Source organism: Monodon monoceros, unplaced genomic scaffold (assembly GCF_005190385.1).
Source record: "Monodon monoceros isolate NGI ecotype Baffin Bay Population unplaced genomic scaffold, NGI_Narwhal_1 Super_Scaffold_18, whole genome shotgun sequence".
NCBI classification, from domain to species: Eukaryota; Metazoa; Chordata; class Mammalia; order Artiodactyla; family Monodontidae; genus Monodon; species Monodon monoceros.
The window spans coordinates 94,101,686-94,173,774 of record NW_021703774.1 but is presented as its reverse complement, the minus strand read 5'-3'; positions in this window follow the sequence as shown (position 1 = coordinate 94,173,774).

Here is a 72,089-nt window from a genome sequence, read left to right as displayed (position 1 = left end):
ATTTTTAATTTTGTATGGAACATTTTGATGATATTTTGTCATCCTTGATACTCAATCTATTCTTTCCTGACACCCCAGCACGTGGTAAGGCTGTGGGCCGCTATCTGCCTGTCACCCCTTCACTTTATGAGAAAGATGAGGCAAGTCCATCTTCATCTGGCCCAGCCTTCTGTAACCACAGAGACCAAAGAATCTAAACAAGGAGGTGCCCTCTAACTGGGTACATGTGTCATGTTTTATGTAACTAATCTGTTCTTGAGTGAATCCTCTTTGCCTAATTTTCAAGACGAACACAAATGAAAAGCTGTATTATTTTTATTGTTTTCTACTACTTCAGCCTAATAATATCACATATAGCATGTTTCACAGAAGCACACAGTTTAAATCTTTTTAGGTCTTTGCCTAGGGAGATGTTGTATGCTTCTTTTCCAAGTCCACTGCCAAAGCTTCAGAATCTCCCCTTTGTTCTGGGTAATATACACAGAAAGAGAAAAAACTGATCCTCTGCTTTACTTAGGTTAAATCCTGACAGGCATGATTAAAAAAATTCTTCCATTTTGTATGTCAGTATTTGTGCCCAACTTAATTTAATTATTGCATTTGAGTTTCAAAAAGGGAAAAAAATACAAATACTTACAAAGCATATCTTTGTTATTGCAAATCCTGTTTATTCTAATTCTATGTGAAGTGCACTGGTCTATACTATTTAAAAGAATGTGAGTGACCTATCTCAATCATGTCTAACCTGCATCAAGTATTTTGCCTAGAACATAAATCCTTGAAAGGTAAATGCCAAATGAATAAATAAATGAATGAATGAGTGCTAGTTTTGTTTAAATTTAATGTTTCTATATTAATGGCTTTTTAGATTGTTTTTTTCAAGTATATACCAGTCATTAATGACCATACTTGAAATCGGGGGAATATTTTGAAGCATTTTACCACTAGCAAACTTTAAATAAATTATGAGTTTTCAGGTAACATATGTACATTTTGGAACCCAAGGCTATGTCTGGGTTAACAATAAAAGGAGCAAAGGTGATCAAACCATGAAATAATAAGTTGTCTTAATGTCCATATCAACTAAGCACTTAGATTTTTGTATCAATCAGACCAAGGTGAAATTTTTCACTTAGCAGGATAATTTTATGCCCATTAAAATAATTATCCTGATTTGGTCAAATTGAGTTAGTTCCTATATATACTTTCTACTACTTTACTTCTACTCTGCTTATGTAGCTTTGCCTAGGATTCCCTTATCCCATCTCTCTGTACACAAATCCTATCTACCTTTAATAACAGTTTCAATGGTATTTCTTCTATGAAGGCTTTCAATAACTCTCAACTGAAATAACTATTTTCTTCATAAGATTTAACTATTTGGTTATGATACTTAGCATAATGACCACTAATTAAAAATGCAGAAAGCCTGTTTCATTTCAATGTGTACTGACTGAATGGTCAAGGGTAGGTCACTATACCTTCATGTACCTCACTATACTGATCTGACAAAGAGGAATACTAGTACTAGTAGCAGATACAATTCTTTATGTTTATTACATGATTTTCTTTTTACGGGCCCATAGAAAAACAACATTTCCCAACTTCTTTTGGATTTGCATTCAGGTCGTATAACTGGTTCTGATTAGGAAAATGTAAGCAGCAGAAATGACTTGTGTTGAAAAAATAAAACAAACTATTGAATAACCTAAAAGAAACAGACTCACAGATATAGAGAACAAACTAGTGGTTACCAGTGGGGAGAGGGAAGGAGTAGAGGCAAGTTAGAGGTAGGGGATTAATAGGTACAAACTACTATGTATAAAATAAATAAGCTGTCAATACAAGGATATATTGTACAGCACAGGGAATATAGCCAATGTCTTATAATAACTATAAATGGAGTGCAGCCTTTGAAAATTGTGAATCACTATGTAGTACATCTGAAACTTGCTTAATATTGTATGGCAACTATACCACAATAAAAAACAAAAAAGAAAAGAAATGACTTGTGTTGAGATGGAGGGAGCTATCAACATTTGACCTCATTCTGTGCCTTCCCAAGTAGCCATGTGTTGAGGTGGAGGGAGTTGGATTGAGGTTTAGGACTGGTAACCGTGGTCAAAGATTTTACTGCCTCTGATCCATGCTTGAAGCAGAGCCCTTGCTGACCAACATGGCACTTTGCTTGAGTGAGAAATAAACTCTGGTGGAATATGTCACCAGAATTTCATGGTTAATTCATAATCATGAATAGCTTTCCTCATGTTGACATCTACTCTCTGCTACCTCACAGAGTAGCGGTGAGGATCCAGTGAAGAAGAACACTTTTCAAGCATATACTATATGCCAAGTATTATGCTAATTGTTTACCTATACGAATTAATGTAATAATATTGTAAAACTATTCTGGAAATTATAAATATTAATTATGTAAAAGGATTAATCCTTTGTTTAGGCACATGTCTTTCCCTTTTACTGATCTGTAGGTTCTTTAAGAATGTATTGGAATGTAACTTATTTATCAGAGGCAGTATTGAACAGTATTTAAGAATGTGGGCTTTAGGGCTTCCCTGGTGGCACAGTGGTTGAGAGTCCACCTGCCGATGCAGTGGACACGGGTTCATGCCCCGGTCTGGGAAGATCCCACATGCCGCGGAGCAGCTAGGCCCATGAGCCATGGCCGCTGAGCCTGCGCGTCCGGAGCCTGTGCTCCGCAACGGGAGAGGCCACAGCAGTGAGAGGCCAGCGTACCGCAAAAAAACAAACAAACAATAAAAGAATGTGGGCTTTAGACTCAAATCTTATCCATACCACTTACTAGCTGCATGACTTTGTATAAGTTACCTAATATTTACGTGTCATGTTTACTTATCTGTCAAACACAATGAATAATACTACCTACCTCACTGAACTTTTGTGGGGCATGAACTACTTGATGTACATAAAGTGCTTAGAAAAATTAAGGCTTCAGAATATTTAACTGTTATTATTTTCCACTTGTTCTTCCCAGAATTCAGCAGTATTCTGGGAAAGTGAATAGATGATAAGGCAATGTTTTCTCATCTCTGCTGTAATGAATTTTCTTGGATTATAATATAACTTTACATATCACGCCTGTAATCAAATTTACTACACTTTCTTTCCCACATCATTTTATATTCTGTGATTTTAGCTTAAATTTTTATACTAAGAATTTTCCTTTAAGAAATATATTTTCATGCCATGTGGACGCATATATGGCATGCATTGACCTAAACAAAGATCCACATATGCCTGCTGAGTTGGTGGAGACTGAGAGAAGGCTGCTCTCAGACATCTATTTGCATAAACTGATTTGAATAAGCCAGAGTTTGAGGCAACGGAAGTGGGCAGTGCGGTGTCCTTTTCCCAAAGCAATGCTACAACATAAATAAATCGTAGCCCTGTGGAGAGGAACGAGGCACAGACACAAGGAGATGCTTTCATGAGCGACATTGTGAGAATAAAGCACTCGCAGTGTTGAGTCAGATACGCCTTCACTTTTAATTCAGGAGCCCAACATTTATAGTTTGATTGCTAATTAATGCTTTGTTGATAAAATTGATGTTTCCACAAAGGCAAATTTACTCCTATACTATTAAAAATGTAAAGCACTACTGTATAATTTTTATGGAATAATGATTTTATTTATGCTTTTTTAAGGAGCCAGTATTTAGTCTATAATTATAAATATCAGCTTGAACAAAGAGTATATATTTTTGTTGAATGATTCTTTCAATTCTATTGTGCTTTACAATTTTCAAAAGTTATATATATACATATGTTTTAATTTTATCTATAATTAAGCTTATTTGGCTTGAACATCTTGTGATAGAATCTGAACCCAATAATTTTGGTTTACCAAGTTAATCAAACAATTTATTCAGTTTTTCATCGATTCATTCATTCATTCAGTCAGTCAGTCAGTCATCAGTTATCTATTGAGCAACTACCACATGCTGGGCACTGTGCAAGGCCCTGGGTGTATACTGGAGAGCAATATAGACATAGTTTCTGTTACCATGAAGTCTACAGTGTAATGAGAGACACATACAATCAACAAGTAAATATGTCATTGTGAATGCAAAAAGTATTACAGAGAAAATGAATAAAATTGTTTGACAGAGAATACAATAAGAACAATTACTTTACTTTGGGTGGTCAGGGAGAGCCTCTCTGAAGAAGAGTCATTTAAACTGAGACCTGAAAGTCAGAAGAATCCAGCCTTGCATGGTCTGGAAAAGAGCATTCTAGGTGGTTGGATGACCACCAGAAAAAGTTCCAGTGAAGTTATAAACACTGGATGGTAGGTAGGGAGAGAGAGAGTGGTATTAGCTGGGCTAAAGCATAAAGAACATTATAATTTATGGGAAGGAAATGAATTTTTTCCTAAATGCAATGGGAAGACATTGAAAGGTTTTACACAGATATGAATTGATTTGTGTTTAAAATAAATCACAGTGGCTGTTTATCAAAAAAGGTTTGAAAGCTGGAAGACCGTATGAAACCTGTTGCCATAAGCCAGAGAATTAGACCAGGGTTGTGACAATAAGTAGGGAGAGAAGTTCGTGGATTAGAGAGTTATTTAGAAGTAAAGTCAATAAGATTCAGTGATGGATTTAATATGGGGACAGAAAGCATACAGAGGGAAAAGAGACGCCCAGGGTGATTTCCATGCATTGTGGAAATAGACATTGTGCCCCTGGGTGGATGGCATAACCCTACGCAGAGATGAACAAGGCAGGGAGAGGGACGCCAGTGAGGAAAGATTCTCTATGTAAAGTCCAGCTTCTTTCATGTCTGGATCTTCATACATTCACGTTGGAGTTTTAGCAGCATCATTTCCTGAACCGTAGCTAATTTGAAAGCAAGGGATGCACATCTAGAAAATTATAAAAAAGATCTTGTAAGGCAGAATTCTACTTTTTTTCTCATCAGTTTGTTCCAACCTTTATTATATGTGTAAGAATTAGAAATATAAAGACCTCGGGGAGGGAATATGGGTGCATGAGTATAAAGTCATAGAAAATTAGTGGCATAAAAATAATTAAATATGAAAAAAAGTTAAAGCTTGGATTGTTTAAAAAACTTACGTCAATAAATAAAACATTTCAGTTCAAGTTTTCATATACTTCATCAAGCTTTACTCTCTCCAGAAATATTTCTAAAAATAAAAATTTCAATATCTCACTGAGCGGAAACAGTGTGTTTTTCCAGCTTTTCATGCCCAATCATTTAGGCAACTCCATTATTTCATGGTATTTAAGTGTGCTTTCATTAATGAACGTAGAGGAAAGTAAAGGCAAATGGGAAAATAGTTCTTGTCAAGTAGTTAATTCAACTGCCATTTCTATAGATCCAGGCTTCAAAGGTGTATAAATGATGCTTACGTTTGAGCTGTTAACTTAATTAAATTTCCAACAAATAGCATAGTTTGGACTAAATGTTAGAAAAGCAAGTTCAAATGTAAAGTAACAGGGAGAGCCTTTATTTGGGGGTGTCAGGAATGAGGTTTGTGAATGGTAACTATGTTCAACAGTTTTAATCTCTTTAGATTCATTTCCAAATCTGTAAAATAAGGATAATATAACCCTAATCCCAGAATTGTTATAAGAGTTAAAACAGATAATGTCCGCAAAACACAGATGTATTGTTGGCATCATTGGTTGCTCTGAAGAAGATATATTATGTATATGGACCAGAAGATACATATGTATTACATACAGTGCAAACAAGTTATAATAAATAACATAAAGGAAGATAAAACATGTGATATTACTATTTAGCCAACAAATATTTATTGAGAGCAGTTACTTGAAAGATACAGTCTGGATGCTGGAAATAGAGAAGAGGAAAAAAAATCTCTCATGTAGATTATATTCTAGCAGGAAAAGCTGTTGCTCAACAAATACCTATGTAATATTTAGGTACTGATAAATGCTATGCAGAAAAATAATGCAGAGGGAGAAAGGTAGAGACATAATACAGAGTGTTTAAGTGAGGCCTCTCTGTTAAGAAGTGGCATTGGAGCAGAGACTAAAGGAAGTGAGAGGCAAATGTGTGGGTATGTGGGGGGAGGAAAGCTTCTCAGGCGAGGGAACAGCAAGTACCAATGTCTGAGGCAGGAGTGTGCCCGGTGCGCTCAAGGATCTCCAAGTAGGACACTGTGGCTAGAGCAGAATAATTGAGATGAGGTGAGGTCAGAATGAGAAATTAGCAGCAAATGACATCATAGAGTTAGTGGAGGGCAAGATCATGGGAGCTTTGCCGACGATGCTGCAGATTTGAATTTAATTCTGAGTTTGATGCAAAATCCTTAGTGGGTTTTGGGCAGAAGAGTATCATGATCTAACTAACTTATGTTTTAAGAGTATCACTCAGAGTGCAGGGGTGGGGACACTTATGGGAGCAGGAAGACTAGTTGGGAGGCTGAAGCGCTAGTTCAGGTGAGAAATGATGGTTCTTTAGAAGAGGGTGAAGGTGGTGAAAAGTTGTTGGAATTTGGATGTCTTTGGAAGGTAAAGCCAACTGATTTTCTGATGAATCTCTTGGATTCAAGAGAGAATAAAAGGACAAATGGAGAGTGTGAGGATGGACAACTCATTTGAGGACTTTTGCTGTAAAGAGGGACAGAAAATTAGAGTAGTAGCTGGAAGGGGAAGTGGGGTGAAGAAAGGGTTTTTTTTCTTAACATGGAAGATATTGTAACTGTTTTTATGCTGATAAAAATTATCCAATAAAAGAGGATAAAAATGGCAATGCAGGAGAGAAAGGATCGACTGCACGAATAATGCCCTAGGGTGAGTGAGAGGAATGGAATTTTGTGCACAAAGGAAGAGTTTGTTCAGATATAGAGGTACCATTAGTTTACTATTGTCATGGAAATAAAAACTGGTGGTATGAGTACAGATGCCAGTAAATTGGTAAATTTGGTAGGAAGAGCATGTGTTGCCCATATTTTCTCAATGACAAAAAAATCAAGGAAATCAAATGGGAGAAGGATGGGGTATTGGAGTTTTAAGAGAGAGAGAAAATGTGAAACCTTTACCTAAGAGACTAAGAAAGTTAATGAAGTGAGGAAATGTGATAGAATTGCTTGTAACTTGAGGTCAGTGTAGATGAATTTAAAATTATATTGATCAGCATTGCTGTCTTTCTTCTGACCAAGTTCAGATGCTTGGAGCAAGATAAAAGTCCGTTAATTGAATTTAATCAGGGTTGGGGGGTTCACAAGTAATTACACTGGAGAGATACTAATTCCAGATACTAGAGAAATCAAAGATGGTTTCTTGGCAGGAAACGGGTTTGAGGTGGATCCTGAGTTTATATAGGCTTTGAGTAGCCAAAATGTTTGAACGGTCTCTCCAAATAGAAGAAAATTATGGAAAAATAAGTCTTAAGTGGGTAAAGAATAACACAGATTATCAAATAATGGGGTCTTATTAGTCTGTATATTATGTAGAGCTATTTTAATGGAGTGGGGAGGGATAAGTGGTAGTGAAAAGGAGGGAAAGGGGAGAAAACTATACCTTCAGAAGGGACCAGGTTTTGGTGACCTTTGCCTGCTGTCTTATGTAACACACGAAAAAATCATGAACTTTGATGACAGAAACTCTTTTGGTTGTACCTCTTATGCACCTATAACTCAAACGTTTTTCTGGGTTTGAAAAACCTGCGCCAAATTTAAGAACTAAACTAAAATTGACAAAGGCAAAAAAAAAATCTTTATCTGTTTGGGCAAGATTTTAATATACAGATTTCTCTGAAGGAAACAAAATAAATCAATGGAAAATAAGATTGATTTAGCAACCATATAATCAAAAATAAATTTCAGTGTGTTTATTTTTCTTCTACTTCATTTTTGAAAATAAGTGCTTTCTTTACTTTCTCTATCTGATACTCTGGAGGACAGAAATAATATTAGCTTATGCCTTATAATAAATCAAAATTATATCATTATTCATCTCTCCTTGCCCCACCCCTCTGCCCTCACCCTATTCCATTAAAGGAATTAAAGGGATATAGAAAGCAAAAGGTTCCCTCCTAAATTTTCAAAACTTGTCAAATTTATATCCCTAAAAGATTTAACATAGGAAGAATACATTTGGTTTTGATTTATTAGGATCTATATTTCCCTTAAAAAGATGAATAATGCTCCCAAGTACAGAAGATGAGATGACCAGGATTGCACTGGGTGTCCTCAATTTTTTTTTTTTGTTCTAAAATTTTATAACCATGGGTAATTAAATCAGCATAATCAATAGCTCATGAATAAGCCACCATCAATAGCTTCATTTTAATGTTCTTTGCATGACTTTTTTTTCTATTAGGTGCTTATAGTTCATAATTTTTTGCCATTAAGTTGTGAGAAAAAATGTAAGTTGTATTTCTTTATAAATGATTTTCTCTAAAAATTTCTTCTAAATGGTGTGGAAAGAATGTCATGACTAAAACACACAAGAATTATTGCCCAAATATCATAGTGTCACCACTGTAACAGCATAGTAATATACAACTCATAAGGAATATACTTTGGTGCTTAAATGTTTGTCCTTTTGTATTTGTCCAGAGAAATCTAAGTTATACAATGTATATTTCATAAGTCAGGCACTATGTTGAACGTTTACATTGTTATTTAATTTGTACAACATCAGTATACGGTGTTACTATTCAGTATTATCTATGAAGAAATTCAGCCTCAGAGAAATAAAGTATTTTCCCAATATCGCATAGATTCTTAAGCAAATAGTTACATAGATAGGTAAAATAATGCCTATATGAGCTATTGCCAATTATGCAGCTCATAATGCTTACATGAGCTATTGCAAATTTAGGGAGAACATTTTAGGGAAAAAGAAATGATTACACATATTGAAAAGATATATCATAAACTGTGGCTAGATATTTACTGTTTACTTACGGAGTGTGTTATAAAATGACTTTCAACATCAGAAACTTAACCAGCTCAATGCCAGCATCCCTTTTAAATGGAAGAGTCTATAATCTCTGATGTTTCTATAATGATTTTGATTTTAGAATCTATCTTGACTGAGTAGAAGAAATTATCATATGAAAAGCTTGTCTTCCAGACATTTGTGCCCTCTATAGAAGTAGTAAAGGGAGGCACCAGGGTGACAGCAATCTGTAGGAGGAAGACAATATAGTCAACTATAGATGGCATGACTAGAAATCTCCTTCTTAAGGAATTTGATGTGTTGATAGTGATTTGGGACTCTTTAAGGGTTTATCACTTGGAATATTGGCAAGAGTTCAAGTCAAATGAGAGTCAACAGTCCTAAGATTATACATATGAGGTCCCAGAAACAGACCAGTATTCTAATGCTGTTTTAAAAGAAATCATTTCCATCACTTTTATTGATTCTGTGACACCAGGACTCATAAGTCTACATATTCTACGTCTGTTAGATGAAGACAAGGGAGGCTATTCTGATGGAATTCCATTAGAAGGACTTTTTGTTATTAAGCTAGATTTTAAGACTGCTTGATTTAAATGCCCTCACATAGGAAATTAGGAATCAATTGATGTACTGAAGAATATTTATGACATAGAAGACATTATGCTTCTGAAATTTTTAATGTTTTAATTTTTTAATTTACTTTATATTCCTTGAGTTTGCTTTGTCATTCTTTTTAAAGTTCTTGAGCTGAATTGCTAGTTTATATCTTCTTTAATAATGAAAAGATCCAAGACTAAAATTATATTTTCTCTGAGAAATGCTTTTTTCCATAATTTTTTAATTTATTAATTTTAGAAAATTTTAAACGTATACAGAAGTAAGACAGTGTAATAAACTCCCATGTGGGTCTATTACCCAGCTGCAAATATATCAACTGATGACCAGTCTTCTTTTATTTATAGGTCTTCAGCTAGATCTTTCACCATTGGATTATTTTGAAGAAAATCTTAGACATCATATCATTTCATCTATAAGTACCTCTAAAATATAAGCATTCTGATATAACTTGATATGTCTTTTAAGTATCTTATACTCTACAAATCTCTCTCTCTCTCTCTCCATCTTTTTATTAAAGAAACCTGACTTTTTCTTCTATTATTCTATAGTTTCCTAAGACTGGATTTTGATGGTTATTTTCCTTAGGTATCATTTATCATATTTTTTGTCCCTTATTTCCCTGTAAACTGGTCATTATCAGAGCAGATTTGATTTCAATCAAAGGTGGAATTATGTATAATACTTCCATCAAGAAACACATAATGTTGATTGTCTTTTTGTCATATTAGCAGCCATTGTTGATCATTGCCTGGATTGTTTACATTAGATTTGCATTAGGGTTGCAGAATAGTGATTTTCACTTTTATCATTCCTTTTACATTTATTAGCTTCAAATTTTCCATAAGGAGGGCTTCCCTGGTGGCGCAGTGGTTGAGAGTCCGCCTGCCGATGCAGGGGACACGGGTTCGTGCCCTGGTCTGGGAAGATCCCACATGCCGCGGAGCGGCTAGGCCCGTGAGCCATGGCCACTGAACCTATGAGTCCGGAGCATCTGCTCCGCAACGGGAGAGGCCACAAAAGTGAGAGGCCGGCGTACCGCAAAAAAAAAAAAAAAAAAAAAAAAAAAATTCCATAAGGAGAAATATTCACTCATCAATTATTTGTTTTTTTCTGAGCTGTAGATCTTATGTGAAGGACAAGATAAATAATTGATTACTTTCTTTTTTACATTTTTCAAAACAGTGAGTTTGTTTCCTAGTACCTTCATAGTTATCCAAGGATTTTTTTTTTTTTTAATTTGCTTGGGTGGAGTGGGGAAAGCACTTACCCTTATGAACTCATAGATTTAAACATATCTGATGTATTTCAACCCAGAGCACATATTATTGTTTTTCAAGATACTCACCTTTGTCCAGTGGAAATCTTTTCATGTTTGTTCTGGAGTCATTTTGACATGAACCCAGTATACCATGAAAACTTTCTTACTTTCTGTTATGAAAAATGTTCTGGACTCATATTGTACATGTGTACATTTCCTGACCCAGAACTGAAATCAGCTGTCTTCAGTGAGTTCTGGTTCCTTTTGGCAGAAAATAACATCCAGAGACCACAATCACAGCTCTGAGGTCATAGCTCATAAGCTTTAATAGAAGCTTCTTGTCATTATTTTCTAAATAGCTATAATTGCAACTTTAATTTCTTCTTTGACCTAAGGGATACATTTTAAAATTTTCTAAGTAGTCAAATGTTTTTGATAATTATCTCCTTACCCTTTGTGTTATTATTTTCTTGATCAAAGAAAATCATCTGTACAACTTTTGCTTTTTATAGTTTAATGAGTTTTTGTTGACCTAACATAATATTTGAAAATATTTCATCAGCTCCAGAAGAGAAAGTATTGTATCTTTTGTATGATGCTTAAGTTTATTATATATCACTTAAACACACTTATATCTGTATTACTTAGATCCTGATACTTTGCAATTTGTCCACCTGGAAAGCTGTGTATTACGTAAGGACCTAAAATAAAAGGAACTCAGATAAGTTAGAAGTAAGTTTATTTCTCTCCTTTGTAATAGTCCAAGCATAAGCAATCAAGGCAAACATGCAGGTCCTTTCATCCTGCCGTTCTGCCATTTCTAGGAAGTTGTTCTCATCCACATGGAAGATGGCTCACCACCATGTTCACATCTCAGCCAGCTGGAAAGGGAATGGGGGCATAGGGGCAGATATACCTCTTCCTACTAAGGACATGACTTAGAAGTTACATACACAAATTCTGCTCACATCCTTTGGAACAGAATGTGGTACATAGCCACACTAAGATGCAAGGGAGTCTGGGAAAAGGAATGCTTATTTTAGGTAGCTCTGTTAAAATACCCTTATTACAAAAGAAGATGAGAAATGATATTGGGTCAGGGGTGTCAATTAGCAGTTCTAGTATAGCCCGAAAGATGCTTTATCCTTGAAATCACAATTTCTCCAATATATTTATAGGTTTGGTCTCTTTCATTAATCCTGGCTTTTGAAGTATAATGTTTCCCTTTGATCTAGATATAGGCTTTATTTCTAATTAGGTAAATTTTCTTCATTATATCTGGACTCTTCTGTCCTACATGTATGGTCATTTTCTTCAAGCCCACTCATTTCCTTAGGATCTAAATCTGTTTAGTTTGGATTACAAGCACATAAGTATATAATTACAAAGCACATGTTTCCTATTAGTGGAAGGATTTGAGCTGGATGATTACTATGGCTGAGAAGGGAATCTCTAATTTTTGGTGGAAACTTAGACGGATGACCTCTAAGATTCTTCTTAACTAGGAATCTCTGATACTATAAAATGTTCATAAGATGTTGAACTTATTTTCTCTTTTGTGCACCTCATACGAATCTTATGGACTCTATGAAACCAAAGTAAGATACGGGTATGTTATTTGTAGGGAAATATTTGCCTACATGGATCTTACCATCTTGAATGAGTTTCTTCCTTACTGAAGTTTTTATGAATCTCCTGAATCTTTATAAGCAGAGTCCCCTAGAGTCACCGTTCTATCTCTTTCCCAAGGTGGTATCTCATGAACATATGACTGGGTGTCTCTTATTGCCAGGAGGTTTCAATAGGTAATTATTTATTCATATTTGGTTGTGTCCTTACTGTGTGCCAGACTCTGTTGTAAAACAAAGGTGAAAAAGACTTGGATGTGCCCTCATGAATCTTATAGTCTAAATACCATGATATGGGCATATGATTAGAAAGTTTCTCTTGAAAATATTTTAGCTCTGTGTGCATACATATATAATACATACAGCTGTGGACAGTAGAAAAAGGTTGATTCTCATAAAGTCTTTAAAGTTAGCTACCAGTGAAGTAAAAAGTCATGTTTACATAGACCAGTGTTAATATCAGTTTAGCCTATTGAAAAAGTGGAAACTCCTAAGATATCTTGAGCTACTGATTAAATAACTGAACAACTAATAAATCAGTCTAGAAATTTTGGGTGGAAATAAGACAGAGAAGTTTTTAAAAATTCCTTTATATTGACATAGATTTATAGAATCCTACAGGAGTCCAGTAGCCTAACACGTATCTAATGCACACATGTATCACCAGATTTTTCCCTTTACTGTTTTGGGAAAAAAATTATGTAACAGTACTAAAGTACTTTCATAAAATCAGAGGCCAGCTTTCAAACTGAGTGAAAGTATTAGTTCTATAAATCATGTGTTTGTATTTTTATAATATTTAAGTGGTGATTTGCAAACCACTTTGTGAGGTTTAGTGCAAAAGAAATTTATAGAGACAAAATGTGCTAAATCTTAACGAAAAACTTAGTCAAGCACTCACAGTCCATGCCCAACGGGCATGCAACCTAATTAGACTGATTGGCCTAATGCAGTCCTAAGAATTCATCCTACATTAACCACTCAGTTAACCACATTTTAAAACTGGGCCAACAACGTTAAAATCTCATGGGGTTCATTATGCCTTAGTGCAAACTGGGCATCTCTAAAATCGCAAATGACTTGAGAAGATAAAGAGTACTGGCAACAAATTTACATTATAATGCTGACCCAGACACCTTCCAAAGGATATGTCTTTATTATGCTTGTTTGTATCAACCTCCCCATCAGCCTCAATCAAATGTTTTTATAGCTACTTGTTGGTGGTAGATCTGCTTTATGAGCTGTGACTTAAGATCATCTATCCTACATACCTCACTAAGCTAGGTCAATTTTTAAATGGAAAGTTACCAATGACTATGAAAAATATTTTTGACACAAGCTGGGAATATAAGGTTTGTATTATACCTGACATGTATACATATGTGTCTGCCACACTAAACAGGAAACATTAAAAGTAAGATGGAGAGATGTATCAGCTGGCACTGAGCCCTGGATCAAGAACTGTCTAAATAAGTCTACCTTGAAGAGAACACAGCTACAGAGAGCATCCCTCCTGCTCTCCTTCTGGAGTCTTTAGGCAGAATGAGAGTCTTAGATAAAACTCCTAAGGCACTTAACTCTTATGTGCCATGAAAAAGACCTGGAAGGTACCACATGTCCTCAGAGTGAAGTTGATGTGGAGATGTAGAAGTAGTTGGGCATCCAGCTACGGTACCTCCCAGAGGTTCCATAGAGGTCTGGCAGAGATTAAATGTACTATAGCCGAGCACAACCAAGTACAGAACCCTGCAGCCACACATAGGACATTTTAGCGCTTGTAAGTGAATGAAAGATTGAGTCAAGAGCGGAGGATCTCTGGGTCCTGATCAAACCAAAGAAGATGCAACAAATTCCCCAATCACAGACATTAGCACAGTATGCCAGCAGGGCATACAGGGACCTGTGTGCAGACCTGTCCCTCCCATCCTCTCAATCACCATGGGTTATGTAGCCCTTTACATCTCACAACTTGAGACCATCTTGGACATATCAGGGCAAGGACAGAGAATCTGGAAGATGGAGAATTTGCTTGAGTAAGACTATTATCTGAAAAAAAAGTTTAAGTTATTGGATCGATGTAAGTTACTGGATTAAACTCAATTATATTTTTCCTACTCCCCAGCATTGTTGGAGAGGGTGGCAGGAAGGTGGTTTCAAAGAAAGATTACATCAGTTATCGGATGTAAGGCATATATGGGTGTAAACTTGGGACTCATTTGCAAATATCTACACTGAGTGCACAATTAAGTAGTCATACCTTTGTTACCAATTGCCATGGTGGACTTTAGCCATGTTAGGACAGTCAGGAGTCCTTGTTTGGGAGCACCCCTATGCAGTCTGCCTGTGCCCCGTGGCTTTGGTGGGAGAGCTGAATCTGAAGTGAGCATGGGCTGTGTCTTCTCCTGGGATGCACTGGTAGCTGCTGCCTTGGTGAGAGGTAAGCCTGGCAAGTTGGAGGGACTAGAGCCAAAGCCCTGTGAATTCTGGGGCTTTTCCCAGGATCAATGGCTGTTGCCTTACTCTCAGAGGGTAAGGCTGGAGCCCAAGGGGCTGGAACAGGAGCCCTGAAGGAGTTGGGCTTCTCCTGGTAGCCATGGCAGTCTCTCTTTGGTTGGGGGCACATGTGGGGCCCAAGGTGCTGGAGCAGCTCTCCTGAGCTGGCTTCACTTTTCCTTGGTGCAAACGATGGTGGTCTCCACCTTAGCAGGGAGCAGTGTCGGAGCAAGATGGACGAGCAGGAAGCTGATGTGGCTTTGGAGGGTGTACTGCGGAGGTTTTGGCAGGCCAGCTGGAGCATCAGGCAGCTTTCAATCTGCTGCCTCTGCACCGGGACTGGGAACAAGCTAGTCCTTGCATGTGCTCTTCAAGAGTGGAGGTTCTGTTTCTTACAGCCCTCAGGTAAGCCCACTAGTTTTCAAACTAGTCATGGGGGCTCATCTTCCCAGTGTCAGGCTCATGGCTGGGATGCCTAATATGGGGCTCGTATCTCTCTCACTTCTTAGGGAGGATCCCCAAGCCTGTGAAATCCCCCTTCTCTTCTGGGTCCCCACTTAGGGGTGTGGGTCCCAACTAGATTAATCCTCCTTCCACCCTACCAGACTCTGTGTGGTTCTTTCCTCATAACCTTGGTTGTAGAAGAGCTGTTCTACTAGTCTTCAGGTAATTCTCAGTGAGAGTTGCCATATATGTAATTGTAGCTTTGATGTGTTTGTGGGTTCCCTGAGTTGAGCTCAGGGTCTTCCTACTCTGCGATCTTGATCCCCCTCCACCAATGATATATTATTAAGGGAAAAAAATACATTCTAACACATTAGTGGGCACTAGTATATTGGATGCCCCACTTTATAATTTTAAGGCATGTGTGTTCACATGAACAGAAAAATCCCTGAGAGGTTCCCATGACAATGTTAACAGTCATGTCTCTTGGAAGTGGAGTAACCAGTGATTTTCATTTTCTTTTCCCTGTATAAGTATTATATAAAATATTTGCAATGACATGCTTTATATTTATACTTTTAAAAAACCAACCAAGCTATTTTTTAGGAAAAATATCCTTAAAGTTTATATATAACACTGTGAGTAAATGATCAAACACCATTATTATAAACCATACAAGGGGCATAATCACCACAAGTTACGTATTAATAGGCATGCTCTTCTTCCATTCTGTAAGACAGAGAGAAATATGATGTGAATGAATCAACAAGTTCTCCTTCCACTGTGATTGTGAGGAATCACATCCTTGGCTGAGGGTCCTGAACTGGACATTACTGGAGAACACAGTTATTCCCTTTTTCCTTAACTCTGTAGAAGGAAGAAGATTTTGTAACATTTCTGAGAAAGGAGCAGCACTTACTGATTTTATTAATGAGAGTAACTTATATGAAATCACTTAGTCTCTACAGCAACTCAGGTAGGGACTTCGGACCCTTGACCACAAGAAAGCATTGCCTTTCTCCAGCACGGCAGTACGTATTTTCTGATACTATCTCTGACCCTTCATTTGCTCTTCTCTATTGGAGGAGAAGTGATTTAACTGGCTGGTGAGGTGAGGAACTTTTTTATGGATAGATGTATCCTATTTAAATGTGGATAACAGGTAATTCATCTCTCTTCTCTCTCTCGCTTTCTCTCTCTCTTTTAGTTTAACCCTAATTTTGTAAACTTCAGGAGATATCTTCACCTCATGAATCCTTAAAATAGTCATTGGTAACTAGGAAATAAACATGCCTACCTTTAAACTCTTGGCTTAGGATCTGGCCCCCCATAAGTACTCAATAAAGGTTAGGTTGCTATAATTAATATTATGGTTGTTGCTTTAGAGAAGGAAAGACAGTCATTTAAGAAGTGAGTAAAATTTTAAAAGCTCAGCTGGTTCTCACTGAAAGAGCAGGGGAACAACAGAGAGAAATAGAACCCTGAAGGCAAATGGAAACCTGTGGGAAAAAGAGACAGCAGGAAGCAGTGTTTGGGATGCTTGGAAGAAACATAAGGGACTCAACTTCTACCAACTCTAACACTCTGGGGATGCAGAATTGGACAAAGCGCACACAGGAAAGATATATTTATCCTCTGTTAATCCACAAAGGGCACAAACATTGGAAAAATCAATGGCAACTTTCAGTCAATAATATACTGAAGGAAAATCTCCAGCTGAGGCAAATATGAAGGTGAGGGAAAGATCCCACTAAGACACAGGATTCTTAGGCCCAAGGAATTCCACACGCTGCTAAAAATGCCTTTCGATATTTCTGAGGTTGAAGAAATCCAAACACAAAGCAAAAGATTGACATTGTGGAGAATGTGATGCAATGAACTCTGGAGTGTTGGCTCTTCTAAAATGTAGGGTACCCAGCTCTCAAGGAGGAGGGGAGGTTGTATCCCCAGGCGGCATGCTCATTGCTCAGCATCCACATGCCAGAATCATGCTGGAAGAGTACGACTCAAGGGAGATATGGAAGTGAAAAGTTGTGAAATGAACATAAAGTGAAAGATGAAAGCTTCAAATAAGGCCTGGAGGCTGAAGAGGCTATCACAGCAAATTTGTAATTTTTGGAAAAGGTAGGAATATATGAAATGTGAGAAACAGTGTCATCATTAACCTCTTAATGGAAGCATTCTCATAACTGAATTTAAGTTCGTGGTGTAAGGACTCAAAATAAACTGGCCTAGACTATCAGGCATTCTGGCAAGACAAATCAAATCTACTCTATTTTTTTTTTTTTTCTGTTATGGTTCAGTGCTGACGGTTGCACTGTGACATGATATTATGTATGGGGATAACTGCTGTGGGAGGATTGAAATTATTTTGTCTCTTTCAAATTGTATGAGTGAAGGCTGCAGCTGAAATCATCTTACATGTCCTATAGACCCTGGATTCTTTGCCTGATAACACATCACACATGAGTGTGAATTAAAGTTGGAGTCATTAAATTTTGAAGTTGTTGGAGAGGCTACACCTATTCCCATAGGAAAAGGCCAGCCTGCTCCTAAAAGGACCCTGATTGCATGTGATTGAAATCCTTCTTGCTGAAAATAGAAAGAAAAACATTGAAGAGGCAAGATTTTGGACTTTTGATTTCCTGGAAGTTTCATTAACTTGAATCAGATTTTGCTTCTGGTCTTTCATTTCTCTCTAGGAATACAATACTGAGAAGAATTTCATGTTGTGCAAGTGTGTGATATAGTTTGAAGTTAAACTGTATTATTGGCGCTACTTTTGCTTTTATATGGACTTTTTGTATAGTTTCTAATAAGAAGCATTTGACAATGTAGTGGGGCATAATTTGGGGTTAGAACTTGAACAGGGAATGAGTTTTTGGCCATGAGTACATTGTACCCTGTGAGTTACATCAATCAATGGCTTATTCTAAGCTTTGTCAGAACTTTCTGAGTTCAAAAGCTGAACTGTTCACTATTGACCCAGAAGGAGGCCCAGAGGGGCAGTGGTGGGCCATGGGGCACCTCTAATACTCTGCTAATTCCTCCTCTGAAGAGGTATAGTCACAACCCTGGACGACCATAGGCTTGGTTATTCAACACACACAATTAAATAAGCACAAAGTTTGGGAGTATTGGGGAAGAGAACTCATTCCCTGACTTCCTTCTCCTTTTCTCCTTGGAGAGAGCATGGTACGTCACATATTCCACACATAGGAGCAGAGGTAAAATATCTGATTGGTGAGATCTAGGGGAGCTTAACATCTGTGAGCCACACTTACTGTGAGGCAGTGTCACTTTGTTGAAATACTGCTGCATTGTTAAGTAATCACCACCTCACAATCCCAATCATCCACCAATTCTCAAGTGCTGAGGGCCTGACCACCTTGCACTCCCACCCGTGTGGTCACCAAACTGAAAAGTGTCCTGGTGAGCCCAGCTTGCCCTCTGTTCTCTCTAACCTAGCGTCTCTGCCTGTGAATGAGTGAATACTTCCGTGGGACCGAGGAGACTCCATTCAGGAGGGGACATAGGAAGTGCCATTCTGGCCTCAGATCCAGACTGGGTTCTCAATCCCACTCTATCAATAAAATTGGTATCAATACTTAATTGTGTTCCTTATTTATCCCCTCAATTCTGTTTCTCGGTTAGCTAGAACCAGGAGGAAAGGACGGTGAGCAATTAATAACCAACAATTTTTACAACAAAAATATGTCCATTTTTATTGATATAATTTTATTGATATAGCTACTTCATGGATCTAAGAATAATTCTCAAAACTTAATCAAAGAGAGATAGGGAACTAAAAAAGAATAAAGAAACTAAGATTAAGACAAGATAAAGAACTGAAAAATGACAGAAATTTTATAATAAGCCCAACCAAACTGACAAATGATTTTTTTCCATTTCTGGTTTCAGAGGGGGAGAAATAAACGCAGTCACTGAATATGTTTAAAATGTATAAATGGGTGCCTATATGGATGGGTGGTTAGAGTTTTGCAGGGGAAAATCTCAATTTTAGAGAAAATTTTAAAAATGTTATCCTATTGTAAATTATTAAATTATCCTCGCTCTGGCCTTGACCTACTCAATATAGGAAAATCCAACCTTTGCAAAATTTCTTCTCCTAGCATTGCATCACGTCCTTCCATACTTCCAAGTCAACACACCTGGCCACAAATAAGTCGGAGATTCTCCAGGAAGTGTCTTACAAATTGTTAGGAAGAAGACCTAACATACAGCATCCATGCTGCTCTGTTGACGCTGTATGCTCTATGTAATGCTCCACTGACGCAAAAGTCGCCATTCTCAAGAATGCAGAGGCGGATGACCACCACACAGCTACAGTGGTGGTGAGAGTCTTTCCTGCTGCTTTCCTGGGTTCCCAAGACCTCTGAGTGTCCACTCTGAGCCCTTAGTTACAACAAAGGTCTATGTGGTCCATGAAAGGATGTGGGAGCAGTCTTACTTCCCTCTGAATATTTTTAAACAAATTTTTACTACAATGGTGGAAATTAATGTTGCCTGTGTCACGAAGTCTTACAGCATTTAGCCAAAGAAGTCTTTCTATTTTAATTTATAGGTCCTTGAAGCTAAGCCTAGAATGAAATCATGCATCAACCAAGACTTGTACTGAGTCCCTCCTCCTCTGATGACTAAAATCTTTGTTACTGGATCTAAGCCATTTGCCTGCTTTCTTCTTCTTTGGAATCAACTCTCTATATATAGTTTTTAATCTCTTACTCACAGTTAGGCTTCTTTGAAGCCAACTCATCAATTCATCAGGCATGATCAGATATGCTTGAAGTTCAGCAATGAACACAGTTTATATTCTTTTCCAGAAAGCTTCTCAGTCACTAAGAAACTCTGGCAGATCTATTCTACAACTTATCTAACTATGCCTGAATCCCAGCATCGGGCAGCACAAAGGTAGTAGCTTAATGTGAGCTTCCTGCTACATGGTTTATAATTCTATAGAAACAGAACATAGAATCACGTAGCTTAAAGGGACTCAGGAGACAGCACCTCAATACCTCATTAACTGCTAGCAATATCACATGAAACATGTTTTTATATAGACACATATACATGGGAGTTAAATTGGTTTACTAGGAAATTCTTATTGCTCTTTATTTGCTGAGTCAATGGCTATTCCCACAAGTACAGCTGCAGGTCCAATAGCATAACTGTCAGCTGAACTAATTGGCCTTTTGACATAGTGCCGTGATTAGCAGTCTCAGAAACATTAATCACTTTGATTGGCCACTGTGTATAAGGACTGGTTTAATTCTTAAGCTGCTTTAGGAAAATGTTGGTCATAATTCTACCATATGTATGAAAATAGTCTTGAGTTTCTTTGGGTATCGAAGACTTCTCTTTTTCAAACCATTTAAAAATAACTGTCATGGACTTAGAGGATATTATGCTTACTGAAATAAGCCAGACAGAAAGACAAATACTGTATGTTATCACTTATATATGGAATATAAAAAATAAAACAAGCTAGTGAATATAACAAAGCAAGAAACAAACACAGATATAGAGAAAAAGCTAGTGGTTACCAGTGAGGAGAGGGCAAGGGGTAGGGGCAAGATAAGGGATAGGATATTAAGAGGTACAAACTGCTATGTATAAAATAAATAAGCTACAAGAATATATTGTACAGCATAAGGAATATAGCCAATGTTTTACAATAACTATAAGTAGAGTATAATCTTTAAAAATTGTGAATTATTATGTTGTACACCTGAAACATATATTATTGTAAATCAACCATACCTCAATAAAAAAATAATAAAATTTTTTAAAAAGTAGCTTCTAGGAAAAAAATAATGTCTTTCCATAACCTTTTTCTAAGTAAAATAACTTTTAAAATTTCTGGAAAATTAAGTTCATATATAAAATATAACTTCTTATCAAAGTGGAATAAGTACCTAAGTGTTGCTTTGGGATCCTAAGCTAGGTGAAAATGGATGGCAAAAGGGGAAACAAACACCACTGAGGGAGAAACAAGTAAAGTTTGGTCCAAGGGAAAAAGAGGATCACAAAGAGAATGGAGGATGAAAATTATTTAAATAAAATAACAATTGAAGATACAAGGGACTTTGAAACCATCTATTGATGAAATTCCTCTCATCAATCTGCAAAATAATGATTAGGGTCTATGGTTACTGTCAGACAATGTGAGATTGCTGAAAATTAAATATTTTTGTATTTCAATGATAAGAAGGCATATGAAGGTGTAAGTGTAAAAGCAAGTGCTCTCTTTCACTTGGCAGCATTATCAACTAAAGGAAAGGTATTTGACTTTGGAATGTGGTATCTGAACATAAAAGAAATGAAAAGAGAGTACAAGTCAAAGATTTAAGAAGAGATTTGGAAAATGAGCATGCAAAATAAATATATCAAATAAAATAGAAATTGATGCCTCTTACACCCACCAAAGTGGTTCAAAGGAAAATACATAAAATACCAAGTAAAGGAATTGTCAGTAAGTGCTAATGGGAGTGTAAATCTGTGTAATTACTTTGGAAAACTGGTACTATCCTCTAAAGCCAAACATATGCATGTCTCATAACTTAGCAATTCTACTCCATGTCTCCAAATATCACACACTAGAATGCTCATAGTAGCACTGCTAGCAATATTCCCAAATGTGGGAAATTACTCACATGTTCATTGACAGGAAAATACTAAATTAACTTTGTTAGGTTCACGTAATGGAATAATATACAGCAGTGAAAATTAAACTACAACTGTATGCAACAATAGGAAAAATGAGAGTGAAAGGACACAAAAGAGTGTGTAGATTACAAAACAAAACAAAAAACACTTAACTATCTATGCTGTTAAAAGTCAGCATAGTGGTGCCCTTATAGGAGAGAGGGTGGTAATGACAGGAGGAGGAATGAGGGGGTCTAGGAACACCAGCGTGACCTCCAAAATATAATAAACCTCTTCTGTTCTTTCCTCTTTACCACGTTGCCATCACCTTTTGCCTAGACTATGAAGACAGCGTTATAACTGGTTTCCTTCTGTTCCTGCTTCCCTTTAAACTATTCTCCACGTCATGGCCAGAGTGATCTTTTAAAATAAAAATCTAATTACGTCACTCTCTTGTTTTAACCCCCTCCTGTGGCTTCTCCTCATCCTCAGAATAAATTCCCAATGTCCAGCAAGTACTGAATGGTCTTGAATGATCTGGTCTCTGCCTGCTTCCTCAACTTCATTGTTTATCATCAAAATGGCCTTCCATCTGCTCCCCAAACATACGTACTTTTTTTCCTATCTTTTCACTAGTTATTTGCTCTGACTGAAATGCCCTTTCTTCCTGGACCTTCATATGCTGGGTTCCTTTATGGATTCATGCCTCAATTCAAATCTTACCTCCTTGGAAAGACCATCTCTAATCCATTGGTTAAATGCAGCTCCATCCTGCCCCAGTCCACCAGCATATTTTTACCATGTCACTTTGTCTTATTTTTTTCACAGTATTTATCACTATCTGAAATCTTGTTAATTTCTGTTTTTCATATTTATTGTCTGCCTTCATTAATAAAATATGGAGTGCATAAAAGCTAAGACTCTGTCTTTTCATCTTGTCTACTGCTTTTCCTCAAGCTCTAAACACAGTGCCTGGCACAAAGGAGGTGCTCAGTAAATAACTGAAAGCCTTGAGGGGCTTCAGGGAGATGGGGCTGAAGGGGTAGAGCTCTCAGAGGTTGTCAGCTGCAGTTAGAGCAGAGAGACCCAGAGGAGACATGGTGCAACAGTGCTCACCAGGCCCAAGGAACGGTGGAGCTGGGTGACTGGATTGCTCCCTTCCAATCTTTGATATATTTGCAAGATACAACCTTATGTGGTAGAAAAGGGGGATCATAAACTACTCAGAATACCTAGTTTTTTGTGTATAACTATCCTCAGTTGGACATAAATTGAAGACAAGATTCTGCCTCTTATTTATTCAAAAATATGTATTAAGTACATACTGTGTGCCAAGCAATGTAATACTGCTAAGTGTACCTTTAGGTATAAATAATGGAGTAATAACCTCTGTCCTCATGGTCCTTATGTCCTTGTTGGAGAAATGGGTACTAAACAAACATGAACCAAACTTACAATTCCAAAAACTATACCCTAGATGTCCTTCAATGGGTGACCGGATAAACAAACTGTAGTATGCCCATATCATGGAATACTAGCCAGTGACATAAAGGAATGAACTATTGATACATAAAACAACCTGGATGACTCTTCAGGGAATTAGGCTGGGTGAAAAAAACCAATACTAATAAGTCACATACTGTATGATCTCATTTCTATGACATTCTTGAAATGACAAAATTATAGAAATGAACAGATTAGTGGTTGCCACCTGTCAAAGATAGTGTTGGGGAAATGGAGGTGCTTGTAATATAAAAGGCAACTCGGGGAATCCTTGTGGTGATGAGACTGTTCTGTATCTTGACTATATTGATAGTAAAATCCTGGTTGTGATGTTGTACTGGAGCTTTCAAAGACGTTACATTTGGAGGAAACTAGGTGAAGGGTATTAGGCGTCTCTCGGTACTGTTTCTGACAATTGCATATAAACCTCCAATTCTATAAAACAAAAAGTTTAATGTTTTAAAGTAGGACTGGTGTAAAAAAAATACCGAACTCTCCTACAGAATATTCCAGAGTCCCAGAGTCCAAGAGAGATCATCTACTTAAGGTGTAGCACTGGTTCCTCAGTGCATAGCAGGGAAAGAATAGGTGGGAACAAGTGACATTTAGGGGGGAAGAGGATTGCACATGTTATGGATAAAGAAACTTATACATGGATTTGGTACACATAAAATGGACAGAATGGGAAGCAAAAAAATATTTGGGGTACATTCTGAGAAAGCAAATATGCTATCATGTATGAATATTTGAAAAAGAAAAAGTGACAAAGTGTCTTTTTGAAATGGGAGGCAATAGAAAGGAAAAGGATGAAAAAAATTTACTTACTGTGATTATATGAAATGCATTAGCTGAGGCTTAAAAGGTGAGGAGAAGTTAGCTAGGCTCTAAGGGGACAGAAATCAAGAGAGGACATGTTCAAGTTAGAAGTGTAGCATATGCAAAAGTTGGGGGCTGTGATTGTAGCGTGTATTTGAGGAAATGCTACTAACTGGGCTTGTCTGAAGCTGAACATGAACTGTATTTATAGAGGTTACAGAGGCTGCCAGGGCCAAGCCAGAACTGTCTTGTAAACCAAGCTAAGGAGTTGCATGTCTTTCTATCCTGAAAGTGGTAGGGAATTACTGGAGAAATATAAGCCTGTTTGATGATTCCTATCTCCTACCCTCTCCCTTCCTGTTTATTTTCCTTCCTTCCTTCCTTCCTCCCCACCCTTCTTCCTTCATTTCCTACTCTTCAGCAATGCACAGAACTAGACAGGGAGAGTACAGAAATAGGATGGTGTCTGCTCTGAGGGCTTATAGTGTATTAGAAAAAAAATGCATTTGCAGTTAGCTTACTGTTAGCTTAAAAACTTTTATTGAAGTAAAGTTGATTTACAATGTTATGTTAGTTTCAGGTGTATGGAATTTATATTTTGTTTATATTTGGTGACGGAAAAGGAAATGAAAATAAATTGTATTAAACCCTGTAATATTCCAGCCTCTGTGTTTAACATTTTGCATGTATTATCTCATTTCATCCTCACTATTGCTATGTAAAGTAGGAAAATCATGTGCAAGCATATTAATATATTATATAAATGATTTTCATAATTAAAACTGGAATTTTGTCCTTGGAGTATTCAAAAACAGTCTAGACAGCCATCTGTTATGAGTACTCAAGTGAAACCCTGAGGGATGCTATAGCCCTTGGCTCAATGAATTTGTCAGCTTCTGTATATTTCAAAAAAAATCTACACTTCTATAATCAGATGGAAGTAGTGGTGAACTCTTGCACTCTTCTCAAAGGGGTTAAATGTGATAATTTTTTTGAAGGAAGAAACTAATGTTTTATCGTGTCTTCTCACTAAAGATGCCATGCAATTCTCCCTGGGGTGTTGGTGGCTATTCTCATACCAGGGCCAGCTTCCAACGGAATAATTTTATCTGACTTGCCTGAGATTCCTGGGGATTTCACCTGCTTAAGACAGTCTTCCCTTCTGATTTCAGTAGTTGCAGAGTTGTGTTGGTCAGATTTATACTTAAGCTTAAATGATGAGGAAAATAATAGCTTAAAGAAATCCAAGGCCCTGTAAATGGCTGCTGGTGCCCCATGCATGGAATTCAGGAAGGAAAGAGTAGTGTCATCAAAAAAAAAAAAAGCCTTGACCATTTCTAAGACACGGAAATATTCCCAGGTACACAAATATCATGTCTGCTTTCAGAGAACTGCTTCCTCAATGGGAAAATTTTGATTCATCTCACTACAAAATGTTTTACTAAATCAGGAATATCATCTTTATGCAATTCTATTAAATCTTGGTTTATGATTAGTTGGTTTTGACTGATGAAAGTCAGTACATCAGAAAATACATCACTAATATAGAGCAGTAGAAATAATTTTGGAATAAGTGTTCCACATCCCTCTGTTCTAGCATAACCTTTGCCTCTACTCAGCTATTTGATCTGAAGCAAGTAGGTAACTTCACCCCTGTGAGTCTCTGTTTCATTCTCTGAAAATGCGGGGATTAGAAATATGACTTTCAAATTGTGTTTGATGCCTCAGGAACCACTTGGTGCTCAGCTGATCCTGTTTTCTAACGTCTGAGACTCTCTAAGCTCTGAGTCTAGAGCCCACCTGTGAGCGGTCAAGTGCAAAGGCAAGTCTGAGTGGCAGTCCCGTTCGGCCTAATGGCTGGGTCATGACTGGAGAGGAGTCCATGCCAGACAATTCCTAATTTATAAAGAAGTCCCTCTAGATTGTGTGGGTTTCTGAAAATGAAATCAGCCAACTGAAGCTCCTGAAGCCAACTGAAGAAAAAAAAAAAGTTAAGACTATCAAAGTGATGTCCATGCCTAGTGATGATAAAGGCAGAGACTTTTTTCTGTCATTCCATATACTGCCTCATTTGGAAACCTTCTCTAGAAACTACTTTGCTATGAGAGGATGAGAAGCCAGATCCTTTACATGTTTGTGAGATCACCTGATCTGAACACATGTTTCAGCCGGAATGGGCTGGTTCCTCAGAAAATCAAATATCATCTAAGCCAGAACTTTTGATCAAAAAATCTGAAGGGAGATGCTACTCAATCTAATTTCTGTAAATCCTAAAATAGAATTTTAAAAGTCTAGCCAGATTCTGAGAGCAGTGAAATTATGCTGTAAGATACGAAAATGGCAGATACATGTCATTAGGCATTTGTCCACACCCATAGAATGTACAACATTAGGAGTGAACCCTGATATAGGCTGTGGACTTGGGGTGGTAATTATGTGGCAATGCAGACTCATCAATTGTTAACACCTGTACCACTCTAGCGCCAGATGTTGCTAGTGGGTGAAGCTGTGGGGTTGGAGGAGCAAGGAGTACATGGGAACTCTCCTACTTTCTGCTCGATTTGGCTGTGAACCTAAACCTGCTCTAAAAACTTGTTTGTTTCTTTGTTTGTTTATTGTCCAATCATGACTGCTTCTTTATTTGCCGGAAGGAAACTGTTTTCATTAATTGAAAAATTATTTATAGATTACCAACCGTACATAGGCTGGCAAGATCCAGGAAGGCAGGAGCAAATTCTCTCAACATTGTTTCTATGTGTTAAGGACAGTGTCAGATGTAGAGAAAGCATGCAAGTGTTTAACTAAGTGGTGAATAAATAACTGCAGGCATATATGATTACAGGCACTGTGATAGGTGTTTGGGATACAATGGTGAACAAGATCTGCAAGTTCTCTGCCAACACTGTCCTTGTAGAACAGATAGGAGCAAGTCAGCTTTGGGTTGTGACCACCAACTTGAATGGGATCAGATTGTGTGTGTGCGTGTGCGTGTGTGTGTTCATGCACACACACACAATGTGGGGACAGAAAATCATATCTGGGACAAGAGTTAGGTTCCTAATTTTTCAGGAGGCAGCACAGATAAAGGGATGAGACACCATGAATTAAGGAAGGCTGGTGATAAGTTCAAAATATCGAGAGGAAATTGCTGAGATGAAGAATCAAGCTCTTATATCTAAGGCAGCTCGATTCCCTCCTCTTATCTCTTTGTGCTGGGACAGCTTATATTGCTGTCCTGGAAATAGGTAATCTCTGTCTAATGGTGCCAAAGGGAAGACTGTACCTGAATTAGTGCAGGTGACCGTAAAACTGTCAGACTGTTGTATCTGTGTGACAGCTTCCCAGGAGGTTGGTCTCAGAGACGTCAAATTCTAATTAAGCAGTGTACACCTATATAGTTCCACTTTTAACAACTTTAAGCACTTATGGCTCAGCTTAAGATTTCATTGCAAAATAATTCCAATTTTTTAAAGTTTGAAAACACTAGATTTGTTGTTTTGTTAGAATTGTTAGAATTCCAGCTCTAATAGGTCATCTAGCGCTAACAGATATTAGAAGAGAATCTGATTTCTTTTTTTGTTGTTTCACACAACTAAAACATTCTAGAATGTATTGACCTAACTTGTACCTTACTAGTAAGTTCAAACTCTAAACTTTACCTCGCTCTTCTCCACTATTTTTTCCTGTCAGTGATATTATTAGCTTTATTTTTTAGTTGGGGAAACTAAGACGAAGACTGACTCAGCTGGAAACAGACCAAGTGTCATACCCAGAAAGATTCCCAATTTGTACTAGTTTTAGAACTGCCAGACTCTTTGGAGACAGGAAATATGTCATTTTATTTAGAGAATCTCCATATTTTCTAGCACTGTGCTCTGAACTTAATTGACTTGAAGCAAGCACCAGATAACACCATATTCTCGGAATGGAGTAAATAACATTTACCTGGACACTCATGATAAATGATGACAAAAGAATTGCTTAGCTGAATTTCTGTAAAAGCCACAAATACCAACCAAATAATAACTATAACTTAACAGATAAGTTAAATTCTGCATGCTGCTCCAATTTAACATAAAGCCTCAAGAAAATTTATTAAGCCAGTGATACAAATATGAAATAAAAACTTCTGGAAAAAAATATAGAATTTAGGAATGAGGCCACCCAAGACATTTCCTAATGTTTGCAAGAATTCCAAGTTGACTGTCCAGTTATATTTGATCACTCACTTATTTAATCATTTGATCATTATTTAAATATATTATGTTTATTAAGTGGTTTTGTCACCAATTAATTTATGTGGTCAAACTCATACACAGACATTTTAGAGTTTGTTAGGTGCTAGGCTTACACTTCTCTCAGAGATTTTATGTTTGAGTCCAGCTCCAATGAAACAAATTGCTGCAATAGTAGGAAGGAAGTCAGAGTCTATACAACACTTTTCTACACTTACCCAACACCCAGCTCTGAACTGTTCCGGTTCATCCCTCTATTTAATACTGTGTGTCAGGCACTCTACCAGGCACTTGTCATATAGCCGTGAAAAAAAGTATGTTAGAATCTCTGCCTCCCATGAAGCTCACTTTAATGGGGGTGGGGAGTAGAACAAAAAAACAAACAACAAGATTGTATAATGTCAGATAGTAATAAGAATTATGAGGAGAAAATAAAGTAGAATAGGGGTCAAAGAGTGACAAGTGTGGTCGTTTAGAAAGAATAGCAAGTAAAGTCCTTTCTGTGGAGATGGTGTTGTAACAGAGATCCGAACTAAGTAAGTGGATGAGTTATGTGAGTGTCTGGGAAAGGAATCCTCAAGTCAGAGAGAACAGCAAGTGCAAAGGCCCTGAAATAGGAGCACTGCTGGCTTGGTAAAGGAACAGCAAAAAGGCCAGTGTGGCAAGATGGAAAGCAATAGGAAATGAAGTCAGAGATGTAGCCAAAAGCAAAAGAATGTAGATCTTTGTAAACCATGGTGAAGATTCTGGGTTGTTTTCCCTAAGTCATGCTGAGATGCCATTAAAAGTTTTATCTAGAAGATAACCTGTGCATGTAGGAGATGGGTAGGATGGGCAGGAGACAAACCGGGGACCAGTTATTCAGCTCTTGAGTCATCTGTGGAGAAATGATGGTGACAATGTTGGAGTAGAGATGTGAGAATTGGTTGAATTTGGAATATATTGTTGTCATCATTAGAAACGATGACAAAACAGTTATGGTATCCATGTTTCTGAAGATGAATTTTCTGCTTTTGGCTCCGACTTAAGTGAAGTTATGCCTTTTGTCAAAAGGTACGAAATTTATCAGCCCCATTGCTTCAGTGCGGCAGAAACCACAGCATATAACCTATATAGAGAGCTTGTATAAAGGAGCAAATTTCAACAGGGAGACAGAAAAACCCGTGTCTGCACTGGTTTATCAAGTAACAAAGCTAGCTAGCATCTACAGAGCAAAGTGGGGAGAAGCCAAACTTACCTAGTTTTATCACTCATAAAGGCTCTCACAAATCTGTTGTCAGTGATCTTAGCTGCAACCACGAGAAACCTATTCTGATTCATTTACACAGAAAAAGTACTTATTGAAAATATATTGGATTTTCCACAGAACTTTTGGTAAGGCTGGAGAAATAGACTTGTGCAGAAGCAAAGGAAGCTAGGCAGTAGCAAGAACCCTAGCCTGAATCCTATCACAGAGCAGGTCTAGTAAAGACACCACTGCTGCTGCCCCTGGTCGCTAGGTGCTACAGCATGCATTACAGCCACCACTGCCCTGAAGACCTGCGCTGGACACTGGATGCTGCCACTGGAACTACTGACACAGCTGCTTTTGGAAACATACTATTTATACTGCTGCCACTATCACAATCTCCATATCTGCTTCTATCACAATCTTTATATCCACTTCTATCAGTCACTAGCTCCTGTCTGAATGCCTATAGTACTTGATTGTCTGAGCCTAGGTCAATTATACATACCCATGCTACAAGAGTCTGGCGTAATGAGCATCTAGTCATTTAGCCTTCTAAAATGGGAAACAGGCTCCATCTCCCATAAAGACCAAGACTTGTACACACAGCCTAGGGAGTTCACACAGCGTAGGAAGTGGGAAATTCATACTGCACAGGAAAGGAGATCAGATACTAGGAAGACAAAAATATGGAAAAAAAATTCTATTATAAGAAGCAGCAAATACAGAAGCTGAGAACAAAAATTCTCTGCCAGAAGTAGTAAGGTATCTTATGCCAGAATATTTTATTCCAGTGCAAGTCTACATAGGAAAATGGTGACAGGGGTTACACACAAAAAAGCATAAAGAGAACCTAAAAGAAAAGAAATTCAGACTAAAAATAACTCCTTTAATTGAGGATTTTGATCAGTTCCTTAAGGAGGAATCAGATATTTGTATATGAATCCCTTTATCTTTTAAAATCCAGTCCAGGGCTGGCATGTGCACGGTACTTGAGACTTCAATTCACCTGCGAACCAGTGCAGACACTGGTAATCAAGAATCTTGTTCTTTCATGTTGAATTCAATTTTTACTTCAGCTTTCTTCTCACCGCAATGCTTCAGGCAGCCACTACCAATAGACTGGTGGTGAGGTGGTTGAAATTCATTTTCCATTCTATGTTAAAGTACCTATTTAGTAAAATGCTTATTTTTCCCCAAGAAAGTGGGTTTGATGTCATAGATATACATTGGGGTGACCCCAGCCGATAACTACCATCGAGATTCTTATTGCTTTCAACAGTGTGCAGAAGTAGCTACGTAGCACTCCTTAGACAATTTTATTTAACAAGATTTATTTCTCTCCTTGTTGAAGAGATTGAGCTATCTTTTACACTAGCAAATGCTTCATTGTATTTTTATTAATTATTTGAAATCATAGTACTGTCCCAAATATAAGAACAGGAAGTCTTAGATTTCTTAATGTCTGTAGGGAATACCTCCATCCTCTATACAGTGTCCCACATTTATCTGTATGATACAGCTATAGATATAGACACATATTATATGTGTATGTGTATTTACATCATATTTCACATTTTGTTATTTATCGACTATGAGTTTTCCTTTTACTCCATCTTTTTGATAACTACTTCATTGTAAGAGATTAGCATTAGGAGAAAAATCTTTCCCCACAGATAACCTTTTACAAGTTGCTACCACCTCAAGATAACATGGAATGAATCTCTTTGAGTAAGAGCTCCGAAAGCCAAATACATTGACAGGTTGATAGAGTGCAACGTTTGTATTATCCACAAAAGGCAAACTCTGAACATGTTGATAAAATGTCACAGTAGATTTAATGATCACTATGAAAAGTTGCAGAGAAATTCAAGGGGGAACTTTTTTATAACAGATCACTAGAATTTTCATGCTACCAATATGAAGGCAAGTTTGTTTGTTAACTAAGTACAGTTTATTAACTTGAAAAATGATTATCTTAAATCATAAATTGAGCAATAAAAAGTCAGCATTTTTTCAAACTCATTGATTGATAACAGTAGAACTTTATTTATCTTCTTCTTCTTTTTTTTTTATAGTGTATAACCCTTGGTCACAGATGGCTGCCACACCTTCATTCATGTCATCTGCATTGAAGGCAAGAGTAATGGGGAAAAGTGATGGGCAAAAAGGTGCACACAAGATTAGTCTAGTTAATATTTTATTATGTGAGAATAGTTTTCTACGCCTCCCACCTGGTACCATATTTCTACATCATTAACCATAACTATGTCACATGGCTATCCATAGCTTCAAGGGCACCAAGGCTAAGAAGTTGAGATTTTAGTTGGCACACTGCCACCCAAAAATAAATTAAAGGAGAACATGAGAACTTTAAAAGAAAGGTTTCTGAAAACACAAATAAGATACAGAACAATTCCAACATCCCAAAGATTTCCCACCAGCTGACCCTTTGTAGTCAGACCCTCCCTTATCCTACCTCCCTCAACGTCTGGTACCCAGCCTTTTTTTGAATGCCATATAAATGGAATCATACTGTATGGTATCTACTGAGACTGACTTACTCACTTAACACAATGTCTTTGAGACTTATCCATGTTATTGTATATGTCAATAGTTTTTATGGCTGAGTAGTATTCCACTGTATGGATTCAGGACACTTTATCAATTAAAGATCTGAAACAGAACTATCCCCCATGGTGATGGCCCTGTTCACAGTATCAAGCTGAGTGCTATGTAGTTCCTACAAAAGTTTTTTAATGGGAAATGATAAGGAGATGGACCATGTTTTGCTTCTCCATTCATCAATATTCATAAAGTTAAGTAACTTATTTAAATTTGTCTGATTAAAAAAAGACAAAGGAAGATTTTGCCTATAATAGCTAATATATAAGTGGATAATCTCATCAATAGGTGGCATATTAATAAAATATATTTTTGCCTTTATCCAATCAGCTATTTGGATCAGTTTTTAGTTAAAAATAATGTATTTTATAGAAAAATGAATAAAGAAGCAAGGAACACAGATTTAAGTGATGAACATTATGATAATTTAGGCCTAGAATAATTATTATCCTGAAACAATACTGATATATAATTAATGACATAACTCATTTTCATTCCATCTAAGGACATTCAAGACTGTGTATAGGTGTTTTCATGTAAATTGGCCTAGATTGATTTTCTTTACTCGAAAATTTTAAAATGCTAAAATACTCATATTTTAAAAGGCTTTTTGTGCTTTTTAAAATCATTTTTCAGTTTTATTAGGTAAAATTGATAAATTTGACTGCACATATACAATGTATTGCATATACATAAATACCTACCATATACGGCACATATTTTAAATATATAATTTGGTGAGTTTATTACCCACGAAACCATCACCATAATCAAGATAATGAACAAATCCACGAGCTCAAAGTTTTCTCATGCCCTTTATGCATCACTTCTTCCCCTTGCCACTTCTCTCTCCCATGCTTAGGCAAGGGCTGATGTCCTATATATTATTTCACTATATATTATTTTTCATATTCTAGAAATATATATATAAATAAAATCATAAAGAATATAGCCTTTTGGGGGAGGTGTGACTTCTTCCGCTTCTCATAACTGAGATTCACCTGTGTTGCTGCATTTATAGTTTATTATTGCTGAGGAACCTTAGGTTATGTGGATATGCAACTACTTGCTTATCATTCACTTTCTCTCTCCCTCTCTCTCTCTCTCTCCCGCTCTTTTCTTACCAATACTCTGCTCCTAGACTCCCAACTTTATAACCTCAACTCAGGGAAAATCCTGGGCTCTGCTCCTCCTCCCTGATCTGTGGCCTGGAAACTCTCTCCGGCAATCACAGGACTACATTAATTGTTCCCCTGTCTCATGATCATTTCCCTGCACTGCCTAATATCTAATATCTGCAGACTGTTGTTTGATATATTATGTCTACTTCTTAAGTTTTTTCTGGTGGGAGTGTAAATACAGTTCTTGTCCTTCCATCTTAATCTGATGCAAAACCCTGAGCAAGCATTTTAAAAGAAATAGAATATGTATTTTTAAGGTAGTAAATACATCCCCAAATACTTCTAAAAGGACAAAATCCTTTTTTGGAAAAGAAATTGTTACATGGTAAAGCCTTTGACATATTTTCCTAATTTTTAAGGTTCCAGGTACAAATTTGGGGGTTCTCATTCAACTCATGTCTAGAGAACTAAATTGGGATTTCTGCTCCTTTGGAGCCAGTGATTACCAGAAATTAAGTTGCAGTATGAGGAGTGAGTACTTCTGATACTCAAACAACACATGAGTCAGAATAAAAGATATGTTTATATAAAATTGGCTTTATTACTGAAGAAATTTCCTTGCTAAATCTCAAAATAACCTATAGTTTATTTAGGTTTATTATTTTTTAATTAACAAAAATTAGTCTCAAATCCATGACGTGAACTGACAACTGCAGAATACCAGAAGATAATTTACATATTTTAATTTGGTTAATTAGTGTATATCATTATTATTAACTACTGCCGTATATTGAATCAAACATTTCATTGAAACAGTATATTAATTATGCAAAGTACGTATTTTATTAAGTAATTAATATGTATTCACTACTGTATTTCATGCAAAAAATACATTAGAACACTATTCTAGGCATTGCTAGGACACACAATATTGGGGCAGGTGTTTCTATCATTAGGAAAGTAATACTAAATATTATTTGCAAATTATAGTATCCATGGGTTTTAACAATTACTGTTGTTAGAAGTCCTACAGTGACTTTCTTAAAGGTACCCTGGGCTCAGATTTTCATAGAGGAATGGTTGAGAATAAAAGTCTGCTGAGGAAGCAGTAACACATTCAACACAATTAGGTTTGGACCCTGGGTATGCACCACTCCTGCTCAGTTTTCAGTCGGCTTTCAGTCTTTTCTTTTTATTGCTCCTCTTGTTGCTATAACTGACAATAAATCCTTCATCAGATGTGACTTTGTTTCCAGATCTTTAAATATCAGTTCACTTCCTCCTATCAAATCCTAGGTCTTAGTTAAAGCACTTTGGTTTTAAGCAATAGAACTCAAATCATACAAACTTAAGCCAAAAGGAAAATTAATTATTAAGATATAGATTTTTAAATGTAACCGATAAGCAGAAAGTGCAGCTTGCTTTCACAAAGAAATGGAATCAGAAATTGGAAAGCTACCAGAAAGCAAGGCCACTATATTCTCAGTCTTTCTTTCCTGGCATATCAAATTTCTCTGATTTGCTTTGGAAATACTTGACCACGATTTCCATAATTCTTGGATATGCTTGTCCTCGATTCAGGCAATTTTCAGAGACTAATTTGTATCTCTTAAAATCAATTCCAAATCTCCAATGTCATGAACTGACAGAATCACCTTGAATCAAATATCAACTGGTCAAAAGAGGAAATTACAGAAAGAAAGTATGGCTTCCTAGGCTCGTCACTATAGGTTCTGCTAGTTTAAATGACTTGACTGTGAGGTTATCACTTATATTAAATTGCACAGTCCTTGAGTGCAGGAATACTCAGTTTGGGATACTCAAAAAGGACTAGGATGTATAAACAGCACAATAGACCCTTGTAGAATAGATACACATTAACAACTTGTATTATTGAGAACAAATATGTACTAGGTGTAGTGTTAAATACATTATGTAAATGATTTATTTATTCCTAGCAACGATCCTGTGAACAATCCACTTGAATTTCCGTTTTACAGATGTGGCAACTGAGTCTCAGAGAAAAGTTAAAGTAACTTCCAAAACTTTCATTTTTATTAAGAGATGAATTTGAATCCAAGGATCTGACTCCAAAATATGATTATTCGCTAAACAAAACATTCTGCACCAAGTACTCCTAGGCTTCTCAGGAATCATGAGCATCTCAGCTGAGTGGACTTTCTCTCTATCACACTGCCGGTTCATCATCATTTTTATCAGTATTTAGTAGCCTCAGTTAAAGTACGGTTATTTTTTTTTTCTGCTTAAAAATGAGCCAAGTGAGAAAAAAGAAGCATCCATGAGAATGTATACCTACAGCTACTTATACAGGGTTTGACAGATTACCTTTTTTTGGTGAAGCAGATTTTATAAGGTACACCATAATGCCTTTCACAGTATCAAGAAAAGCTTTTGTTTGGAAGGTGTTTTTTATAGTTGCTTTTAATTGACCAATTCTTATAGAGAGTTAAAAGGCCAACTCCTCTAAACCTTTCTTATTATTTCTGTAGAAAGTTGGCAGTCTCAACCATCAAACCATCTTGCAATGGATGTAAGAATCACAGCAGAGTGTTACTGAGTGAGGAGCTGTGACTGGATGGAAGGCCTGTGTCTGAAGTTGTCTCAGCACAAGACTCCATAGGAATGAAAAAGCAATAAGGCTGCTGGGGAAGATGTTTTGTGGGGTCCGAATGCTACCTGAAGGGAGTGATGTAAATTACCAGGTTACCAAAGCAATCGAAATAGTCTGATGAGAAAAGTAGTGTGTACTGCAACAACACTGCTCTTTGTTCCTTTAGAAGTAACTTTTTAAAAAGGTGCTTCTCAAAAGATAAAAGGAAACATGAAAGGGAGAGGTGAAGAATCAGCAGGAGTCACAAAAGTTTTTGAGAGCCAACTGAGTTTAAATGCGTCAGATGGAATATGAATGAGATAAATATCCTGTTGTTCTATGGTAAATTAGAATAGAAAACATTATCTACTTTTCATGATGAATTTTTGAGATAGTCTTCATTCTTGTTACCTAGTAAGTTGTGTAAATATAAGACAAATTCAAATACATAAAAGTAGTCTATTGGCAATGTTGCCCCATTTCCTTATTTATTTTGCTTTCACATTCCTCTGTCCTGACAGTTTTGAAGGATTAAAGATATAAAAGGTTTCCCTGGCAGACTTATGGAGACAATTTTTAGTTAAAGCTTAATTTTAAAGAGAAGATGGGGATTTAATATAAGCCATGAAATGAAATATTGACCTAAGTAGTTATTTGCCATTTTGGCATATATTTTTCCTTCCAAATAATTGTAATCTTTGACTTGCCATGGAAAGGTCTGATATCTGCCTGTACCCCTAGAACCAAACACAGTACCAGGCGTTAGTAGGTGTCCTGGTCATGTTCATTGTTGCTGTTGGGTGATTGTGGAGGTGATGATCATCCATTAATCTACAGTCTCCATGACATTTAGCTACAGTCATTTGCTCATTCCACAGATATAAATTATGTGGGGCTGATGAAACTTGGGCATAAGACTTGTTAAAGAAAAAAATTATTCACGATACTTGTTGAAGAGGGTAAGGAGGACGTTTTATTCAAGGGGGTTGTATCACAATAGGTATAGGAATCACTGCAATGGGAGGTTCTGGCTGAACCCATCCAACAGGATTCTTGCTGAAAGCAAGCCAGGGTGATCAGAGACCACTTGGGAGACAGTAGAGGATGAGGAACCTGCTTGTATATCGAGGGTGATCAGATATGGAGGATGGGGGAAACTGGTTAAAACTGAACAGTGCGGAGAAGAGCACCAAGTAAAAAGTCAAGCCTAGCTGAAAAAGAGCTCAAGGGAACCTGAGTAGAGTTTGGTCAAGGAGAGAAACTTTGTCAGGTTCAAAAAATTAATATTATTTATCAACTTTATCCATGTTGAAACAGAAAAAAAGATGGATGTTTATCAAGTAAAAACTTATAAAAAATACATTTCTCAGTTCTCATTAGTCTGTGCTGTAATATTCAGATCACTACCGCATGATAAATTCTAAATTCCAGAAAAGAAAAAAAAAGCACATGGGCGTTTCATTCATAAGGACGTACAAAGTGTTAAGTAATTAATTAAAAAGTTGTTTTTGAAAGATGATGCTTTTCCAGAAAGAGCCAGAGGCTTGGTTATAAAATTGAAGAAAATAGGGCTTCCCTGGTGGTGCAGTGGTTGAGAGTCCGCCTGCGATGCAGGGGACACGGGTTCTTGCCCCAGTCCAGGAGGATCCCACATGCCGCGGAGCGGCTGGGCCCATGAGCCATGGCCGCTGAGCCTGCACGTCTGGAGCCTGTGCTCCGCAACGGGAGAGGCCACAACAGTGAGAGGCCCGCGTGCCGCCAAAAAAAAAAAAAAAAAAAAAAATGAAGAAAATAAAGAGATAGCTCTCAAAATAGAGAATGAGTAAAATTTTAAGCAGAAAACACTCAGGGCTTATACAGAAAATATTTCTCACCACACAAATTACTTAAAACTTGTCCCCTAGGCCTGAACTTTTTGAGTTATGTTTAACTTCTCTCTTCCCTTTTCATATTTAATCACTGAGTGAATATTGATGCTTCTCTTAGAAACAACATCTTAGGTTGTCACTTCCTCTTCATACTCAATGCCACTTAATAGTTCAGAATTTTATCACCACAAAAGCCTGATTAATAAAATATCTTCCAGTGTGGTCTCCTTTCCTTCTCCAAGCCTTCGTTTTTAAAAAGAAAGCCATTTGGAAAACCACCACCAGTTTAATTTTTTAAAACTCACTTACTCATAAAGTTTCTTTCATTAAAAAAATCCATATTCATTCCTGTTGTCTTTCAGACTGGAAATGAAAATCCGTTAAAGCTGGAGTTGCATAGTCTATCAAATTTTAAGATCCACTCTTCCCCAACAGGATTTTTTTTTGAAGTGTAGTTGATTTACAGTTATAGTTAGTTTCAGGTATATAGCAAAGTGATACATATATGCATATATATATATCACTATACATACAGTTCTCTGTGCTATATAGTAGGTCCTTGATTGTTATCTATTTTATATATAGTAGTGTGTATATGTTAATCCCCAATTCCTAATTTATCCCCTCCCTCCTTTCCCCTTTAATAACCATAAATTTGTTTTCTATGTCTATGGGTCTATTTCTGTTTTGTATGTAAGTTCATTTGTATCATATTTTTTTAGATTCCACATATAAGAGAAATATGATATTTGTCTTTCTCTGTCTGGCTTACTTCACTTAGTATGATAATCTCTAGGTCCATCCATGTTGCTGCAAATGGCATTAATTCATTCTTTTTTATGGCTGAGTAATATTCCATTGTGTGTGTGTGTGTGTGTGTGTGTGTGTGTGTGTGTGTGTGTATGTATACCACATCTTCTTTATCCATCCATTCGTTTGTTGATGGACACTTACGTTACTTCCATGTCTTGGCTATTGTAAATAGTGCTGTTATGAACATTAGGGTGCATGTATCTTTTTGAATTATGGTTTTCTCTGGATATATGCCCAGGAGTGGGATTGCAAGATCATATGGTAGTTCTATTTTTAGTTTTTTAAGGAACCTCCATACTGTTCTCCATAGTGGCTGTAATAAACCACTTGGATTGTTGTTTGTTAAGCTAGAATGATCTTTCTTCTTCTCTTTCCAGAATAGTTACTGTGCACCTTTAAGGAAGACCTTTTCATAAAGGCCTCACAGTCCACTTTCACACAATTTTCACATGTATCTGATCATATTTAAAGTATCATATTATAATTATAAACAACCTGCCCACTAGAGACTTCTATGTGTAAGAAATACAGTGACTTCTATATTTTGGGCATCTCAAAATTTTTCATCGCGTTGGGTTGGGTAGAGTTTGAGTAGTACTTGTGCCCTAACACAGTTATCAATAAATCTGACCTCTACATGCAAAATTTCCAATCAACTTTTTATGTCTTATTCTGATAAGTAATGGAAATTTGATTATTACTAACTATTGAGAAGAATATGGAAGAGAGAGGCCAGAAAAAAACACCAAGAAAGAAAAGGAATTAAGAGCAAGCAAAGGCAATGCAGGAAGCAGAAGACAACTTCAAATAAATCATTCTTTACAAAGAAAAAATGTATGAAGAAAATGAGACAAAAAAGGATGACTAAGACAGAGTTCAGTTCTTATAAATTAAATATTTTATAGCTTTTTTTATTTTACAAATTCTGTGAGAATGTTCAAAGATAATATCAAGGAAATCTCTCAGAAAATAAGATAAAGAGGTGAATAAAAAACCACAGAAATTATATATATATATATATATATATATATATATATATATACAGTATGTATATATACTGCGGATTTGAACTGCATGGGCCCACTTATATGCAAATATTTTTCAAGAGTATTTCAGTACTACATGGTCCTGGTTGGTTGAATCCTCTCTCTCTCTCTCTCTCTCTCTCTCTCTCTATATATATATATATATATATGTATATATATATATATATATACACATATATATTTATATATTTTATTTAATGTTTACATAATTTAATATAAACATAACTCCTCTTTTTCTTCTTTTATCTACATGTGTGTATGATACCTCTTCTATCTCATATATGTATGTTATTCAAGTCCAATAACCAAACCACAGGAGCTCCTGATACAGAAAATAGAAAAAATGATAAGGAGGAAATCAATAAATGCAAGTAATTAGAAAAAAATATATGAACTGAAGGATATTTGTCTTTAAAGTGGAAGGACCCTGCCCAAATGCCCAAACAGTAAATAAAAAATATACAAACTAAGGTACATGATTATATAATTTTGTAATACCAGTAAAAACAAGTTCCTTAAGGCTTCTTGAGATCAGAATGTCATCTGAATTGAAGAGAAATTTGCAAGCTACAAGAGAGCGAAATAATACTTTATAGATTATGAATGGAATCATTCTAAACATAGAATCCTGTATCCAACCGATCTTTAAATCAGATGTCTATGTACAACAAAGACTAATATGTGTTTCCTATCTATCCTGAGGTAGGCAGAACAATAGATCCCCCAAAGATGTTCATGTCCTAATCCCTGGAACCTGTTAATGTGTTACCTTACATAGCAAAGGGAAACTAAGGTTGCAGATGAAGTAAAGTTGACTAATCAGCTAACCTTAAAATAGGGAGATTATCCAGATGGGCCCAGTGTAATCACAAAGGTCCTTAAAAGTAGAAGAGGGAGGCAGAAGAGGAGGTCAGAGTGATGCAGTGTGAGAAGGACTTAACCCGCCATTGCTGGCTTTAAAATGGGGAGGGTCACAAGCCAAGGAGTGCAGGCAGCCGCTAGAAACTAGAACAAAGATTCACCCTCAGACCTCTAGAAAGGAATGCAACCCTGTCCATACCTGGTTTTAGCCCAGTGCCATCTAAGTTAGACTCTAATATACAGACTGCAAGATAATACATTTGTATTGTTTTAAGCCACTACATTTGTAGTGATTTGTTACAGAAGCAATAGAAAACTAACTTTTTTGAGAATCTATTGGAAGATTTTCTCCACTAAAACAGGAGAAAAAACTAAGAACAGGAGACCTAGGATGCAGTGAACAGGCAATACAACACAGGAGATGGAAAGAAAGATAATCCCCAAGATGGTGGCAAAGGAAACCTCAAGACAACTGTTGTGGACGAGGTCTAGAGAGCAGATAGACCAGTTTCAAACAAGAGAATGAAAGGTACCTAGAGGGATTAAGAGGGAACAGTAACTAGTAGATTATCTGATAGCTTCGATCATGTAGAAAATTGTAGTAAGACATTTGTAATAGAGAGATTAAATTGTGTGTCAAGAGTTAATCAGAGATTTAAGGAAAACTAAGCAAATAAGATAACGAAGCCATGATTAACTCCAAGGAAAGTGAAGTTATAAAAGAAAGGAAATGAACCAATAGTCCATTACTTTAATAGAATCTAGAAAGCCATAATCATAATGAAAATGTTGTGTACAGATTTGTGCCAGAAACTCTGATACATCAGTTATAGTAGAATGGAACGGAGAGAAAGGAGTAGGGAATGTAAAAGATATAAAGTCTTCATTCCCTTAAAGGCAAGTCAATAGATGATGTTTAAAATTTATGAATCAAGACAGCAGTATACACATATTATTTGGTGAAACAGATTAAAAAGTTACTTTGCGGGAGGGGGAGACACAGAATTAGTATACTGCGATTTTTTGTTATAACTATTTAATGCTTTTTAACCTTTTAAACTATGTGAATACGTTTATAGATAAAAAAATAAAATGAATTTAAAAAAGAAACTTTATGGTAAGTTATATGCTAAAATATTAACAGAATTATTTATGAGTGGCAACATTATAAGGAAAATTGAGGCTGCCTGGCATCAGCTGACCCCATCCTCATTCCCTGCTTTCTTTTTCCCCAGAGCACTTATCCGCAACTGATTCTCTAAATATTCTACTCATTTATGTGTTACTTGTTTTCCCAGCTCATTGGAATGTGACACCCATGAGGAAAGAGATATTATCTATTTTTATCACCTCTGTATCCCCAGAGCTGAAAACAATGCTTGCTTCATATAAGGCATTCAGTAAACAGAAATGAATAAATGGAATTTAAAAAACTTTACTATAATATCCATTTTTTAAAACTTCATATTTCTTAATTTAAAATCAGAAAGAAAATGAAAGTAATTTCTACTTTAAAGAAAAACTTTAAATGCTGTCTGGGAAGAAAATAGCGGAGTGAAGTGGTTGGTCAAGCAGGTAGAGGTGGTTTGGTCTCACTACTTTGAGAGACATCAAGGTAGCAGAAACAAAGCACATGGAGCATGAAAACTGCGTCCATGTCTGTGAAAGCACGGGAGTGGAGCTATCCAAAGGAGGGTCAAGGAAACCAGATCAGAGTATCTTTTTATATTCTGATTGTCCAATTAAATATTGGGTGATGAAATAGTGGAGAAGGAGGACCATGCCTGACTTTTTCTTCCTTAGCTATGAATAGTTAAGTAGACTAATGGATGCTATTCCAAACGTTTTTTAATCTAATCTCTAGTTTACTCAACTGAGGCACAAGTTAACATCACTTAAAGTAAATTGATAGACTAACAATCTCTGTTCATATATTAACATCAGTTAAAATAGTATTTAAAATTAACTTAAAACAACTAGTCACCATTCCTGCCTTACTCCTTCCATCTCAACTATTAGCTGTCTATTTTCCTGGACTGACTCCACAGGTAATTTAGCAACTGTCCCCAACTCACCCTAAAGCATTTTTTTCAGTTCTTAGTATCCTTCTAAAGAACATCCATTGCTCCCCAAACACCAGTACTGTTTCAGTCTCAAGAGCAACGTGATTAGGCATTAGAAGTTGTCATTTATCCTTCTGTGCTCCAGTTCTCATGCTCCACCTAATTTGGAAAACTTTAAATAGCGAAAAACTACGGTCTGTGCCTGCCATTGCCAGCCTTATTTAGCTACCCAGGAACTTCTACTTGTTTAACTTGTAGTCTGACTGAGTTAAATTCTTCCTATTGCCATCCATGCTATTTCTTTTCCAGATCATGAAAGAAAAATTGGTAGAAATAGCATGTTGTATATCTTTTACCCAACTGTAAAGAAAGCATTTTCTCTCATCCATTATTCATCAGTTTATTTGTCTTTATGTAAATATTGCTGACACTAAGGCTAAAGTTCTCTGTCATAAATTCTAAACATAGCTACTTTCAGCTTACTTTGTGTATTTACTGGATATTGTTTTACAAAACCTAGTTTCTTAAAGGAGCTTTACCTCTTGTAGTTCTAGAGTTTTAAAGCATATTTTTAAATAATTGGAAAGTTTGAAACATTGAAAACCTGTTTGCCAGTTTATTTCATCATTTTCCTTCCTCTAATATCTTTATACCTTTGCCTCCCAAGACATATGATTGGCATGAATCATTTTTAGAAGGATAAGAGAAAACTGCATTGCAGTCATAAAAATAGGATGTTGACTCCAAGAAAGCAATTGTCATGTCTGAGCACTAAGCTATAATCTTATTAAAGCCGTCATTGCAAGAAGCACTTATCATTTAGTGTTTCTGGCTTAATTAAAGTATTACTTTTATTCATTATAACATGGAAGTAATATACATATAATAAAGATGAGGTCACTGTAAAATGTATTTGTGATATATCTAATGTTGTACATGTACTTAATAAAAAAGTAAATATATAGCAGTAATTTGTGCTGGCCAAACGGGTTTCAGTTGGGTGTCTCTTTTCCATCGTAGTTGATGCATTATGAGTATGTTTCTTATACACGCACAATCTAAAAAGGCCAATGTGAGTAATAGTTCATCCATATGCACATTAAATCTCCCATGAACTCTTTCATTGGCTGTGTGATGCAAAAATCTTGGAGATGTACCCTAACTTCCCATCAACCCAACTTCCTTATAATCCTTGATAAATATAATGAAAGAAGAGCATGAGATGGAAAAGAAGGTGAGTAAAGAAAAATGAGGTGGAGGAAGCCAAAATAAGTAAGTGGTGATGATGCAGAAAGTGAGACAGAAGATCCTGAACTGCATGACATTAGCCTCAAGGCTTGCTGGCTAATTTAGGGTCAGCTATAGCTATATTAATCAACTAAGTGAAGTCAACACATGGAGTTCCAGAACAAAGCTGACACGTCCTGGGATAAGGAATAGCTTGTGGAGGGAGGGGTAGATATCAGAAAGTGGAGGTAGACAGAAGGAAATGCATTGATGAGGTAATGAAACTGTAACTCTAGATCTAGAAAGGCATTTGCACGTGACACAAATGTGGAACACATGTTCATAATCACCATGACCATGAAACGTTTCAGATGAAAATACACCTGTGACATTACAGATTTCTATAGTTAAAGCTTCAGTGTCTACAGAGGAGGATACATAGAGTAACTTTTAAGGGGTAACATATTTCTTTTGATTAATACATATTCTAAGGTCGAATTTTCAGAATAATCTTACCTCTACAAAGATGAAGCAGGGGAAAATTGTGTAGCTCCTGAACTCTTGGCTTTGATGATTTGGAAACATGTTTGTCTGTTGGGATAAGGAGAAAGAAAAAATGATTTTGAAATCAGCTTGTTCATGGCTATATGCTCTGTTGGAAGCTCCATAAATTCTCATTACAAAGCTAACTTTGTCTTTAACAGGAACTGACATCTTGCATCCTGAGTTATTGTTTGGAATGTCAGAAACATCAATATTTTTTCACTTGTATTGCACATAGCATCCACAGGGATCCTTCTTTTTTAAATGCTACCTCTGGCTTGAGAGAGATCATCAAACATTTCCACTTCCACCCTGATGCAGGCATAACCAGGTATCTAACGTTAGATTATATCTGTCCCAGAGATAGGCATTATGGCTATGGAAATAGTGCATTGAAGTTCACTGGGCACCATGGCCACACCTCCTACTGCAGCTCTGTGCCTGAAAGACACCCCCCTACCCAATTCTACCATAATATTAGACATTTATTTAGATGACCTCTTGTCAGTAAACACTTGTCAATAACATGACAAGGTACCCCTGACCCAAGGAACATGATGAAGGAGGAAGATGTCCTGAACTTTGATCAGGAGCTCAAATTCCAAGAACATTCCCGATTATCCTCACCACTTGGCTTGGAAAATTTACAAAATAAAATATTCTCAATGTGAAAACCACCTGAATAGGTAAACATGAGTCAAACAGTGAAAATGTGTATACAGAATTATTAACTAGTGTATTTTGTTTATTATCCTTATGAGAAGGTATAAGTAAATAGTTTCAGTTCCTTCAGGTAGTCAAGGAGGCAAAATCTTACAGAGTCAAAACCTTAGAGTCTAAATTAAATATTTATTTAGAATTACCACCAGAGAATGACATACAAAAATATGTGTGTGTAAACAACTCATTAAAGACAGAAGAAATATCTGAATTTCTATGTTCATCTGTAGATGAAGCTGAAGTGGTGATAAAGTGTGACTTTTTTCCCTGTGTTGTGCTATCATGACCAGGCCCAAAAGGTGACGTCCCATATTCTAAGTTCAGATGCTGTTAGCAGTTGGGGTCTACCTCCTATTGAAGGAGCCAAACCATTCCAACCTCTTCCCCTATCTCCCCATAGTTCAGTAGTTTTCAGTAGAATGCCTTACTTCAGGAGATATTTGGAAATTGTAAATGGGAATTAAGTCATTATAATGAGTTGGACCCTCTCTTGACCTTTAAAGGCAAGGACCAGGGATGCTACATGTTCTTCTGTACCCAGGACAGTTCTATACATAATGAAGAATTGTTCCTGCATTCTGCCCCACTTTCTAATGTCCCACTGGCTTACACTCATTTAAAATATGTCAGTAGTAGCTTAGCTGTGATGGTAACAAATACAAGAAGTTATACGACAATTTAAGAGAAGATTATTATGGATAGGGAAGTTTACATGGAATAAAGGCATTGTTTCACAATTACAAAAATTTTACTTACATGCAGCATCCTGTTCACCAAAGATTGCTTCCTGCTACACTTAGCTTATAAGGTTTTCATTGTATGGATTAAATTATTGGAGATTCATGACATGCAGTGATCTTATTGAATTTCATTAATATAATTTATTTTAAAATATTTTATTTTACTTCCATCTATCTATCATCCATCTCTCTCTATAGACAGATAAAATACATAGTTTAATTTTGAAGATAATGGTAAGGAATCTATGTGATAACAATTATATATTTTAATTATTTTTTTATGTGCACATGTTTTTTCTTTCTTTTTTTTTTTTTTTTGCGGTACACGGGCCTCTCACGGTTGTGGACTCTCCCGTTGCGGGGCACAGGCTCCGGACGCGCAGGCTCAGCGGCCATGGCTCACGGGCCCAGCCACTCCACAGCATGTGGGATCTTCGCGGACCGGGGCACGAACCCGCGTGCCCTGTATTGGCAGGCGGACTCTCAACCTCTGCGCCACCAGGAAAGCCCTGTGCACATGCTTTTCAATTTTACTCTACACCTTCAGCACAGACTAGCCAAGAAATGGTAAGGCTGGGGACAAGGGGTCACTGAAAAGTAGCCTGCACACCCACTGTTTGACAGGGAAAGGATGTTTCATTTTCCCATGGGTGGAGCTGACACGAGAGAAGGGACCTGGGCTTTGGGCTTTCTTGCCAGCACCACACTCAAGAAAAGCACCTTGTCAGGCTAGGAAATCCAAGCAGCAAGACAGTGCAGGGAGGGACATCTCTGAGGGGGAGCTGAAGGCATGTGGAAGAGGGAGGAGGGGGTTCTGAGCTTTCTTGCAAAGAACCTTCAAAGAAGCCCTGGGAGAAAAGTCTGTGAATTAATTCTGCCACAAAAGACTAATCCAAATTGACAATGATGAAAAACAAATTATATGAGATCCCCCAAATTTAGGATGAGAATGAGACAGAGAGACAGAGAGAGATGCAGAAAAGGGAAGCAGATGGCTAGATGCCATGGTCTTGCTTCACCTGTGGGTCACGTAGCCCTTAGATGTCTGCACGCTGCAAGCATTATCCCTTCCCTCTCTAAATATAAAATAATGTAACCTTTCATGAAATTTAATATGTACAGTGACTGAGTGATGAAAAAGGAAATGTGGTCTTTATTAAACTAGAGGGAAAATAATGATTAATTCTGCGATGGCATATTGCCAGCATCATTTTCAACCTTTTCCATCTTGGTATAAGTTGCCAGAATCTTCCTTCCAAAATGAAGATGTTATTCTTCAGCTCTTGGTGCCCTCTCTTGGAAACCAGGAGCAAAGGTAAGGACAAACTTTTGATAACTTTTATATGCTAATTTGTCATACTCATCATAAAACCAATATATTTTGGTTAAATTTATTTGAAGTCTGTGCACGTTATCAATGATTTGGGATTTAAATAAAGTCGGACACTGAGTAGAACTATAATATGAAGCAACAGGTGAGCTAACCAGGAAGGAATGGCCTTTGTACACATGAACACAACGCTTTAGAATCAAAATGTTTTGATCTTTTAAATAAGCCAAGACAACTTTTCTGCTGGTATGTTCAGTTATGTTAAACTATTTTTCAGAAGTGTTTAATGTATTCTATTATATATGTACAAGACTAAGGCCCAAAATTTCCTGTTCGATCTCGAATTACTGTTTGAGAGCCACGGACTCTTTCTTGAGTGCTTCTTGGCACGCACGACATAGATGTAGTGTAGCAGGCTTAGAACATGTCCACAAATTCATTGAGGCTCCTCCTTGCAATAGGTGGAGCTTAATTTCCCTCCCCTGGACTTAGTGACTTGCCTCTAGTGAATGGAATAGAGCAGAAGTGATGGCAGGTGACTTCAGAAATTTGGTCATAAAAAGCACTGTGTCCTCCTGTTGGCTGGCTTGCTCTTAGGTTGCTGGGTCTGGAGCCAGTTAGCTCCATACCGTGAGGAGAGGCCCACGTGGCAGGAACATTAGCCTCCTGCCAAAAGTCAGTGGGGAACTGAGGCCTTCTGCCAATAGCCATGTGAGTAAGGCATCTTGGAAATGGATCTTCCATCCTCAGCCAAACCTTCATGTAACTGCAGCTCCTGCCATGTGCTGACAGCAGCAATGAGAGTGATCCTGAGCCAGAGCTACCCAATTAAACCACTTCTGGATTCCCTGTCCCCAAAAGCTGTAACGTAATAACTGTGTGTTGTCTTGAGCCGCCAAACTTTGGGGTAATTTTTTACACACTAATAGATAATTACCACAAGTATTAACAGTGATACACGTGTATATTAGATAACAACAGTGATCATGAGTGGTATGTTGTTTGTTTTTGGGGGGGGAGATTGGGGGTTAGTTTCTTTGTAAAGATATATTATCTATCCTGGAGAAGGGAATACCTAACAGTAAATGTCAACTCATTTTAACTTCTCAGCGGAATAGAATTATAAGAAGCTGTTCTTGGAAATGGTTATTTAGTTTTTGCTCATGATCCACTCACTTAGTCACTTTTCAACAGACACATCGCCATGTCTTCTGCCCTGACCTTTCCACTTTGTTCCCAGATTGGTATCTTGAAGGGAACAACTGGCTGACAAACAGCTGGGTTTGGGATGGGGTCCAATGAGAGATGGAAGGAGGAGTAAATCTCAAGGGAAATAATTCAAGGGAGATGCATATAGGAAACTGGAAGTTTATGGTGTGTTTTTTCTTGATTGAATCGTAGGAAATTGCCACTTTTGTAGGTCAAAGCTCATTGAATATTAGCAATTTCTTTTGGTTTAATATATCTTCTATGTATTTGGGGTTTTATACATAATATTAAAATATATAAATATTAATATATAAATTTACATATGTATCTTAAAAACCAATCCTCATTGATTTTATAGCATTTGAAAAAAAAATAGAGCACCCAAAACAAAAAGGAAGGAAAAAAAATTAAAAGACAATAAGGGAGGGCTTCCCTGGTGGCACAGTGGTTAAGAATCCACCTGCCAATGCAGGGGACACGGGTTCGAGTCCTCGTCTGGGAAGATCCCACATGCTGCGGAGCAACTGGGCCCGTGACCCACAACTACTGAGCCTGCGCATCTGGAGCCTATGCTCCGCAACGGGAGAGGCCACAATAGTGAGAGGCCCGCGCACCGCAATGAAGAGTGGCCCCCGCTCAACGCAACTGGAGAAAGCCCTCACGCAGAAACGAGGACCCAACACAGCCATAAATAAATAAATAAGTAAATAAATAAATAAATTTATTTAAAAAAAAAAAAGACAAGAAGGGAAAAAGGAGGGAAGGGGGAAGGAAAGAATTTGGTTAGTTAATTCCTTGCAGGTGGTGTGGTCTGAGGACTGTGCTTGAATCCTGGATTTGTCAATCACTGTGTAACATTGTGCAAGCCATTTAGTCCTGTTGATCCTCAGTTTTTTCATCTATTTTATGAGTGTAGTAATAATACCTACCACACAAGTTTGTTTTGAAGATCAAATGAAATATCATGTGAAATACTGTGTATGAAGAAGACTTAATAAGTACTGTCCACTCAAAACAGTCTCAGGATATGGGACCTTGTACTACAGAGCTCAGCTCCGAATCAAACAGATGGATAGTAACCTCTGTCTGTGGAGCTATAATTGGGATCTTTGTGATAGGAAAAAGAGGAGATTATATTTTCTAGGTGTTATGAGCAGTGTTTCTCCAACTTCCTATGTTGAAGTCCTAATCTCCAAGTACCTCAGAATGTGACTATATTTGGAGATAGGTCCTTTAAGGAGGTAATTAAGTTAAAATAATGTCATTAGGGTAGAACCTCATACAATATGGCTAGTATTCTTATAAGAAAAGGAGATTAGGACACAGACACACACAGAAAGAACATGTGAAGACACAGGGAGAAGAATCGCTGCCAACACCTTCATCTCAGACTTCTAGGCTCCAGAGGTGTGAGAAAATAAATTTCTGTCATATAAGCCACCCAGCTCTAGCAAGCTAATATACTAGGTAATAGCTACCAAGGTATTAGAGTGGGGTCTCATATGCTACTTTAAATTCAATCATTATTTAGCTATATATATTTGGGACTAACTGGTATCTAAGTAGCAGTTTTGGGGTAAGAAAAGATAATTAGACTTTTTTGGAGGGGATCTTAAGAACTGTTACTAGCTTTATAATCTTAGAAAAATTTTTATATTGCTATAAAACAGATTGAAAAGTTGAAAGAATTATTCAAATGTAATATATTTTGGAAGTTTTTTCCCCACTCAGGGGAAATTTAAACATTTTAATATACATGGAAAAAATCTCAATTTGAATATGATGTAACTATAGCAAATTTAAATTCTAGAATAATTTTCCTGGTAGGTGCAAATGGAATGCTAATTAATGTTAATATTAGTCTCAGAAAAACATAATTAGGAAGGTAAATCTGTTGTATTTTCTATCCCTGAAACCACATAACACATTCCATTAGAAATGATTTAAAGATAATCAAAAATTTTGCTTAACTTTGCTACATCTATTTATCATTAGTGCAAAAATTAAGAGGGGACTGGACATTATTGCTACTTTTGTAATATTATCGTGTCCTTAAAGTATGTAAATATCTGCAGAAAAATTCAGCTTTTTTTAAAGCAAAATTAATATAATTAAGTTTCACCAATGCTATTCTATTATTGCCAGAGATCCCCACAATATGATTCTACATTTTATTACCATTTATATATTGTTTTAATACCTTATTCTGTATTAATTGATTTACATTAATTGTCCCCTTGTGCCTCAAGCAGTGCATATATATGAACTCACCCTCTACAAGAAAATACTTCATTGATTATCAATTGCAGCTTCTATTGAAGAATTTCACAAAATGATATTAAAATCTTCCATAATGCCAAGAACCTTGTGTGCCCTAGGGTACTGTCATAATGGGTTGTGTATAATTTCAGGGAATGTTTGGTTAGGTTATCTTTTCACCAACCCACAGTAATTTAACTGGTAGCTTACATGCATTTTCTTGAAGAAAGAGAGTGAGAGGAAAAAATAACATGAATATAAAAAAATCTCCTCTTTGTCAAGCTCTAATCTTTACTTTTAAATATTGAGGTTTGTGAGACTTTAAAATAATGGGTGAATACGGCAGCTTTCTGGAAGATGAGGGAGCAGCATGTAAAAAAATAAAAGCTACTGATTTCGTAGTGAGTCCTTGAATGTGTGTTTAAACTGACCATCCTACGAATAGGCAATTCCCTTGTTACCCCATCAGTTTTGAAATTGCTTTATTTAGGATACTTTTCAGATGTGTAATAGAGGACTAAAATCACAGTAGCTTAAAAAAACAAAAATGAATTTCCCACTTAATAGTCCAGGTGTACATGGTGTGGGGCAGATAAGGCAGCTGCATGGTGTTGAAGATCCAGGTTCCTTCTATCACGTTGCTCTGTCATCCAGGCATTTTCCTCATCTACATAGTCCAGTATGGCTCATTTCCACTATGTCTGCTTTCTAGGAAACAGGAAGGAGGAAAGGAGTAGAAGGAGGTGTCCTCTCCCACAGAGGAAATGTGCATATCAATTCAGTATTGACTAGAACACAATAAAAAGACCACACCTAGGTGCTTAGGAATCTGGGAAATGTGCCCTTCTGAAACTTCTATTTACATATGGAAGAAGTTGGGGGACCAATCATCCCGGTCTGAATAAACAGATGAATTTTTTTTTTTCTATGCAGAGCTTAATTCAGAATCTGTGAACCTGGGTTTTCAGCAAATACCATGTTGGAAACTCTAGCCATGTCTTTAGGCTTTGCATAAATTCAGTAGCCCAACCTAAAAAGTGGAATAGTGTTGGTGACGTCCAGCAGTATACAATGGGCACTTTACAGTGACTCAGAGAGTCTTACTGTACGTTTCAGAACTGTGGTCGTATATACATGCTGCCACAGCATTTTTTTTCTCAATAGGAACAGAAACTACAAGATAAACTTAGCTACGTCACTTTGTAAAGATAAAAAAAAAGCACTGTATGTTATTACTGATCACTTCAGCTATCTTTTGAACTAAACTGGACAAGTCTTAGCTCTTCTAGCTATTTTAAGAGTATACTAATCATAGCAGCCTGAATTTATATAGCATAGTTTTGCCATTATTAGAATGGTTCTAATTTCTATTTTATCAATTGAAAAAATTGCTTTATTTTTTCTGAATATAAAAGTATTTACTTCTCTTTATAAATACGTGTAAAGAAGAAAGTGAAAATAATTCATAATCTTACAGTTTAAAGATAATTCTTATTAGCATTTTGGTATATATTCTTCCAGGTTTCTTCAATTCATACAGACTATGAACTAATAAGTTTATCACACATTACCTTAAGCATGAATTACTTGGCATCTATGAAATTACTCAGAGTTCTAAGGGAAACTCTACCCAGATTACTTGGGATCCTCAAAACTTGGAGGTGCTCTGGCTTTCTTGTTTCTCTTCTTATGTGCTATCAGTCTCATCCCTAACCATCATATGGTGGATGTCACCTTGGTTTGGGACGATTAAAACTTTTGTGATTTTGCTTACACACTTGTGATGAATTCCATACAGAAAATCTATGAAAAGCTTTGCTTTCCTCCAACATTCTGATTTTTTTTTTTTTTTTTTTTGCGGTACGCGGGCCTCTCACTATTGTGGCCTCTCCTGTTACAGGCTCCGGACGCGCAGGCTCAGCGGCCATGGCTCACGGGCCCAGCCGCTCCATGGCATGTGGGATCCTCCCGGACCGGGGCACGAACCCGTGTCCCCTGCATCGACAGGCGGACCCCCAACCACTGCGCCACCAGGGAAGCCCCAACATTCTGAATTTTACTTAACTGAGAATAGGTCTTGCGATGCAGCAACTCTTGATCTTTTCCCTTTTGATCTGAGCTCTTGGTGAAAGGGTGTTCATCTTCTGGCTGAGCTACAGTCCATATATTATCTGTGTGGCTACATTCTCTCCAGTATACTCAAGTAAATGAGCGAAATTTTATTTCTCACCTGTTAACAGTAAAGTCAATTGTTCATTAGGAACTCAGTTGAAAACATTGTCTTGAAGCTGATGCTTAGCTAAGTTAGTGTTATGATTTTATGCTCACTCTTGTGTAAGTTTCATTTCTCTAATATTATGAAACTCTTTCAATGAAGTATATATATCCTGTTGCCTTTTATCAGCGTTTGTTATTGAAAAACATGGTGTAATTTCATTTCTCACTTCTGTGTAGATAGTCAATTTTATTCTTTTCTCTTCTTGTAAACTTTTAGAATCTTCTCTCTGTTCCTGGTTTGAAAAACTTTAGGAGTGTATGCCTAAGTGTGGGCCTTTTTCACTTATATTGCTCGACAATCTTAGGACTTATTTTTTCCTTAACTTTGGTAAAAACTCATATTATTTCTTTGACTAATGTCTCTCCTATCTTTCCCTGGAAATACTTTTTAATGTATGTTTGACTTTATTTGATTTTCCATGTCTCATCACTCTCTTTTATATTTTTTATACTTTTGTCTTTGTGCTTTACATTCTGGGAGATTTTATCATCTCATTTAGTATTTTTGTACTGTAAAAACATCATATTGAGGCAACAAGATACATAAGTTACAATACCCCTTTTTGTCCACATAAATGCTTAAAATTATATGTAACTTTCACGAATAACATCAATTTGTCATCAACAAATTTAATTACCTACCACAACTATTTAGTCTCACAATTAGAATTGGTCAAGGACCACTATCAGTGCTGAAAAATAATTGAGAATTTCACGAATGATTTCTAAGTAAATGTAAGTAGACTGAAATAACTTTAAAGTACTACAAAACTTAAGATGAAATATGAACAACTTAAGTTCACAGTTGAGGTTATAAACTGCAGAACTGAAGCTCCAGGAAGGCAACTCATTGATTAAGAGGAAATTTTGATATGCTTCTCTGGAATACAGAAATAAAAAAGATTGGAGATAAAATAGATAATGTGGAATAGAAAATGGAGATGTACTACATATTATAGATTTTTTTAAAGGAGAAATAGATTAAACTTGAGGCCCCAAAACTCTTTTTAGATGTAGGTGTTCCCTGGAGCTGGTATAGAAGTAGGGTCAGTGTTGCTACTTTTTGGAAGAAAGTCTAGCCAACCATTACTCTTTCTTTACACTTCCTTCCATTGCTTACTTACAGGATGTTTTTCAAACTCACAATTGGTGAGGTGATGCAGGACTGGGGTCACTGCATCTGCCCGGTATAAGAAGGCCTGGGGAGGACAGCCTAGGACAGCTCACCTTAGATATGGGGGTCAGTGTTCTTTCTTTTCCCTCTGGTGTGTGTGTCCTGGATTCCTTTTTCCTTGCTACTGGAGTGGTAAGATGCAAGACTTAGGGAAGGCAGAGGAGGCCATTGACTTGTTGGGGATCTATACTCTCAAAGGCAAAAAAATTAACTCTAGAAAACTAGAACTACATAGGAGTGAGGGGCCCAAATTTAAGACAGTAGGAGAGTGTTTTAAAGCGTCTCTTTGTCAATATCGTTCCCTATGAACACTGTATCTCTCCTTCGTGAAACTGAAACTTGTATGGTGTAGTGGCTGTTTAAGCCCAATTGTGTTTCTTCAGGGTCCTGATTTCCTTTAAGAACTCTTTCTCTCTTAGTTGGTACCTATCATTTCCTTTGTAAGTGCTATTTAAAGATGGACTGAATAGGACAGACCATATTGGCATGAACAGGATGTGATATCTGATTGGTAAATTTTCACTAGAGAGACTGAGATTCTCTGGGAAGAGGGCAGATTTTCAGAGCCTTTTCACTGAAATGGTAGACCAAATTCTATAGGTGTAGAGTTTGGGGGCTTTTGAATTTGTGATTATTTTATTTAGTTTTCCCTTCAACTTAATTTTGTTTAAGAAAAAAATATATTCCTTAGGTAGCAAGAGTTTTGTTCTCCTTTACATGTTCATTTGGAAATTGATAAATTTTACCATTTCTTCCCTCTGGGTTTCTAATAGTCACAGCTATCGTCAGGGATTATTTAATATCCACCAAAGACCCTAAATTGGGAAATAAAGCATAATGTCCTCTCAGATGTCTCTCAGTCAAGCCTCACAGGCCACAGAGATTGGCTCTTTTGTCCTGCTAAATTCCAGAGATTGGGGCTTTTGAAGTTTTTAAACCAGAATCAATCTGAGAAATAAGAAAGGTGTACATCAGAGAGACAGTGGATATACCACATGAATCCTGAAAGATTAGTGCAACTATCATGCTGTTTGACCCCAAAGTCTTAGAAATTGATGAATTGATATGGGAAAGAATCTGAATCAAGAAAAACAGAAAAAAAAAAATCTTCAAGTAGCCAGTCTAGTGCCATCTACTTCTGCTTGGCACTAACTGCATGAAAATGTACAACAAAAAGCTTCTAATTATTATGCCCATTTCACAAGTAAAGGGAGTGAATTTTAGAGTAACTCACCCAATGTCAAACAGCTAGTATTAGAGCTAGTATGCTGATAACAAGGCCCGTGTACTTTTTACTACACCATCACATCTCCTAATTAAAATATAATGTGCTAAGTGTTAGGATGCATGTAGCCCACAGTACTGTGGTTTTGGTTTCAAATAGACTGAGGAGGGTAAGTTATGAAATAGATAGCAAGGTCAGTGACTTATAAGTTAAACACTCAGAAAGTATTTTTGTTTCCTAGAGTACTGACTGCCATAAACAGAATGGCAAGAATAATATGTGAAATAAATAAATAAATAAATATATATATATATGGTGTGATATTCAGCAAAGAAAATCATATAATCAAGAGGCTCTTAATGCCCAGTTTTAGAGAGTTGCATAAAGATACAGACGTCTGATGGAATATTTCCCTCCACAGAGATACAGGAAAGGAAGAGAGAAAGGATATAAAATGACTGCTGTGCCCGATGACACAGTATAGTTCTTAGTCTGGCCAGTATAGAGACTTTAAGGTTTGTTAGATTTTTTTTTTTTTAATCAAATTCTCCCAGATTAAGCAGGAAACTGTAGAGGGGATGATGAGAGCCCAGCTGCTGCTTCCAGAGAACAAGGACCGATTTTGCCAGCATCTGGGAAACCTCATGTAATAGCTGATAGGTCAAGATCACAAATGGAGAAATTCACTCCTGCTTCCACTCCCACAGGATTTCAATTCACTGAGGTTTTAACTTGTTACTGACCCAAATAAAATGTGCAAGAGACTCTTTTCTTATTCTTTCCTTTGATTTTTTTGGCTTTAATTTCCTGTCTTTCTTTTGTTTCTATGAATCATGTATTCACGATGAAATTGGAAGATATGAAAATTCACATCCCCCAAAATGTAATTATTCTCTTCATTAACAATCTCTTAATACGTAAAGGTTTACTTCATTTTCCTATTGGGGTAACCCATCTGGTTCTCCTGGTGAGGGAAAAGCAGTTTGAGCAGAATGACTCTTTTTGGTCTGAGTAAATGCAAACCATCCAGAGAAAACTCTAGCAAGGTTAAATGTAACTGACAGTGCAGCTTCCCTTTTTGATCTTTTCCCCACCCCCCAGTAATCCAATTCATTCTTCCAGGTGTGAATCCTAGCAATGACCTATAGCTCTTTTCTGATATATAACAAGGAGGTGTTGATAAATTAATTTCCTTCCTTGAGACATAAACACTCTCAGTCATTGTCTGCTGTCCTTGATTGGGAAGAGTTTTCCTCCTCTTTTAATTTGTTACCCATTGTGCTTCTTTTGCCCCTTAATTTAGTTTTCCTTTTATCAGAATCCATTCTGTTTCCACAACTTCCACTTCATCTCCCATTCCCTTTTAAACAAACCCCTAAGTGCAAATAACCATGTTTGTTTCTGTAGAATGTAGTGGATACATTAATAGGGTTAAAAAAATTAATAGGTGAGCACATGACCTTTGATTTAGAAGTCTCCTTAAGAACAATCCTTATAAGCACAGTCAATAAGTAAACATTCTGTAAATATTAGTTGAAAGAAATAAAGAAGACATACAAAGACTTGCTTTTCTTATTCCTTTCTGCCCATCTGTGCTCTGTCTTCAAAACTTAACCCCTTCCAAATGCTATTCCGGCAAAACCCACACAGCTGTTTATTTTTTTACTGGACATCCCTTGATAGCCAACGTAATGGAGAAAGGATACATTAGTATTTATCAAGCACCTACCAATGTCAGGCATCATGCTAAGTAATTTTCACATGCTATCCTAAATCTTCACGAAGTTTCCCTTTTCAGAGATGACAAAATAGTGACTGAGAATGGTTAAGGTAAGATTTCCTCACTCTGTTAGAATGTAGAAAATCACAAGAGATTATTGCTCCCAGTGGACCAACTAAAAAGATGGATAGACTGCAAAAATTAGAGTTTATAATACCCCACAGAGAGGTGAGGTACACAAAAAAGTTAATGGAATTAAATTTCAGAGCTTTACAATGTCCTCCTATGTTGCCGGCTGTGTTCACCTTTGGAAACATGGTGGGAGAAAATGCATGCCCAACATAAATGGTGAGGTTGCAAAGTAAGGAGAAACTTTTAAAGGTCTCACAGAGGTTGATAAGGCAGATTAGAATCTTGAGGACCTCCAGATGTAGAACAAGTCTGCACCCATCTGCCAATTCTTTTATGGGATCTTCACCAGCACACAGGGCAAAGGCTGGGAAAATAGCAGGAGAGCTGAAAGAAATCCCACAAAGTTCATGGAGGCTATAGTGTGTGCATGGCAGAGCTCACTAAGGGCTAAGAGCAGAGAAAGAGGTCAGATAGAGATCGCTGAAATTATGAAAGCTGGGAGTAGGGCTAGAGTGCAGTGAAAGCTTTCTGATGACCTAAAAAGCAGGACTGTAAATCCGTGAGATATCTCAAGATTTTTATTGGTGCTTAAATCCCAAGTCCTGCTTAAAGGAGAGTCCTAACTGGACTCTGAAATTATTTGGAACCAGTGGTGTTCTGAAATTAAACCAAACTTCAATCCCTTCTAGAATCAGTTCAACTATAAATTATAGGAAGGATCATGACCTTTAATGGGAATAAATATCATTTACTTCAGTATCCATTATTCTTTTATACCAATATCCAGAATACAAATTACAAGACAGGCAAAGAAGCACAAAAACATGACCTATCCTCAAAAGAAAGGCTGGTCAGGGACTTCCCTGGTGGTCCAGTGATTAAGACTCTGCACTCCCACTGCAGGGGGTGTGGGTTCGATCCCTGGTTGGGGAACTAAGATCCACATGCTACCATGGCATAACCAAAATTTTTTTTTTTAATTTTAAAAAAGAAAAGATGGTCAATAAAAACAGACCCAAAAGTATTCCAGAGATTAGAATTAACAGACAAGAATTTTAAAATAACTTATAAACGTGTTAACATGTTTAGCAGAAAAGGTGGATAATGAGATAGGAAATTTTAGCAAAAAATTAACAGTGCAAAACTACAAATGACAATTCTAGACTGAAAAATATAATATTAAAAATGAAAGTCATTTCATGTTCCTAAAAGCTGAAAGGACAATTCAAAAGAAAAGACCTGTGAACTGTAGAAATATCATGGGTTTTATACCCATCAGAAAGTTAAGGTACAAAAAAGTTAAATGAACTAATTTCAGAGCTCCAAAATCTCTTCCTAGAAAGGGAGGAATGCACTGCCACTCTCATCCTAGATAGGCCAAAAGTAAAACAGAATGGTTAATGTGTTTTCCAGAGGTAAGAGTTATTAAATAGAAACTCTGAGATTTTTATTCAGGTCATTCTGATACCAAAGCCTGGGCTCTTTCTATTATAAATCTCTGTATCTCAAATTATACTCACATTTCTTATTAGAGTGCTTTTATTCAGTTACTTCCTACCAGATGTCTCCTAATCTAGATAATAAAATGCCTGTGGGCAAGATCTGTGTCCTCTAAATCAGTTCCATCTTCTGTAATCCCAAATTGAAGTATCTGCATATAAACATTGCTACATACCTGATGTCAAAGCTAAATGAGGTCTGCACTAAAATCCAATTCCAATGGAGAGGTTGATAGAAAGATGCCAACACAGACACAGATGTTATTTAGAACCTTAGAGGTACACTTTAGCTGGATCTTCAACTAGTCTTATTGATCCTAGGCCTTTTCATTTTTGCCCCCAGACTTCAATATTTACTATTCTATTCTATGTCTTTGATGTGATTAAACAAGAATCTCAAAATCGAATGTCTTCTGAGAGGTCAACTAACTGCACCAAGAGGGGTAATCAGGCAATAGAGAGTAATGAGAAATGCAGAAATGCAAAGAGCTGTAAAGAGATGCCATGCCAAAATATATTCAAATTCAAATGTATTTGTAATAGTCTCCTGACCAAGATTTTAGCCAGATCTGTTCCTTATACTGCCAGTTTGCTGTACAGAATAGAGCACAGTGGTTAAAATCCACTGCACAGACAAAACTGTGGATTTGTAACTGGATTTCAGGTTCCAGCTCTGTCACTGCTGACTTTGGTAACATAGGCCTTGTCATTGACCACTGTTAGCCTTAGATCCCTTTTTAATCAAATCGTAATAATAACAGTACCTACTTCATAGGTCATTAAAAAGATGAAATAATGAGGCGATATGTATAGATTGCTTTGAACAGTGCCTGATGCATAGTGAATTCTCAATAAATATTAGCTATTATTAGAACTAATAATCTTAACCAAGTTTTCCAAAGAGGGTGTACAATTAAGCTTTAAAATTGATTCATAATGGGATCTATAAAGATTTATTTTAAATTAAATGTTTACTGCGAGGTTACTATTAAGATCTATGCTTGCAGTTATTCACACAAGCATAATGTATATGATCATATATTAAGTAGAATACATAATATATTAACAACAGCGACTTACTAATGACTCATGGTGGGTCCATTATTCAGTAATGGCATCTATCTTTTCTGTCAGGTTCATGGAGAGCCTGTAATTTCTATATTTTCAGAATTATTTTCCCTTCAAAAGGGTGCCACTCTAAATATATTCCACTGTCATTTAAAAAAAATTCTTGATGACTCTGCAGACACTTCTTTATTAAAAACAACTGTAAATATTCAATAAGGAAACACTTAAATGCAATAATAATAAAATTTCTTCTGGAGTGACCATTGAAATGAAAATGAAGCAGGATTGTGGCTCATTTTACATGTTATTTTATCTATTTGTCATGTTAATAAGTTGCTGTTGACAGGGTAAACCTGTTGGCTGCTGTTTCTATTGCTAACAGCCTATTTATATGCACCATATAAATGCTTTATGGGTAGATTACTCATCATATTTTGACTTAGAGCAAAATAAAGATATTACTTTGCTGAAGGACATCTCCTGTGGTCACAGTTTTTTCATGACTTTTAAAATATGGAATTTAAATCTTGAAAACATCATAAGACAATATTATTCCTTTTCCTGAAGTGTCTATTGATCTTTTGTATTTCTCCATACAATTTCTGTATGCAAAACTTCAATTTGAACATTTGCTATGGTCTCATCACAATATGAATAATAATATTATTAACTTACAATAGGAAATAATATCAATTTATTCAATAGGTACTTATTAATGAGCTATTCTGTGCCACACCCTAAGGAGACAGTGTTAAACAAGACTGACATGGTTTCTGACCATGAAGCTTACTATCTAATGGGGAAGACACATATACACACTGCTATATATAAAATAGATAACTAATAAGGACCTGCTGTATAGCACAGGGAACTCTACTCAATACTCTGTAATGACCTATATAGGAAAAGAATCTAAAAAAAGTGGATATATGTATGTGTATAACTGATTCATTTTGCTGTACAGCAGAAACTAACACAACATTGTAAATCACCTATACTCCAATAAAAATTTTTTTAAATGGAGTATGTAATGAATTACACAATAAAGTATTTATTTACTTTCCATTGTGATAAATATTAAGCAGAAGCAATTTGCATTTACTGCATTTATTCATTTATAACACATGTTGAAAAACAGGTTATATATCAGGAAATGTACAAGGTGAAGAAACAAGAATATCACAGTCCCTCTGTTAAGAAGCCTAACTTGGTGTTTCTAGGAAGAGAGATAAATACATATACAGTAAAATGTAATGAGGGACACAGACCTATAGGTAGTAATACAGCAGCACAGAGGAGAGACTAAGACTCTACCTGGGCAGGTATATGTGCAGGCTTCCCAGAGGAGGTTACATTTAAGGTGAGTATGGAAGAATAAACAGAATATGGCAGACAGAGAAGGTGCGGAAAGAGAATCTAAGTAAAAGATATAATTTTTTTTAAGGAAAAAGGCATTGATGTAAAAAAACCCGATATATTTGGAAAATGTCTTTGCTTCTATCACTTAACATATGTAGAAACTATTGTATGAAATGCAGAAGTAAAAATAAGTGGTCCTTGTCCTTTTGGAGCTCAAAACCTAGAAGTTGAAGAAAAAAGTACAAGTAAGTAAATGGTATAAAATGTTTGATTATGGTATTAGAATTCTATGCCAAATCTATAATGTAATCTCAAAAGGAATACTACAAAATGATTTTTTTAATCTGGGAAAATTAACATATTAATATCTATTAAAACAATGTGGGGAAAAGAACGAGAGGAGAATAACCCTACTAAATATTTAAAAATACAATATTTAACACTTTTGTAATTTAACTAGCTTGAGAGTAGTGATTGAATGGATAATTGCAGGCCCATGAATAAATGTAAATTTAGTAATTGAAGAAATGACACTTCAAGTCAGTAGGAGAAGGTGGTTTTTAAAATAAAAGAAGCTTGGAAAAAAGTTAATAGCCTTGGACCCTTACTCTGAGGATGAGTAATACATCTCCTCCATCCTTCTGACTGTTCCCTGACGCTCTAGCCTCTCAGCGCCTTCTCTCCATCAGTAGTGGGAACAACAGGGTTTAGCTCTGCCTGTTTCTCTCTCCTTTCTTCTTGGGATTGGCGTGTCTGTAGGAAGCATGTCTCTGGTTTACTCTCAAGCGTGCAGTAAACTTGTAATTACTAAGTCCCTCCAGCAGGCATCCGTTGTCTGGGTTGGACCTTGTGACTGGAGGGATGAGGCTTTCAAATTTGGGGTGATGGGGGTGGTTGGTGTTTAGTGGTAGAAAACCTGCGGTCTCATAAATAAGCAGCGTTTTGGTGCACGGACAACAATCTGAAAGAGCAAAAAGGTCTGGCATGTAGCTTTAAAAAATTTAAACTTCTAGTGTGGGTCGAGTGGAGATCTTCAAGCTTTGCTCATGCTTGACTCAATGCTGACCAGGTGGGGTTTTGACCCAAGCAGGTGACACTGGTGTATATCACACCATATTTTTCCAGTGTCTCCATGGCTATTAACCGCTGCAATCTAAGCCAATAGCCCTGAGCTGGGAGACATTAAGCAGCTAAGCCAGGCAGGATTCTGACCTTGCTGGCTCACTGGAAGTTATATCAGGTTTGCCCATAAATGAGTAGCTTCTCTTATAGGAGGGTTTGCAGGCAAGTGATCTTAACCAAAAAGCAGGGAGGGCTCTTAGGCCCTTGGCTGCTGCAGCTTGATCCTGAGGTTCCTGACAACAGCTTGGCCTGGCATCACAGGGGAGGCTGATGTGGGATTCAACAGTTTTGAGGCATTGGTAGGCAGCATTATATTTGCTACTTTTAATTACAAAACAGTTGATGTCCCTGTTAACTAGTGAATTTTTGGCTGTAACTGCCAGTGCTAGGCCTAGAGAGGTAGCATTAGAAAATTGCTCCAAATCCCATTCTACATCCATGGCCCTGTGCATGGATGAATCTTAGATTAGTGACTGGTCCAGAGGCTCCAGAGTCACGTCCTGCCATGTGGTCCCTGATTGGTCCCAAATTGTAATTATGCAAGCTCTAACCACAGCTTTAGTTTTCCCCAATCTAACTTTTATATAATCTAGTGAGGCATATGGCAGAGGTATTGGCCCTTCTCAGCCCTCAGGGACACGTGTTTCAAAAACATCCAGAGGGGATTTCTCCATTTGACCAAACGCAAAGATGAAGAGAAAACCCTCCTAAGAGATAATTTCGTATGTCTAAGAAAGTCCATGGCAAAAGTCAGCAGCCACAGCCAGATGGCAAAGGACTGCAAATACAGTGTGTAGATGGAACTCACACTCAATTCATCATGAAGCTCAGTGTTCAAAGGAAAAATGGAAGTTAAAGGATTTTACACATAGGAAAATTTTTTATTTTCCTGGAGACAAGAACTGCCAAAATTAACCTCTTTCTAGGAGATTTCTCCCAAATGACTTTTAGTTCACCTGTCATTGATTCTGGTCCACTAGTGTAGGATAAGGCTAAAATCAAGATTTTTGTTCATCCACCCTCCCCCACTTTATCCAGATCTCATTGAGACTCTGCTATTGCTGTGATCAAAGCTGAGTACAAAAGGGATCCTGTGTCATAATGCTGCCCTGAAGAGCTTCTTCAGGGACTGGAAACTCACTCACTTTTAAATCTTGAGGATATATTAGCACAGCTAGAAAATCTTTGGGCTTCTTTAGAGTAATATCAGTAACTCTTTAGTTACTTAATCACCCATTCCATTAAGGGACTGTCCTAGGATGCTTCTGCTGTGGGAACCGCAATTTCACCCAACATGGAAAACTTTCCCAGCTGAGCCTAAGCAGAACAAGACATTTTTGAGGATGGATCTGAGGCTTTTATTTCTTCGAACATTTTATTCATTAGACAAGAGAATTTGATACCAGCCTTGGATTCATGTTTAGACTTTAACTTTGGACTTAGAAGGAGATTTAAAGTTTCTCCCTGGGAATTTGGTAATTTGACCAGGTTCATAGCAGAAATTTTGCAGCCTCTCTAGGATGTTTTTAGTCATTATTGGAATATCTTAATTTTGTTGCTACATTGGACCAAAAAGGTAGTCATAATTTGAAGTAGTACATAAATAAAGAATAAACTTTTGGCTTTGAGCACAGCATTAACTTGGATTCAGTTTAATGAATATCCAGTAATGACTCATTTCAGAGTCTTCCTGGGTACAATCTCTGCTGCCTACTAGAAGGATCTGGAGGGGGTCTGCATTTTAATTTGAAGCAGGTTGGCTTTATAAAGATGGATGTGTAAGGGAGGAGAAATATCTTTTCTCTCTACCCTTCTAAGTTCTTGGCAAGAGAAAAGTCTACAAATTTATTTAACATAAATTTTATGCAACAGGAAGGACTTCATAAGGAAATGAAGAAATCTGAGAATTTTTTTTTAACATTCTTATCTCTGTTTAGTACTCGCTTAATTTTAGAATAGCTTAGAGTTACAAAAAAGTTGCAAAGATCTGTACAGAGTGTACAGAGTGCCGTGGACCCTGACCCAATACCCCTATTTCCAACACATTAGTAATTTAGTACATTAGTACGACATGTTTATACAACTAAGGAACCAAGATGGATACATTATTATTAAGTAAAGTCCCCACTTTATTAGAATTTCCCTAGTTTTCCCCTAACATCCTTTTTCTGTCCCAGTCTCCTCTGGGCTGTGACATTTCTCAGACATCCCTGGGTTTTGATACCTTGAAAGTTTTGAGGAGGACTGGTCAGGTATTTTGTCCCTCAATTTTTTGTCTGTTGGTTTTCTGATGTTTTTCTTATGGAAACCTGAGAATTTTTTTGCTAGCTTTGATGAAGATTGGAGAGTCGTGGAAAAATGGGATAGGACAAAAAGAGGTATCAGTAAATGGGAAAACCGAGCAAGTCCTGTTCCTTCAGATTCCCCTCTGCATCCCTCCGTCTTTGGAGATGAGGATACTCCTTTCCTCTGGGCATAGGAAGGACACCTCTCACATGAGGATCTTATGACCTGCTTCAGGAAAAAGTAAAAAAATCCTCCCTGCACCTGCCATTTCTCAAATTTCTTCAGCTTGAAGTATTCGATATGCCGAGGTGCCATATGTTGGGGTAGCAATCCTGAACCCCGTTAGAAGCAAGACTTCCTGATAAGCTGCTGACTTCCCTGCTTAACAGTTAAGTCCGGTGTGTGTGTGTGTGTGTGTGTGTGTGTGTGTGTGTGTGTGTGTCGGGGGTATCTTTCATCTCTAATTTTCTAGTTAAGGAAGAAGGATTGTCCCTAAACATGAATAGCCTCTTGCTTCAACCCCTTGATTCCTCCCCACAAAGGTTAAACTGAGTTGACTGGTACTTTTTTCTCAATGTGGTGGATTTCAACTATCTTAAATTCTAAACTGAGATCCTTTGGTCTTTGTTCCCTCTGCCTCTTGCCCCACTCCCACCCCCACTGGATAAATGATCTGGGTACTAGTGCCCTGCTCTGGAAACAGCATTTCCCTCGGGCGGGCTCTTCCAAAGACTAGATTGGGGAGAAGGAGTAGCAGAGACATTTGGGTCTCATATTCTCCAAAAGCTTTCTCAGTAAGTCTTAGTAGTAAGGACAACTAGCTCTTATCATAATAATGCAACCTAACAAACACCCTGAAAATCAGTAGCATGAAACAACAGCCATTTAGTGTCTTGTTCACAGATCTGCAGGTAGGCTGGGGAAGGTGCGGTACTTTCTGTGTCACATTCTGGGGCCCAGACAGGAGGCGCAGTGAATACCTGGGGCATATCCTTCTCATACTGAAGATCAGAAGCTCCCAGAAATGCCAAAGGGAGCGCTGTTGTCTATTAAGGACTAAGTTTGGAACTGGACCCTCTCACTCTCACCTATTGGACAAAACAAGTACCATGGCTAGGGCAACATCTGGGGGTCAAGGAAGTACCGTCCTCTACCTCCATAGAGGTCTTGGGTATGGGGAAGAAGTAATGGTCAAACAATAATATATGACATCCGGAAATATCAAGCTATGTCACAGCTTCTGATGCAGCTAATGTAAACAATAGTTCACCAAGAGGCTTGCCTTTTACCTTTCCTCTTCCGTCCACAACCGATGTATAGAGCTCTTTTTTAAAAAGAGCCTTAGTTTAAGAAAGCTTACTTTAAGTGAAAAATGCTAGATAGAAGTAAAATAAATTGTAGACAGAGTACACAATTGAATCCAGAAGACTTTGTATAACATTTTTGTTCTCCTAAATTCTGATAATTCTGCTCTTCCTTTCTGGAGGTCGTTTGTTAGTTTTCTTAAAAGGTAAAAATAAATAAATAATAAATGCTGGTTTCCAATGGCATTTACATTTGTAATCCATTGAATACTTATATCAATTCTATTATATATATATATATCACATGTATATAATAATACATAATGTACAATATGTATGATATGTATTATATCATATAATATACATATAAGGTATTAAATTTATATATGTTTAAAAATAAAAGAAAACCAAGAAGCCATAAAAATTTAAATGACTGACCAAAGTCATACAGCTAAACTTAAACTCACATCTTTGGACTCTACTCCTATACTTTTTTCCTACCCAGAAATCTTTAGGACAAGCAAATAGATCCAATAACATGCATAAGTTATACACATGAAGATAATTTAACATAGCATTGGCCTTTGTTATTCATAAAGCCTTCCAAAGAATGGAAAATATATTCTGTATTTTCAGTTGTGTTTTTCATCAAGTTTTGGGTGCTTCGTTTATTGGAAAACGGATTAGTTTTCTAGGGTAATTTTTCTCAGGAAATAGAGAAATAGAAATTTGCACACCTATACTGATTCGTCTACTGATCTCTAACTCTATCTTGATTCCTATTTATATAACCTTACTCCCCCCATACCCAAATCTATACTTATATAATCTATAGTTTTATTTACTGAAAATACTGTGGAGCACCTGGAGCGATAATTGTCTATTCAAAAAAAATTGTTAGACAAGAAATACAGCTAGAAATGGAATACATGCAGCTCAACTTTTTTCAAAAGGAAATTTGTAGAGATATGAGAGTATTTTGGCAACAAAATCAGAAAACCAGGCAGTATCTGAGTCATTTTACTGAAATTTGGGAAATGGCCAGTTTTATGGAAGTGTGGTTCCTGTAACATAGACGTCTGTATGGTGGAGGCGAATATTGTAAGATGAGGTGGCAGGAGGAATGCCAATGAGAGGTGAGTGGCTATGGAAAATAACACTTCTAAAATCATCACCAGCTTCTTTTAAAATGAAGGGCAAATAAGGTGACTGTTTGCTTTGTCACAACAGAACTATGTGCAGGTTTTTTTTTTCAACTGTGTCTGAAATAATATTCCTCATTGCTGCATTCTCTAAACCAGGGACTTTAGATGATCCTGAGTTTGGGTATATGTGGCATTTAAGCCAGTCCTGGATCAAAGCTTTTGCACTAAATCAGATTTATGTTGAGGGTAGAAAGAGAAACAACTAAAGAATCCTTTCATTGTTCACTTTTGCAAAACACTGAGCAGTAAAATAAATATTTACAGTCAAGAAGAAGGAGCAAAGTTTTATAAAGGTTGTCATACTTTGAAATTTGAATACATTAATCAGCACAATAGCACAATAGCTTATGGCTACTATGTACTTATGATTGTGTCGACAACAATAACCTATCAAGACCATATAGTGCAAGTACTAATATGCTACTTTAAAATTATTGGCTTATATTGTATTTTTATTAAACTGGTAATGTTTTCATAAAGTCTGTAATAAAATGTTCTTTAATCCAGCTTTTTTTCTAGTTTTCTGAGGTAACAGCCCTCCCTAAGCAAGGTTCTTTTCATTACAGATGCATGCATAAAAGAAATCTGGGCCAGGAGAAATTATGTTTCTTACTTGCCTCTATACGGTAAAGAAAACTTTGCATTTGTGAAGTAAAAAGGCAAATTTCAAAATACCTCCTTGTGATTTCTGATACCTCAGTTATTTACAAGCAGTAACAACTATGCCTCATTATCAAGTAAGACAGACCAGAGCCTGGATAATTATGAGAAGTAGATCATAAAAGTTTGTTTTAATGTGAATTACATTTTGTCAGCCAACCCTCACTTCCCCTTTTCTTCTTGGATGTAGCAAGAAATAGGGGGAAGTGTTCAGAGCTAAGAAGAGTTTCTTGGGTTGGAATAGAGGAAATGGAAAATATAATAGTAAATATTTATATTACAGTTTACTAGTAAAATTTATAGAGCAGTACTGTATTTCACCTAAACTCTAGCAATAACCTTTCAATGGGTTTCCTCACTTCTACTCATGACCCCTTGGCATCTAGTCTCCATAGAAATGTCATTTTAAGTCACTTCTCAAAACCTTCCGATGGTTTTTTGTACTTTTCATGGTAAAATGCAAAATCCTTGCCACAGCTGATAAAACCCTCCTTTATCTGTCCCCCCATCCTCAGGTCAACTTCCTCTCTGGTACTATTTTCAATCTTTGGTCTTTCTACTTCAGCTACTCTGGTTTTCCTTACAGTAATATTCAATTACACCAAGTGTTCTCCCACTTCAGTATCTTTGTATTTGCTCTTCCTTTGCCTGAAACATTCTTCCCCTAGAAAACTGCATGGCTTGGTCTATCATGTCATTCAAGTCTTTGCTCAAATGCCATTTTTATCAGAGGCCCTCTCTGATCAATATATGTAAAAAGGCACACTCCTTCCACTGCTCTGTCCAGCCAAACCACCTTTACTCTCCTTTGTCTGACAGGCCTTATCATCATTTAGCATGATTTATATGTATTTGTTCATTTTTTTCATTGTCTCTACTTTCCTACTGGGTGAAAGCTCTATAATGGCAGCCTTATAAATCAGGTGTTATTATAAGATCCCTTTTGCAAATAAGAAAAATGAAGTTTATAGGGGTTAATAATTTGGCAAATATTAATCCAGTACATAGCATAACCATAAGTAAGCCCTGATTTTCTGACTCTTGACCCTACTCACTTTTCTCCCACTTAACCCTAGGTACTTTTCTTGAAAAAGAAAAGCATTGATTAAAAACTGGAGATGGAGGGTGTGATTGGAGGATGCTGTAGGAAAGTTCTTTATATCTCTGTGTCTCTACATCTCCCTGATTAATTTTTGCTCATACTCTTCACTTTGTCTGGAGTTGTATTTCCTCTTTTGCCATCGATTTGAATCCCTGTGTTTTAAAGGCCTATCTCAATCTCTTTCCCCATCATGGAAACTTCTACAACTTTTCTTTTCCTTATGATCTACTGATCATACTGATGAATGATGACTCAAAGTAAACTTACTAAAATTAATTCCCTGAATGGAAGGATCACATATTATATATATTTTTAATCCTTACAATCATGAATATATACAAGGTATCAGTTAATATTTATTGAATTAATTTGAATATTTAAAACAATTGGGAGATAAATTTGTGTATTCAATTACAAATTTCAGCTTAGATCTTAGCACTAATTTTATGCTGGTGAGGTTTTCACATTTGATATAGCAAAATTAACATATTAAGAAATGTTAGGTATATTCTGAAGAAACATACTATTTTTATATTTAAAAGTTGTGTTAATGAGAACAATTTAAAAAACTGACACAGCAGAAAGACAAAGGATCATGAGAGATTACTACAAGCAACTATATGCCAATAAAATGGGCAACCTGAAAGAAACAAATTCTTAGAAATGCACAACCTTCTGAGACTGAACCAGGAAGAAATAGAAAATATAAACAGACCAATCACAAGCACTGAAATTGAGACTGTGATTAAAAATCTTCCAACAAACAAAAGCTCAGGACCAGATGGCTTCACAGGCGAATTCTATCAAACATTTAGAGAAGAGCTAACACCTATACTTCTCAAACTCTTCCAAAATGTAGCAGAGGGGGGAACACTCCCAAACACATTCTACAAGGCCACCATCAACCTGAAAACCAAAACCAGACAAAGTTGTCACAAAGAAAGAAAATTACAGGCCAATATGACTGATGAACACAGATGCAAAAATCCTCAACAAAATACTAGCAAACAGAATCCAACAGCACATTAAAAGAATCATACACCATGATCAAGTGGAGTTTATCCCAGGAGTGCAAGGATTCTTCAATATACATAAATCAATCAATGTAATAAACCATATTTACAAACTGAAGGGGAAAAATCATATGATCATCTCAATAGATGCAGAAAAAGCTTTTGAAAAAATTCAACACCAATTTATGATAATAACCCTCCAGAAAGTAGGCATAGAGGGAACTTACCTCAACAAAATAAAGGCCATATATGACTAACCCACAGCCAACATTGCTCTCAATGGTGAAAAACTAAAACCATTTTCTCTAAGATCAGGAACAAGACAAGGTGGTCCACTGTCACCAATACTATTCAACATAGTTTTGGAAGTTTTAGCCACAGCAATCAGAGAAGAAAAAGAAATAAAAGGAATCCAAATCAGAAGAGAAGAAGTAAAGCTGTCACTGTATGCAGATGACATGATACTATACATAGAGAATCCTAATGATGCTACCAGAAAACTACTAGAGCTAATCAATGAATGTGGTAAAGTAGCAGGATACAAAATTAATGCACAGAAATCTCTGGCATTCCTATACACTAATGATGAAAAATCTGAAAGGGAAATTAAGGAAACACTCCCATTTACCACTGCAACAAAAAGAATAAAATACCTAGGAATAAACCTACCTAAGGAGGCAAAAGACCTGTATGCAGAAAACTATAAGACACTGATGAAAGAAATTAAAAATGATACAAATAGATGGAGAAATATACCATGTTCTTGGATTGGAAGAATCAACATTGTGAAAATGACTCTACTACCCAAAGCAATCTACAGATTCAATGCAATCCCTATCAAACTACCAATGGCATTTTTCACAGAAATAGAACAAAAAATTTCGCAATTTGTATGGAAACACAAAAGACCCAAAATAGCCAAAGCAATCTTGAGAAAGAAAGACAGAGCAGGAGGAATCAGGCTCCCAGACTTCAGACTATACTACAAAGCTACAGTAATCAAGACACTATGGTACTGGCTCAAAAACAGACATATAGATCAATGGAACAGGATAGAAAGCCCAGAGATAAACCCATGCACCTATGGTCAACTAATTTATGACAAAGGAGGCAAGGATATACAATGGAGAAAGGACAGTCTCTTCAATAAGTGGTGCTGGGAAAACTGGACAGCTACATGTAAAAGAATGAAATTAGAACACTCCCTAACACCATACACAAAAATAAACTCAAAATGGATTAGAGACCTAAATGTAAGGCCAGACACTATAAAACTCTTAGAGGAAAACATAGGCAGAACACTCTATGACATAAAACACAGCAAGATCCTTTTTGACCCACCTCCTAGAGAAATAGAAATAAAAACAAAAATAAACAAGTGGGACCTGATGAAACAAAAGCTTTTGCACAGCAAAGGAAACCATAAACAACATTAAAAGACAACCCTCAGAATGGGAGAAAATATTTGCAAATGAAGCAACTGACAAAGGATTAATCTCCAAAATTTACAAGCAGCTCCTGAAGCTCAATATCAAAACAAACAAACAAACAATCCAATCCAAAAATGTGCAGAAGACCTAAATAGACATTTCTCCAAAGAAGATATACAGATTGCCAATGAACACATGAAAGGATGCTCAACGTCACTAATCATTAGAGACATGCAAATCAAAACTGCAATGAGGTATCACTTCACACCAGTCAGAATGACCGTCATCAAAGAATCTACAAACAATAAATGCTAGAGAGGGTGTGGAGAAAAGTGAACCCTCTTGCACTGTTGGTGGGAATGTAAATTGATACAGCCACTATGGAGAACAAGATGGAGCTTCCTTAAAAAACTAAAAATAGAGCTACCATATGACCCAGCAATCCCACTACTGGGCATATACCCTGAGAAAACTATAATTCAAAAAGTGTCATGTACCACAATGTTCATTGCAGCTCTATTTACAATAGCCAGGACATGGAAGCTACCTAAGTGTCCATTGGCAGATGAATGGATAAAGAAGATGTGGCACGTATATACAATGGAATATTACTCAGCCATAAAAAGAAACAAAATTGAGTTATCTGTAG